Source organism: Physcomitrium patens, chromosome 4 (genome assembly GCF_059467195.1).
Source record: "Physcomitrium patens ecotype Gransden chromosome 4, ASM5946719v1, whole genome shotgun sequence".
In the NCBI taxonomy this organism is placed as follows: domain Eukaryota; kingdom Viridiplantae; phylum Streptophyta; class Bryopsida; order Funariales; family Funariaceae; genus Physcomitrium; species Physcomitrium patens.
The window spans coordinates 21,405,834-21,477,049 of NC_143413.1; the positions used below are offsets into that span (position 1 = coordinate 21,405,834).

Here is a 71,216-nt window from a genome sequence, read left to right on the forward strand (position 1 = left end):
ACTAATATCAATATCTTTGTAGAGAGAACAAAATTTGTTGGCACAGAATCACAATGCAGCGGATGTAATACACGAAATTGGAGAATCAAGTCGTATAGTGGTTCAAGGGATAGCTCCGGTTATCGAAGCGGGACGGGTTCCAAGTGGTGTTGCGATGGAAGAGGAGAATGAAGTCCCATTATTGATAGATATCAACCAGTTGGTATTTCCAGAAGGTCGATTACTTGAAAGAGTATCTCTTAAAAATGTCGTATTGAAGCACATTTCACAAATACATTGTATGGTACGAGCATTGGATGTAGAAGACAGAAATAAACGGGATTGGGAGGACAGTAAAAAAAGGATATCGGATCAAAATCAAAAAATTAGGGAGGAAGAACTGAGGATTCAAGAAATTGAAGAAGCCAAGTTGGTCCTGGAGCAAAAATTGGTTCTCCAATATGAGGCTTGGACAAAGGAAAAAGAACAGATTTTACGGATTGTGGAAGGACAACGGGACGAATTGATTCAGAATAGGAAGTCATGGGATTTGGAATGGGAGAAGTTCAAATGCCAGTTGCAAGCGGAAGTGGACAAGATAGAGTTATTGGCGACAGAGAAAGCGTTATTGTGTGACCAATTGAAATGTGAAACGGGGAAAATGAGGTCTGAAATTGAAGTTTTACAAAATGAGGTGTCAAAACTGACGAAAGAGTTAACTGTGAGGAGCCAATATCAAGTGTCGATTGAAGATGTCCCAGAAGGGATGAGTCCGCAGCAACATCAGTTGGAACTTCGCGATGCCCAGATCCTGAAACTGGAAGCTCAGGTTTGGGAATTGGGAGAATACAATGAAGATCTTTCAGCACAGTTGAGAAAGAAGTCGCTTGAAATATTGGAAGAGGATGAAGATGTACCACTAGAGCCAGAATCGATAGAACCAATAACGGATAATGTAGTAATTGATCAATTGGGTGTATTAGATAAATAGAAATTTTGGAGAAGTTTTTTTTAGTTCTGTATCGGTTCTATGTTTGCGAAGACACTGCACAGATGGGAGTGGGGCTATGTAGAATAAGTAGTTATTTGCTGAATTGTAGATACTTAGTTTATAGTGTAAACAGGGATAGATGACTGTTGAAAGGGTAGTTCAGTAGGTAAAATGGATGAATAGTTAGGAAAAGCAGTTTTCATTAGAGATGTAGCAATTGGTATCTCGTGGTAGCATAAGGAGGATGGGAGAGAGGAAGTAAGGGCCAGACTGTGATAGTGTGAGCCGGGATAAGCTTGGTGCTACCTCTTTTCTTTTGTTTGTTATTTTTTTTGAATAAGAAGATTAAGAGTTTTTGAATATTGTGAAAGTGAATTATGAAATGAAAGTATGATTGTTATTAAATGGGAAGAAGAAAGATTGAATGCTGAAATCTGATTGTAGTTCAGCAGAGAAAATGAGTCTGTGTTTGTGTGAAACACTATAATGTGAAGGCAGTTAATGGTGAAGAACTCCAGAATTTGGATTATAATATGATTATGTCTTGTCATTTAGGATAGTGCGAGATTACACGTTGTTGTTATCAGTGATGGTGGAGTATTATTAGGAAGTGGAAAGCATTGTAGTGTTTCCTAGGTGTTTTAAGTAGTACGGAATACATGTTAATTGTGTGACCCTAACATGTAAGCTCATGCGGTATTCTTTCCCTGTGTTCAAATTCCCCTATACAGGTTTACTCTGATTAGATTAGTTAGAGTAAGTAAAACGACAATCACATATATATATATATATATATATATATATATTCTTAGAGAAAAGAATTAACAAAATTTCAATATAAATGATTCAATAGAAGGTCCTAAACAAATCAAAAACAAAGTAGATGGTATCATATTATAAGATTTTGTCTAAGTCTTATATATTAGCATTTTTTCGTTTTTTTCATAACCAAAAATATTACCTCAAGGAATTCAATTTTTTTTTTTTTTTTTTTTTTTTTTTAATGACTTGTAAAGTTTAGAAAGAATGCTAAATCTATGTGCATAATAAGTTAAGAGATGTAAGCCCAAAATTAATAGAGATGTGAATCAGAGAAGATGATGTTTGAAACCTTTAGTGGTAGAGTAATTTTTGAGTAAATAATGCCCACAGGATATTTAAAATATCTCTAGACTAAGGATCTTTGTTAAGGTTTGTCTAAGTTGACTTGTGGTTAGAGCCCCAAGGGAAAAAAAAAATAAAAATAACCATTTTTTAGTTTGCAAAAAGAAGATGAGCAAAGGAGGAGAGGGTAGCAAAAACAATAATAGTTGGAGTATTTGAAAACACCAACCTTACATGAAAAAATGAGAGAATTGATAAGTGAGAAACAAAAGAGAAAGAAAAGGCTCTTAGAACCATCAATTATTACAAGATTAGATCTCATATGCGCATACACGATGCCACTTGTTTTCAAGGTTCATTTGTATAATTTTCTATCAAAGGATATTTGTAAAATCTTAATCAATATGCACTAATCCACATGTTAAAAGGTCAAAATAGGTCGAAAGAGGTCCCAATGGCTATCAAATGCTATTGTGATTTCCTAGTAGTAGATTAATGAGAGTTGAGGGTGTAGAAATATTTTTGTAGAAATAAGAATTGGTTGAGCTAGTGATATCCTTTAAATATCATGCGAAATGAGACTTGAAAGATTTCTCATGTTTTAGATTTTTTACTTCAAAATACTCTTAATATGAAATTTTATTAAGTAAATACATTTACAATTGTAAAAAATTATATTCATTTTTTGTTTTAATCAACGTAAGAAATGGTTAAATATTAATGTGACAACCTTGAAAAATGTCACAAAAATCAAATTTTAATACCTATTCAAATGTAAAATTGACGAATATTGCAATTGTACCCAGAGTGATTATTGCCATCTTGCCTCGCCCAAAAAATCCTCATTGTTTCACATAATTTTTGGTTAATAAAAAAATAAAAATAAAAAATAAAATAAAATCGCAAGGGGATCTGGACTTCATATAATGCTCTTATGTTAAATTAAAGTGATCTTCTGACTATTCAACGGAGTTTTCTCTTCCATTCCCATATTTTTCTCTCAGGGCAAGAAGTGCAGTATTTTGTATTTATTTATAGTTATTATTTGAATAAATCTCCACAACTGGTGCACCTTTCTCCAACCTTAATTTAGTGAACTTCTCGTTCATATATGCAAAAATAAACTTTAAAGAGTTATGCAGTTTTTGTGATGAACGTGGCTCTTGTGATTGCTGTGGAGCTATTGTCTGTCTGTCTGTATGTACATGTATAATTTTTAAAAGAAAGAATAAATAAATAAATAAAAGAAAGGGTGTTGTGAACATCTTCTTGGATCACCATCTCTAGAGTAGTGCTCTGTACAAATTATGATAGAACACTATTTTGCAATAAATATATATATAGAACTCTAAGCATGGGGAATCACAAAGAATTAGACTAAATAAATTGCCTGAAAAGATGCAGTTGAGGCTCTGTTGCACACATGCATGGTTCCAAGCCAGCATTACAAATAACAATATTACTTTTAATAAGAAATACTACTTAATCAACTATACATGATTTTGAAGTCAAGGTCATAAAAAGGCAAAGTCTACGCTAGTCCAGAAAATGAGTTTTGGGGCTCCATTCAGTTTAGTGCAGATGAAGTTAAGGTGCTGCTGCTGCTGTTTATTGCATGGAACCCCCCCCCCCCTTCCTCATGAGATTGATCATATCTAGATCATTGCTGAGGAGCCAATGCTAGCCATGGAGACTTGTACGTGGTCGCATGGGGCGGTGCCATCCTACCATTGGTTTGATCATTGAAAAAAAAACACCCTATTAATCCTTGCAAGCTTCCAGCCGGCTCTTTATACTTCTTCAACAGACTTTGAATTTCTGGAATGAATTTGTGTTAAACTTTGTTACTTATTCTCACTCAAACATTATTACTTGCATTGCATCAAGCAGGCTGTCAAGCTCTAGCAACACCAGAAGCAAGATGAATTAACCACATCACTGAAGGTACAACTTGGTATTAACCTTACATGGCTGAGATAGATATCAAAAAATTTCCATGCTTGATTCTGTTTACATCAGGTGTTCACCAACACATGAAATTGTTGGGTGATTTATTTGTTTACTTATTTTTAAAGCTAAAATGAAACATACCCTGCTTACAGCAAGTTTAGGCAACTTAATGATAGGTTCAGCAGTGGAACAAACACATTCAACTTCAAATTTATCTCAGACAACCAGCACAATTACTTTTGAGAGATGTAATGTGTACAAAAGTTTAGGTTTCTTTGTTTTTTTTTTTTGGTTAGTATCTTGAGGGGACATGTCAACATGAGTTTTTAGACCTCTGGATGACAGCACTCACTCCAAAACTGGCAAAGGCAGTGCCTTCCCTTCCTTGCTTTCAGTTGCCACTCAGCCTCTTGAATCCATCTTTCAGACACCAACCAGGGCAACTTGTAAAGGTGTAGAAAAACTTAGGGCATAGAAAACAATGTCTGTAATGAAGTGGCCAATATGGTGCATTTCAAAGTGCTAGGGTCTAGGATTTCAAAACCACCTCCAAAAGCCAACACAAGGGTCCAACACAAATGCCAAAAATGCTTAGTCACACTGGATGCATTGTTTGTTGGTTGCAATATAATAGCCTGGAAATTTTCAGCAGCACTAAGTTACATCTTAGCATGCAGACTTCAATCTCCTTTGCATTCTTCTGAGGCCATTATACCCACTTTTTATAAGTACCCAGTTTTCAAGTATTGGGTTGAAGTAAAGATGCCTGATGGATACAGTGTTTGTCTGCTGGATGTGGTCTCCAGAGGTGGATCTCTGAAGATAGCCCTTAAGAGAATCTTGTAACAGTCATGGTCCTATAGACTGCACAATTGTTTTGTTGTAAGATTGCCTCTGTGAGGGACTAGGTTTGGATCACCTCAAGCCACCCTCTCCTCTTGATTGGGCTGCAATTGGTACCTGAAACGTCAAAAGTTGCAAAAGGCAATTTCATGAACTATCTACTGCACTATCACACAATCTTTTGACCTTAAATATGCTGGAATATTCAAAGGGTTCCATCAATATCACAATGTCTGAGACCTGACCACCTATTGGCCTGGCAGCCATGCATCAAAATGAAGGTGCTAACATTCATCAATGTGAGTGTGTCAGCAGATGTATGCACCTTAATTTTGACTGCCAATCAAACAAGATCAAATCACTTGCAACACAATAGCTCTACCACTACCAACACTAGGGGAAAATCTCTACTGACCAGATTTTGATCTAGTGGCATCGGATGTACAAAATGTCTGTATTGGATACAGTGTGGGGCTTCTGTGTGTACAGTATGTGATATGCAGACTAGAATAAACCTCACAGTAATTGTCTTGTCAATCAGTTTAGTCTAATCAGGGCCAATTGGAAAGTCACGGCACAAGAGAAACAGTCCACCACAGTTGGTCATACAATGAAGAGAATCAAACCCAACTTGGGAGGGTGGGGCTCTAGCAGTACTAACAGTAGAGGCAACAATTCTGAAGCAACCAAGGCTAAGGTCTACACCTCCAGAAAACCTCAACAGATGAGGTTTAAGTCATCCACTTCCTAACCTTGACAAAACAAAGTTAGTTCTTCAGTTGAATGTTTTGATTTCAGCCTCCACATTGTCGCACAATACACTTTTGAATCAACAACCCAAAAGTGGGGCCATTAACAATCATAGGTTTATGTGTGAGTAGCCTATTGGCAGAATGACTCCACTACATGTGCAACAGTGTATGTATGAAACTTCCCCGTAAACAAACTCAACTTGCAGCTGACTTTGTGCATGTGGCTGAGGGGGGCATATTGGCTGTGTTCCAGTTGGCACTTTGGATTTGGTGCTGCGGGGCTGGTTTGGAAAGACAAACACAATCTCCCAGACACGCATCCTATGTCATCATCCAGGCCCACATTCTTTACACCACAGTTGGGGACAAAGATTGGAAAAATTATATGCTGGCCGACATGGGTAACTAAATGCATCCTACATACAGGAATAGGAGGGTCTGTGTTCATTCCTAAATGGAGTCAATGTGTCCACAACAGAATCAGGTTCAGTGTTAATCTTGCATGCAAGTTTTTGCTGACTTTGCACTATATCACAACCCCATTCTTTTGGCCAGAGAAAGACCAAGCTTGGGTACCTATCCTCATACAAACCACATCAAATGTTATCACCAGAAGGAAGGACCAAATAAGTTGTAGGCATCTACCCTAAACCCTAAACCCTAAACCTGGTGCAGAATCTTCAACTTCTGTGCCTGTTACTTTCCAGCTGTCTATTGTTACAATTTGTATTAATGCTCAAAGAAAACTCTAAGTCTACAGATGGTCTGTAACAGATGCCTTTCCAAGGTCTATTACTGGGAAAAAAGCAAAGTCTTCAACAAAGTTACAATTCAACTCCAGTTGGTTGAACACTAAATGAGCATAAACCATGTTGTAATATCTTTATTAAGAAAATGTGGAAACATGTATCAAGAAGGAATCTACTGGACCAGACTATTCTGAAGGTACCAGTAGATTTTAGGTTGTAGAAGACTTTTATAGAGCTTGCTTAAGAAGATATAAAGTCTTACTATAACAATTTTTTTTTTTACAAGTATAAATCATGGGCAATGATAAGACATATTCTTAAGATTATTCAGAAATATAAAGCATCTTACCTCTTTACATAAGTTTATTTTAAAATATATATATATATATATATGTATGAATCCCAATAATAGCAAAAGATAATATTATATTAAAATGAATTTATATTATGATTAAATAAGATATTTTTTAAAATGCTATTATAAAAGATTGTATTTGTACTTTCCTATTTTACTAATAATATGTTCTACTATATATTTCAAGGCTTTTCAAAGTTACATAGATGTACTTTTGGCATTGAAATTCTTTACGTATTGTAGAAAAAGAAAGAAGTATATATGCCATCATTCTATATTGTGGCATCTAAATCTTATCAATACTATAATATTTTAGGATTTTTAAATTTTCAAAGAATTTTTCATCTACATTGAATTCTATTGATGAATTGAATTATTAAACAAAATAAGGAAATTGTTGATGGTACCATAAAAATAGCTTCTTTATGTATTATTGTATCTAATCTAGAAATATAGCATTTATTATATTAATTTTTGAAATAATATTATATTATTATTTTATAAATTAAATTATAATTATAAAATATACACATGCAATGAATTTGTCCCTATAATTGTAGAGACAAAAAATTTATTATTTTCTTTAAAATTTCAAGGAATATATGTATATTTTAAATTTTTATGTTTTTCTTTTGTTTTTTTTGTTTATTGGTTGGTTTTTTTTTAAAATTTTTTTTCCCAATAGTCCAATAAATATTTGTATTTTTGTTAAAAATTTTAAAATAATTTATTGTTATATAGCTTGTCTTTGATTTCTTCTTTGTATTTATACATTATTTTTCAAATCCCAATATTATTTTTTATTCTTCGTAATTTCTCCATTGCTTCTAAATTGATCAAAGTCTTAATTTTTCATATTTTTATTCTAATTTTTACATATAATGAGTCAAATTTAAAAAACTAGTAATTATTTAAATGTGACATTATATCAATAATAATTAACAACAGATTTTTTAAAGTATTTATAAAAATATTATAAAAATATATATTAAAAGTTATTAACATAAATACTTTTTAAAGTTCTTTTGAAAACACCAACAAAAGTGCAACAATGTTTTTTAAAATTTATTAGATTTTTATAATATTTTATGAATAACAACTATTTTATAAAATATATTCGAATCAATGTACATACAAATTTTCTAATAAATATTCATTGTATGATCAATTGTAATATAACTATTAATGAATAAGATTAAAATTAGTTTTAATAAAGACCTATTAAAATTAAAAATCTGAAATATTTTAGTATCTCAGAATTTGATTTTTAAAAATTAATATATTTTCATAGCTTGTGCATATTTGAAATGTATTATATGATAGAATTTTTCAAATATAGAATTCCTACTCTTTTCAACTATAATCTTTATTACAATCAGACCTTGTTATTATCAACCATATTAAAATCAACTTCAAGTAACAGTCAATATATTTTGCTAGTCCCAATCTCTACCTATCCTACACTACACTATATAGTCAACAATTTCTTTGGTTCTAAGAAATTGAATATAACAAAGGTTGACTAAATTCTAATTATGTTATATTCGAATTTTAAAAGACGATATGGCATTTAATGTATAAGATTAAAAAATATTATATTATATATGTTTTTTGAATTAAATTCAATATCAATAAAATTTAATACAGAAGTAATTAATAAAAAAGTGATAGAATTTCAAAATATATTCTTCTTACTTAATGCTAATCTAAATCTTAATATATATATTTGAAGGTTCTCTTTTTTTTTCAAATCAAATTTCTATTGGATGTCATATTGTGGAATATAATATCTAATCGAGCCAAGCCTTACCATCATATATACTTCAAATAATTACATTTGGATGTGTTGTTATGTTGCATGTTGTTTGTTTAAAAAACATCAAACTTCTTGTTGTAATAAGTTTCAATAAGAAGTTCTTCCATCTCTTCAATTCAATCCATCATCTTTTCTTTGTCTTCACCTTTTGTCACTAACTTATGCATAATTCAAAAAATATTGATTCTATATTTCCAAAATTTTGTAGATATGTAATCAACTTGCTAAAAGAGCCATATATTAAATCTCATAATCATACAACCTATAAATATCAAGATATGACCTTCGAAAATGACCAAAGTTGAAATCCAATCTTGTTGGATCCCTTTACTTCTAAGTCCTCTTATTCCTTGATGTGGTGAATTTGTTACTTGAAACCACCTCTCATAAATAGCTTAGCTTGTCTTTAGTGATTTTCTAGAATATCATATTTTAAAAAAACCTCAATCAAATTCCATACATCAAAATCCAATATATAAAAATCTATATTACAAAACTTTGAATAAATACATATTATACATGTAGCATGTGATTCTCCTATCCTAAGATTATTTGACATTCAAAGTACCTTAAAGTACTAAGAGAACCTTCAAAATCCAAAACTCTTAACTTTCAAGATTCAAAATCTATTCAAATGATTAAACTCTCAAACTTCACCTCTTTAAATACCTACTCTCTAATCTCATTGATTAATAGGAAGGCAAGAGAAATAGGGGTTAGGTCTACTTTCAATGGCTATAATTTGGCCATTGTTGCTTTTACTACCGGTATTTTAAAATTCCACCATCTATCCTACTATTTTCCAATCTTCAATCAAAGATTGATTTTCAACCTAAACACATACTAATATATAAATAATACTAATAGAGTTAATACATAACAAAGAGCTAAAGTAATCATATAATCAATTTTTAATTAATAAATGGTCCACATCATGACATTATTATTATTATCACATCTTTGGCAACCAAAGTGCACATGATTAAAAAGAAGTTTTTAATATTAATTTGATAGTATAATTATAGAAATCTAGTTGAAAATATAATATTATGAAAAATGAACATTGTAGCTACTATATTAATGAAACATTATGGTGGTTGTATTAATGGTACATTCTATTTGCTATATTAATGATGCTTTGTAATTATATTCAACTTCTTATTAATTATTTTTCTAGCTATACAAGCTATAATATTTGGAAGAGTGATAGTGACAAAAAAAATGATTTTTGAACCACATTCATTTGTTCCTTAGGATTTTGGAATAACAAAGAGAATGTAACATAGTAAAGAATGACAATAATAAAGTTAGAGTGTACATGCTCAAATGCTTGGATCCTTCTAGTTTTACTTAATGTAAAATTTTATTATTCAAAGGTACTAGATGCATTGGGCCTCATAAATTCTTTTGAAATTCAATACCATAGTTTTCATAGATGGTTTTTTTTGTATTAGAATTAATTGTTAGTTCCACAAATCAAAGAGTTTTTGAAATTACACAATTCTCTAAATCATTTATGAAAAGCAAATGAAATTGTTATGGAGATATTTTTCAAAGGTGGTTGGTGGAAATGGTTTCTTATAAAAAATTTCCAAAAAGAGAAGCCAAGTATGTAGTTAGAGAATTATAGCAATATCACAAATTTTTTAATTTAAAACACTTTGAATTATACAATATATCTATTAGATAGAAAACTCATAACAAGAATCTACATCATATATTTCCAATTTGAAAAAGTATGTATATTTTTCCTAAAGAAATAACCATAGGTTTGATTTGAAATCTAAAAAGACAATACTTCAAATGAGATATTGAAATTAGTTGGAAAATTTCAAATAATTATTTTTTACTTAATCATTGTAGAAAATTTATAATAATAGCCTTACCTATAACTATAGAAGTTAGTTTTTTTATTTTACATTCAATTTCATGTTCTTATATATATATATATATATATATATATATATTTATTTTTTAATTTTTAATAAAGAGTAATATGTGTCTCCTATACGTCAATATGATTTTATACGATTAATTATAGCTATGAATCACAATGAAGGATATAATGGTAGATGATAGTATCAATCTTATTAAAATTAGGATATTTAATTTTTTTATTCTAAAACATATTTAGTTGTAAATTTTTTATTAAAGTAAGATATTTAAATGAAGTATGATTGTGATATGTTATTTGTTGATTACTTATTTTAGTGGTCGATTGGTGATGACTCTCGTCATCACATCTCATCTCTAACAAAAAAATTCAGAATCATAAGCTCTTCTACATTGAAGCAACTTTGGATTAAAAAGATGACTAAAAATCACAATCTATTTTTAAAAATTCAATAATTGCTAATGATGTTGGAGATTGTTCAACTCCAAATTCATTGATACTGAAGAGATTATGGAAATGGTGCTCTAGGGCCAAGAGTTAGCATTTGCTGCTTTGTAACTATACATTGCATGTTTTACAATTTAAGGTACAAAAGATGCTTTTGAGGTCCAACTTTATTTTTCTTCAATAACATTAGTGCATAAACTCTCCTCACAATGATAGCTAAAATAATTGAGAATTGGAATGTTTAAAAAAATCCTTGCAGTAGGAAAGAAATATCTATTATTCATATAACAAACTCTTTCTTGCTCATATTCCTAAAGCAAAAAAGTCCAATCTTGATGGAAAATGTTTTTTTGGTAGAATTTGAGAGGGAAGAAGGGGAGGATGTTGTGTTGAATTTGGATGAATTATTCAATTTTATGTGTTGAAAAGGAAAATACTTTTAGCATCTCAATATGCGTCAAATACATTAGTATATTTTTTAAGGAAAGCCCTATAGCATTATTGCATTAAGAATGAGCTAACCAACAATATGAAATAAGTTCACATGATTTTAGTTAAGTCTCTAGAATTTGTGTCCTATTTCTAATGAAACCTTCTATCAATAGAAGAAGGAGTAGGGATAGACTCTAGTTTTAAGGTTGAATCCACAAGGATTAAACCATGAATAGGGTTAATCCATAATTAGGATAAAGTTTTTTTTTTTTTTTTTTTTTTTTTTTCATATGATTTTACTTCTACCTTTTCTTCACTTCTCTTGGAATAGTACCATGCTCCTCCATTGCCATTGTCCTTGGCTACTTTTTATGTTTCTCTTTATGTTCCTTTTGACATTCATCCATTGAGCTTTGGTACAATCTTTTTTCTTCATAAGCACTAGTTAAAGCTGAAGTAATTTTTAAAGTTGCTACCATTCTATGCTCCTACCTTGTCCCTTTGCTTCATTGTTTGTAGTCCTGCACTTCATTTCTTTAATTTCTTCTTTTTTATTTCATGTAGTCTTTCTTTGATAAGTTAAGACTTTCTTTGTCTATTGACATTGTTCTATAACAACTATCTTTCATATTCCACTTACACCTCCTTTATAAAGTATATAATTTCCTTAAAACTATTCCTTAACTTATGGAAGAAAAAACTATACTTTTGATAATTGTTGGAATGGATTTTGTTGAAGAAGAGGTAGAAGTGTTCAAGTTTAGTGTTTACATAGATAAAGTAGAATTCTTAAGACTATATTGCAATGTGCATTTCCTTAAAATTTATAGTTTTGCAAAAAATATGTAGTTGATAATTATTGACTTATATTATTATTTTTTTAAGATTTATCTTCTAATTTGGAATTGGAACCATGATGGATTTTGCCTTCATGATCTCTTCAAATTTCAACAAGATATTATGGATAGTGGGCAAGAGAGCCCACATTCTTCTACTTAATACAATCCCACCTCTAATAGATTATGGAGGTGGTTTGGACCCAAATCCTTAACTAATGAGGAGTTATAACTTGTAGGAAGTGGAGTTAGAATTAGGATTTAAAGGGGGGCTGGGTGTGAAAAAATTAATTAAAATAGGATGTAAAAAGAAAAACCCCTATGACCCCACAACACATCACCCCACCATCTCTATCACCTACAAACCCTTTCTCAAACCACCTAAAAGAAAGTGTTTCCCTTTCATAAGTTATAAAACCAAACTTTCTAAAACTTAGAACTTATAACTTAGTTGCCTTAGAACAAAGGTCGTTTTGGCAAAAATCAATTACTTATTTTGGAGGAACTTATGGGAGGTAAGACTGTACACTACATGCCAAGGTAACAATGGAGGAGCCTTAGGTGGTTGATGAGGGGATAAGAAGTTGATGCTATCATCCAAGAAGGGCACCAGTCGACGGGCTGATTCTCCCGAACCACAAAATACTTGTCCTAGTATGAACCCTCATGTTTGAAGAGTCTACAGTGAGCACTCCCAGGCCCACAAATGCACCCCAAATATGGCTATGGTTCTCTCCAGACTCTGAACAAGTTTGGCCTTGCTCAAGTTCGGCATGATTGGTCCCAAAACCTTATTGTAATGTAAACTTGGTGGTATCCATGCCTTGAATGTAAGAAAGCAGAGCTATTTCTCAGAGGGAGTTGCTTTGACATCCTGATGCCCTTCCTAGAAACCTGTGATTGATCATAGTTGAAGAAACTTGAACAAATGAAGATTACATCTAGTGCCATAGGAAAGTGCAAGATGGAACACCTTTCGCCCTTGAGGTTGTGGTTTACAACCTCCTGAAGCCAGCTCCTGAAGAGTTCTCTGAGTTCTCTGAATTGTTGGAGTTCATTGTTGGCTTCCCCTCGACCTTTGTGGTCTGGATCGAGAACAGGTTTTTATTCGAAGTGAGGTATGAATCAGTTGGATACCGTTACTCTGACTCCGATCGGTTGCAATGCATCCCCTGGCCACGCATAAGCTGCGGTGGATATAAGCCAGACCCTGCTTGCCGCATTTCCTCTATCGAGGCACTTACTTAAGTGTCCATATCTGTGTGCCTACACTAATTGCATCTAGAGATATGAACGAGTTTTTCTCCTGGTCCATTTCCAACAGCTGTGAATCTGTTCGCATCAACTGAGTAAACTATTAGCTGGCCCACTGCTCAGTGGGCTAATCAGTAGCAATGAGCGAAACATAGAAACGGATGCACAGCATGATCAGTTTCACTGCATCTGCATCTCATGTTGAAACCTAATGCGCAAATTTGTTTAACAATTTTAAGGTAAATGAGTCCAGGGGGAAAAAATTCACTTTTAGTCTGGGGAATTCATGTACCTCTCATATGAAGGCGTCGGCGATTGAACTAGGTATTCATTTTTTGAGTATCAAACGCTACAGCTGCTGCGAAGGTCGAGCTACTGGTCTCCATCCTGTCTACATAAGGGAGTCCTGAAGGATGGGAGTTATTGGCAAAGAATCCTCAAGGTACAACTGCAGTCGATATGTTAAACGATATTGCAGTGTAGCTCCAGAAATGGAGTACAGAATTTTGGGATAATTGTCACGTTCTATGATCACCTTATGTAAACTGTATGAATACATGTACCATGAATGTACGTTACTAGTGCACAAATTGTACTACTTGGGCAGGAAAACAAAGTATTCTTGCTTACGTTGAGTCGGTACTTGATACCAGCATTGAAGCCTCGTCTTTCACTGAGTCGGGTGATTTCCTGGCATCACAGACAACGGCTTTGAATCAGATTGCTCAAGTGCCGCTCTTCTTAGAACTGACTAGAGGTGCGACGTGTACAAGAGAGGTGACTGACCTAGATTTGGCAAGCATCCGCGTGATGAATTTCCGCTTGATGTACACCCAATTCCCGTCTTCTTGTGCAGGTTCGAGTACCAGGTAGACGATGAAGGCGATGTAAAAAGTAGTGGCCGCTCTAAGACCACTGTCACCACGGTAGACTAGAGAAGGGCGCCGAAAATAGACACAAACAACAGGTACATGTTGATTGCCATTACCAACGGCGCAATGCTCCAAGCTATAACCTGCAATCAGTCGAGTGTACACGACATTAAGCCATGACTAACTGCAACAAGGAACATGGTCATAACTCATACGAGAACAGAATTTATTGCAAAAACAGAATCCAAGTCAGAGCAAAGGCACACCCTTAGCATCTACCAGTTGCGTGCGCAACTGCGTGATACAAAGAAGCAGTGATAATGCATAAAGGTTTATAGTAGAACTTAAGGTTTCCAGGCCATGGCGTACATTGGTAACTTTGCTAATAACAAAAACACCCATAACCCGTGTGTTGGACACTAAACACAGGAGCGGGATGAGAGCAAATGGCAGCTGAATGGATTGCAACACATTTAGTCATTCGCTCAGATTATCTAGTTCGTTCTCCGAGCTGTCGAAGGCAAGAGCCAAAATGATAGTTGGAACGATTGCGACAAGTCATGTAACCAGCACTCGACCCCATTTTTTCACACGCAGGTCGAGGAAGCCATCCATGACAAATTGCCCTGCAACAGAACAAGCGCCCATTAGATCCTGCCTGATCTGGACACCTCTAGTCTGCCTCTTCGTACAACATATTTCTCTGAAAGCCTCAAAGTATTTCTCTGTGCCTATCCCTTTATGAATTCTGTCGCGACTAAGACAATTCTGAGAATTCAATCTTCGTCATGAGTTACCCACTCGCATTCCTGAACTTTAGTAGGCTTCTTAGAAAAACCAAGTCATGTCAAAGACATACCAGTGTATGTGCCTGTCATCGTGCTGCTCTGACCAGCTGCTAACAATCCAATGGCCCATATATAAAAAATTGGGAAAAAGCCACCCCCATATCTCCGTTGAAGGTACTCCCCAGCATTTGCAAGACCAATAATTCCTGCTTCCTCTTTCCCATAGAAGGCCTTGGCAAAAATAGCCATGATGCAAAGGTTGATCAAGAAGGAAATGAAAAGAGCGACCGCCGATTCGATGTTGTAATACCGAAGAGCTTCGCGCACGCGGCTCTTCTTGGAGGTATCTATGTTCCGCGATTGGACTAGAGCAGAATGCAGAAATATGTTATGTGGCATGATGACAGCCCCAACGATCCCAACCACCTTGTCCACAGCTGTTCTGGGGACGGAAGGAAACACAAGACCTGGAAGGCTGCCACCAGATATTAAGCACGGTAACTTATATAATTTGTAATCACGACAGATCTTGCAAAATGGTCGAGTTGAAAAGAGAAGCTAGCGCACCAGAGGCAACAGCTTGGACGTCTGAGTTGGTTTCGCCGAACATCCAAGCAAATGAAACCTCCATGATTCCAATAAATACACAAAATAAGAGCTCCAATTTCCAAACGCCGAAATTCTCCAAAAAGAGGAACAAGAACCTGGAAATATTTACATTAAAAAACAGATATCAGTCTCTCATCAGAGTACCAAAGGCACGATTCAATTCCCGTCACACACATGCTCCAAAAAGGCTTGTAAACCTTGAGGATCGTCACCAAGTTTTTGGTTAAAAACGAATCGAACAGCAAGTCTGTGATCCCAATCACAACTCAAAGATGCAACGTGTGCCTCTAGAAAAAATTGGTATAAGATTAAGAACATGTGCATACCAGTCGATGCCAGTGATGAGCACACCAGCCCAGAGGGGTATCCAGCCATTTGATAGGAGCCGGAAGGCAATAGTACTTCCAATGACCTGCTGAACATCGGCGCCAATGATGGCAATCTCGGTCATGACCCAAAGAACCAAACGGGCCCATCCAGGATACTCCACTCTGCAGAGCTCTGCCAAATGGCTACCCGATGCAACTCCCAGCCTCGCAGCAAGCTTCTGGATAAGAAGGCCCATGATCGTAGCTCCTGGATAAGAGGGCGTGTCCCGTAGTCGCCCCCAACTGAAGGTCACTCTCGATGTTCCCCAGGTCAAGGTAAGCAATTCTCATCAAAAACCCATGTCGCTGGTTTTGCTCGGAGGGCCTTCGGCAATATTGACTCAGTGGTGGATTCCTGGATGAGTTCGACCGGTTTAGGGAAAATGATAACTTTCTTTGGATCGACCACCTCATATTCTAGCTCCACGGATCATTGGAGCAATAGTTAGATGTGCCACCGGGGTCAACTTTTAGTTGTAAATCGTTTATATAGCTTGAGGATCATATAGAAGCAGTTACAGATTGGAAAGAACCCAAGGCTTCTCCAACAGCATGGTCATGGATTCGAACGGTTTATGCGACCGCTGAAACGCATTCAATTTTGCAGCAGTTGGCTTCTATAGATCTGATCGTCCTATACATCTAAGACCTCATGTTTATGGCTTAAGAGACCATACTCTTGACGAAATCTTGCAAATTTGGAGCAGTGCATTTTGTGAAGAAAGGTTGCTGAATTCTTTAGTGAATGGAACCTCCGATAGCGACCGCTGGCAAGTTCCAATCTTGAGAACGTCAATGTTCAGGTAGTGTTGTATCCTTTAGAAAGCTCAGACGGGAAGGCCAGGTGACTGGAGGTCTCGGAGAAAAGTATATTTGGGTTGATTGTCTCTGCATCATGCAAGATGATGATGCCGACAAACTGAAGTTTTTCCTCAAATGGACTCGATCTTTGGATTTGCATCCGTCAAAAACGTTGCAGCTGGGGGAAAAGATGCAAATGCAGGTCTTCCCGGTATCAAACCAGGTTCACGAACCCGCGAACAAATACCTTTCACGGTCAGGGACGTGTTATTATGGCAAACACTGGGTCCAGAGGGGTCTGACCAGTCTTATGAATTTCTAGAAGAGAGGCTACCTTCCTATGTAGTAGAGTTTGAGTGGTACAGGCGAGGTTGGACTTTCCAAGAAATGCTTACCTCTGGGAGGGCATTGATATTCACCAAAGGAACAAAAGTACTGGCAGTGCCAGAAAGTCTCATGGCGTGAAGACGGCCATTGGGAGACCACTAAGGCTCCAACTATTTATCGTCACTGCTTTTCTAGTACAGAACTCCGCCATCCTTGGACTTCAGATGTGAAAACCATTGTTTTTTGAAGGATGTGAGGTCAAGTAAGCCACTGGAGTTGCAGGAACAGCTCCTGCGACAATTGGCTTGAAATGACCTAGAGATCAGTAGTACCGGGATTTCCTACGGAGGTTTGATGCCTTGAGGTGTGTAAGAGTTCTCCTCGATGTTGACGACATAGACGATGTAGGCCAGTTCGAGAATCTGGTTCCAGCCATCGAAATGCTTGGGTCTGGCAGTCGAATGGTGATTACATCACGGAATCGAGAAGCATTGACACTTGCAACGAGACCAGCAGTCTGCAAGGACGTGTACGAAGTAAAGATGCTCAACTGCAGTGGTTCCAGAGACCTTTTCAACTGGCATGCATTCTTGAGCGAGACTCCAAGCGAATGCTTTAGTGATTCAGCGGCAGCAGTTGCAGACGCTTGTGGTGGACATCCACTGGCGCTGAAACTGATGGGGTGTATGTTGTCCAATATTCTAGACCCTGGCGAAAGAGAAATTGGGAAGGAGGCAATTTGAAAGAGAATAAAACTCTTTCTGACAAACTGCTCATCAGCTACGATTGTCTAGGAGATCGAAAAAAAGCGATTTTCCGAGAAAAAGCCTACCTGATGGAAGGCTTGCTTGAGGACGTAGCTGTGGCCATTTGGAGGTCATGCGAGCGATGCAGCCCTAGTTATTGCTCTACTTCCTAATTCCGTGGTTCATCCTTGCACGAGCTGGAGGACAGGTCATTAGTGAAAGTGGAATTTGGCAGGTTAAGTATGCATGATTTGCTTCGTGACATGGGGAGAAATATTGTTAGACGCAAGACACGAAGTCCGAGGAGACAACGCGCTTGTGGGATTCTATTAGTCTCAAAGATACTGAAAAAAAACAAGGTGTGTTTGTGCAATCGATTAATGATCGTCATTCTTGATGGACTGTTTCCAATGCCTTGCCCATTTTTAGGAGGTTTGTGTGATGCGAAGTTTGGTTTGTTTTGTTGCATTGTTCATATAGTACCATCAATCTATGCTAGCTGGGTCCTTTCTTGCACGCAAACAACCTTAGGGCTGCGTATTTACAAGGGCTTGGGATGCTGGAAGTTCATTAAAATATTGGTGCTTGCACAACATTGTTTGAAAGACTTGATGGATTGCAACGATGGCATATTTCTTAATTCCACAAGCTCTGCAATTTGGCATTTGCGTTGTAGCATAGCTGGTTATGAAGTTGCAATAAGGTTTTTTTAGAAAAGAATGCTGGTTATGGCTGCCATTGATTTGCATTGGTGAATATCGTACCATGTACATGGCGCAAAATGTGTTCAAGGCATCAATCTCTCTGGAAGCAGAAGTATTGATGTGCCATGTGAAGCTTCGAAATTTGCGGGCATGGAAGAATTGCACATTCTGGTACTATACGCTTTCAATATAGAGCTAGATGACTTATCGAAGTGGCCCCAATGGCGCCAAGAACTTAGGTGGCTCTGATGGGAGTCGCTCCATTGTAAAAACTTACCTTCGGACTTGAAGCTTCTTTAATTGACTATGCTGGATCTTAGCCATAACTACAAGTTAACTCGCCTTTGACAAGATGATGCTAATATCCAGGTAAATGCAGCTATAGAGTTAAGCTGGAACAATGTCAATGGGGATAATATGATGGTAGTAATCACTGTATTCATTAAGACTAATTGTAAAAGTACATGTTATTAGCTTGCAAGCCAGATGGTTAATAGATATAGAGATTATTTTTGGACTTATATCCATGATATTGAAGGCGGGGAAGGAAAAGAAAGAAGGGCGGAAGGACGAGTGGCGCAAGCGGAGGGGACCCGGACGGACCCGGGCGGGGACCGGCGTGGCACAGGCTAAAAACGCGTCTGCAAAAGCGTACATTGATTGGATCTAGCCTTCCTCCCCACTTGGCATGTGACCATGTTGATTCTGTTTTTAGGCCAAGTGTAATGCAAGGATCCCACTTGGAGGACAGTCGGCAGGATCCGTATCGGCTGACTCATGGCTGTCTATCATGAAATTGTCTGTACACTACCATTTTATTGCAAAAATGTCTGTAGCTTCTGATAGAATCGTCAATGAACAGGATTTGCCATGAATTATGCATTTTCACTACTTCAGGTGACCACTGAGTCCCATTTGCTCCATTCTCAAAGCAGGCTTACGGTCCGTTCGCACTTTGGGATTGGAGCGGTCAGTGGTGTCAGTATGGTGAATGTAGTCTTTCTCATTTGCCAATAGACCTTTTTAACTTTGTCCTCGGCTCTCCTTCGTTGAACCTCTGCCGTGGTGGTGGGGTCGTGTGAGCCAAAACTTGTTGCCGCAGCTCTTGTGCGGCAGAGTTGGGGCATCGCAATGAAAGAGATACTCAGATATTTCTTGTTTGAAACTTGCAAGTAAGCTCTCTACCGACAATTCCAACAACGCTATTATTGATGTTTCATGCTGAGGCTTCACTGGAATGTTATGCAAGAGGCTGGTTTACTGGCGCAAATGTGGATATAAATTCAGACACCTTATTCTTCGCAATCCATGTCGTTCAACAGATTGTAAAACGTTGAGGTGACCGCTGATCTCTTCCGTTGGAAGCATTTGTATGGGTGGTTTTCCTTGCCGACAGTCGGGGATTTGGGAGGCAGAACTTGACGGGAAGCTCCTTTGGAAGGGTTGAAAACGATCGAAACTTCTTGTTAAGATGGTAAACTTTTCATTGCAGATGATTTTGCATGTTGCTTTTTGCAATTGCTGTCATTTGCCTCAGTCGGGCATACTTAAGGGCGTCATGTTTGGGTATGGATATGCTATCTCTTATGTCTGCTGGATGAAGGCGGGTCACGAAGTATACTTTGTATGCATTATTATTATGTGCAGACCATATTAGGGATGCAGTTTTCGAAGGCTTCAAGCTGAACAGGCCTTCATTCGAGATGGCGAACGCAATGTCTGAGAGTATGGGAGATGAGCGATTCATCGTCAACGTGAGTGCTGGATTGGCTCTCTATGGTGTAGTAGTTGGTCGAGATGATCAAAAACTTGAAAAACCCAGAAGGCAGGTCCTTCGTATGCCTGCTGACTGCAAACTGAAGGCCCCATGTCAGGAATATATTGTTCGAAGCGGACTAGTTACCGATTTTTCAACAAGTGATCGGTTCTTTGAGACTGTGAGCGTGTCTGGCTGGAGTGTTGCTCTTAAAGTGGCTGCGCTGGGTGATTTGGGCTTTCTTGCTGGAGGTGAGATTGGTGTGAATGGAGCAGCCCAAAAGCTATCAAAGCTTGGAGAGATTTCCAGAGGGTTTAGGAAGGAGGTGTGGAAAATGGAATGTCATTACGTTCCTCGAGCTTCCTTTCGGATTCATAACTCACAGATGTGTCTTAGCGAAGAGGCTTTAGAAGACGTTCGTCATTTACGGACACTGGGACAAGCAAAAGCGTTTCTTCACACTTACGGATCCCATGTTCCTGATCGTGAGTATCATGTTGGAGGGATTTTGCTGCGTGGTGCGGGTGTAAGGTCAAGTGGTGGTACTGAGCTTTCGACCCTCATCGAAACTGCAAGCCGACAGCTGCCTAGGATTACGGCCAGCATTTTTATGTCTCAGGTGGGTGGAGCCAAAGCAAGTGGTAGTGCCGAAAAGTTGCAAGCAAGCACAACATGGCGCAAGGATGAGTTTTCTGACCTGTATATGAGAGAGTACGTCAGAGCCTTGGGCCCCTCTACTGCTGATGATGATGAATTTGTGCAAAAGCTCGCTTCAGATAGATCCAACTGGTTCATCATCGACATCAATGAAGATGCAGTCCTTCTACCAATCTGGGATATCGTGGGAAAGGAAGCCAAGGGCCGCGACCTTCAAAGTCAGATGAAACTTCTCCACACAGCTTGGCAAATATCATGCTCACTTGGTTTGTATTGCGATTCGAAGATTTCGCCCGAGTTGATAGATGAATTAAAATGCACGAAGAAAGAACAGTTGCTTCAGCAGATGCAATGTTGCGTGCTTGCGGAGTTGTACGGGGATGAGGCTTCTGTTCCTGAGGCGCATTCGCTGCAGCCACTCGATATTGCGAAAAAACTACGTAAAATACACCTTTCAGCAACCTCCAGCGATGTTTTTAAGAAAGTGGAGCACAATGTTGGAGCACTGCTGTTTAATGTTCCAGCGTTTGAAGAACTGGTGACTTATGTTGCACAGTCAACTGTGGAAGGCATGCACACAGCAAAGCGAGTGTTAGGAACGATTCTAAGTACAGATTTACAGCAGGCGCTGAAAGAGGAAGGGATTACTTTGTCTAGGACAATCCGGGAAATGCTTGAATTGCAAGACAAGCACGAAGAATTTTCCCCCTTGGAAGTGGCAGTACCACCTGCTGATCTGCCTCGCAAGCTTAAAGGCATTGTTGAAAATTTTCTATCATCGCCGGAAGACACATCTTATCATGCACCTTTCAGTGAAGCTGTAGAAAAGGTCATCAAAGCGTGCATAAGTAAATATCGTTGTGAGAAAGTCGAAAAGGTGGTCAAGAGCTATGGCTTCAATGGGCAAGGGATTTTCACAGGTCATTCCTTGACAAAGCGGCATGTCAAGGCTATGATTGAAGATCTCGTTGAGAGTCTCCAACAACAACCAAACCAGCCGGTGCAATTGCCCACTCCAGGTACCGCTTCACTCTAGACTGACTTTGAAAATATTGCACGAAAACTTGTGAGTACTGAATAGTTTGTGAATACTGAGTATGCGATGTTGAGTGTTGTCCAATTGCTGAATCCAAACAAGAGAGTATGGATATTGATTACATTATTTTGTGATACTATGTTATCGGTTTACATAATTGACTGCAATGTGATTTGTTCAAACATAATTTAGAGGTAATTGGAACAATTTGTGTAATAGTATCTGAAAAGACACATTAAATGAAATGGCAGCAGAACCGATACATAATAATAGAATCAAGAATCAAGGTTCGTTTAGCAAACTCCATTTGAAGTTCCTATGTGAGACTGAAAAGTGGTTTTGAATTACTATTGCAGGTCTTAAACACTCAGAGGCACCTTACCTATGGCCCTCCAAAAGTTGTTACTCATATAATGGCGATATAGTTGTTGACCGGTCTTTAGAGAGAAACGATGTTCATGAAAAAATGATTGATTGTATAAGACACAGGGTTGATCCATTCTCTCCTCCCGTTACAATTGTAGAAGGTGCCTTTGATTTTTCAGGCAATTGGGGTGAAGACGATGCTGGATTTGGTGAAGATAGCTCCGGCTTTGACACCTCTCAATCTGGCATTTCATCTCCCTTCCTCTTGTTGGTGCAAATCATGAGGAAATCAGATCTAACTTTTCAAATGGCTTTGAACAAGCTGTTGCTGGAACAGAGGATTGCGGGCTTCGGCGGTGTATGCTTACTCTGATTTCCCAAAATGCATCTTCTTATTCACCTCCTACGATGATAACGCTATAATGGAGTTGAAGGACGGGGCGATATGGTGTAGGGCAGAGTTGAATTTCATCTCTCAGCTGATGTGAGTCTTTTTTCTATCATTTAGTTTGCAACCCATTCTTTTTACTCTGTTTTACAGTAATTATATTGGAGATTATGCTATGCTGACTCTGAAGCTGTTCATTTTCGAAGTGGTTTTCAAATTTTCTTTTCCTTCTCGTTCCTCTTATTTAATTTTTCATTTTTATCAAATGATCTGTGTCTCAATCCAGGACGTAAAGAATAACCAGAACATATAAATATCCAATTTTTTTTTGACAAGATCACATAATTTTGAATTATAACTTAGGACATTGAATTTTTCCACTAGCAATTTTTCCACTTACATATATACAATTCAGCTGAAGGAGAAAGACGGATGTTGTAACATGGCAAAATATTGCTAAGTTGATACAAAAATTATTTCACATAAAATATTCTGTTGTAAATCCCTCTATTTAAAAATCTTTGTTTGCCATATGACCTTGACTCTTTGGAGAAAAAAATTACATGTATAATAAAATATAATTGAGTGAAGAAGTTACATGTTTAGATGATAAGGGTACAAAATCATGGACGAAACATATCAATTGTTGATGCTCTTGCTACACTAAAGTTTTTGGGTCACCAATTTTGCTAGAGCTCGAAAAAGGAAAAAAGAAAAAAAAACAAAGGGAAGGTTGGCTTCCTTCTCCAATCCAAGGGATTTATTTCAGCTGGGTATTTGGGAAGCAAAATGATCTAAATAATGGTTCTTTTTTTGGTGGAATGTGTGGCATTTTGAAATGAAGATACTTTTGTGTAATAAAAAATATGAAATATTTAAAAATCGGATGAAAAAATCAAATTTCATTTTACAAAAGACTACTTGAAGTTGCTAGATTTGGCTGGATGTGGTAATAAAAATAGATGATTAGTGATTTTATGTCCAAAAACAAACATGAATTTGCAAATACCTGACTGCAACAAATTCTTTACAGTACCAGCAGAGAATTTGCAAAATATGAAGGAAACTAAAATAATATTTAATTTTTTAAAAAAAAATACTGGATTTGGATGTTATGTAGCTTCTCTATTGTACAAGCGATGGTGGAAATGCTTTCCCTTTCCAAATGAGTTGAAGGGTTTCGATGATATTTGACTTATACTTCTATGTTGGAAATTGAACTTGAGACCTGTCGTAGCATTAACATAAGTGCACCTGCAATCACTATTTATTGTAATTAAAGAAAAACTAACTCCAACTTCAATGGAGGAATAATGAGCTTTTGTTAGCAAGTAAAAGAAAAGGTGAAGTGGAAGTAGAGAACTTTGGTTCACAAATGGAGAGATATTGACTTATTGGAAAAATACAATGAAAAGGCGAATGGTGAATTCACATAATGATATATATTCAACTTCTTCTCCAATTGGTTGTTTTTATTGATAGTTTACCATGCCTTCCTCGACCATTCATGTTTATATTTTAAGGATTGGAATTGAGGCTAGGTCAATAATATCTGCTTTTACCTTATTCAATGGTGGAGAGGGATGTCATTTGTGTGCATACAATAAAAGGTAAATTAAACATTCAACAAAGGAAAATTACTTTACGTTGACAATAATTCATCATTTATGTTTTGCCTTACTTCTATTATTTCTTATAATTGGCTGTAGGTGTCTTTTTTCCATTCTTCTCAATTCCACTCAATTGTCGTCGTAAGTTTTGCTTCCTTGTTTTGCTTGTATGTTGAATCTTCAACAATTTTGAACTAAAATATTCAACCATTTGTTCTAATCTTTAAGGACCTTTGATTCCTACTAAATAATATTATGGTCCATACAAGAATTTTTTTTGAGTATTCATAATCATTAAATTCACATTTTATAGGTTTCTTGGGCTTTATCTAATGAACCAAGGCAACAATAGACAAAACTTGAAACATTATAAAACACTAAATAATTCCTTTTCTAACACTTGAATTTTCTATTTTTTTCAAAAGATTAAAATAAACTCTAATTGATTTCAATTTATAAAAAAATGTTTTCATTAGAAGAGAATCCTTTAGTAGGTGATGTTTCTACATTGGTTATAATACAATTTTTTTTTCCAAATTTGGATAAATTGTATTAAATTTAGCATAGAAATATGCTAAAATAAATAATTTTAATATAAACAAAGTCACTTTCTTCATTTTTTGTTTTATTTTAAGGTTAGATAGTTTCACTTTGTGGAGCTTGATAGAATTAAATTCCAAAGTTGTATAGGCATAATTAAACAATGCGCTCATTTAAGTGCAAAAATTGCTGTCACGGACATACATATAATTACCTATATGAATAGATAAAAGTATGTAAAAGTAGGTTAATTGTGTAATATCTTCTAGAGAAGCTTCTTAGAAGCTTTATAGACGCTGCTTTGACTTTATAGGAGTCTATAGTTGACTTTTAGGTTAGAAACTTGGTCAACAAGTTAGCCATGTGCCACGCATGTTGGAAGCTTAAAGAACAAGCTAACTATGTGGTCCATCCATAGAAAACTTGCCTTGCAAGCAAAGGCATGTGGCCTAGAAAGTCAACATATATTGGAGGTCTTATAGAACATCGCCACGTGGCTTCTAGTTAGATAGTATATATAGAGGCAAGAGTGAAGCCCTCTTCACTCTTGTCAACTCCTTTCTTACTTCTAGTCTAGTTTCAAGGGTCTCTAGTTTTCTTGTATTTTGGCAATAGTCATTCCAGTTTCTTTCTTAATATACATATTTCTATTTTGTCCTATTTCTTTTTGAGAAAAGTCTCACTTACTCTTTAGCTTTCATCGAGTTCTTGTCCCTGACAGATTGACAAGAGTACACTTACAATATCAGAGCTTTGTCTTTTCTTGATTAAGAGTGGATTACCCCTTTTTCTTGATAAGACATAAGCGCATTAGAAGTTGCGGATTACCCTCTTTTAAACTGATATTGTTCTTAGTATTTTCTTTGTTATCAATTCCTCTCTTCTATTTGTTTTGAGCGTTGTTAGACATCTTCTCTTTTCTAAGTGCTACTATGGCAGAGCTTGTTGAAATGAAGAGTGCAATGGCACAGATGCAAGAACAATTGAGGGAGTTAATGCTTGCGATGCATCAACTCAATTTACCACCACAAGGAGCAACAAGAATGGTAGGAAGTGAAGATATAGAGATGATTGGGGCTGCTTCAACATCTGCACCAAACCATGTCCCTTCTCCCAGAATGGAACACCCTTCGAGTGTTAGAGAACCGAGAGTTGCCTTGCCTGAGAAGTTTGATGGTACCAGATCCAAGTTTCGAGGATTCATCAATCAGGTCCAACTAGTGATTGAACTTCAACCCCAGAGCTATCCAACTCCAGGGTCACAAGTAAGATTCATTGGTACACTTCTTTCAGGTTCAGCATTGTCATGGTTTTCATCTTTTCTTGAACGACGAGATCCAATATTGGATAATCTGGAGGCTTTTTTGGCGGAGTTTCGTTCCATGTTTGGAGAACATGATGCAATTCGTGTTGCAACCAACAAGATCCGTATTTTGCGACAAGGCAATCGATCAGTAACATTATATGCTTCGCAATTTCGACAACTTGCAACTGATATCAAGTGGGATGATGCCGCACTTGTGAGTCAATTTCTCTACGGATTACAATATGAGGTAAAGAAATTGATGCTTAATTTACCTGATCCTCAAACATTGAGTCAAGCAATTGACTTTGCTGTGAAGTGCGACAATCGACTTTTTGAATTTCGATCCGAGAGTCGCACAAGTGGGCCTCAACGTTACTACAATTCAATGGCAACACCGACGTCTCCTCAACACATACCTTCGGAAGTAGAGGATATGCAAATTGATGCGGTACGTTTCAAACCTCTTACTGAGCAAGAAAAGTCTCGTCGTCGACAAGAAGGATTGTGCTTATATTGTGGAGAACCTAAGCACACTGCTCAACATTGTCCAAAGAAGCGACGTAACTACAAAATGAGGAGTACGGCTGTCAAAGAAGACAGTATGTCGGAAAACGAGTACGTCCAGCTACAATAGGGACCGTGCGGCTGGAATCTTGTACAACTTCTAATAAAGGTCCTATCCTCTCCTCAAAACCATCTCCTTGTTTTATAATAGATGTGCGTTTAGGACCTAATAATTACAAAGCCTCTGCCTTGGTAGATTCAGGAGCCTCATCTTGTTTTTTAGATGAAGAATTTGCTAGATGTCATAGAATATCATTAATACAAAAAATTAAACCTGTACACGTAGAAGTCATAGATGGTCGTCCGTTGTCTTCTGGAGATGTAACTCACGAAACACTTCCTGTAGATGTAGTAATAAATGGTCATAGTAGTTGCGTAATTTTTAATATAATTAGATCTCCCTCTAATCCAGTAATTTTAGGCTTATCATGGTTAGAAAAGTATAATCCTCGAATAGATTGGATTTCTCGTAAACTTGATTTTCCTCAGAGCATTAGTAACAGTTCTATTAACCAAGTAAAAAACCATGAGTCTAGTATAGTAAAACTCACACCTATAGGTGCAAAAGCATTTATACACGCAGCAAAAGAAGGATCAACTTTTGCTATTTATGCTGCACCTATTTCTGAAAGCGTAAAGACTTCAAGTGGCATTCCAAGTCAATATCAGGATTATCAAGACGTTTTTGAGAAAAAGAATGCAGATATTCTTCCTGAGCATCGCCCATACGATTGTTCAATCGATCTCAAGGAAGGAACTCAGCCACCATTTGGACCAATTTACAGTTTATCGCAAGATGAGTTGGCTGAACTCAAGACATATATTGACGAGAATTTAGCGAAGAATTTCATACGCCATTCAAAATCTCCAGCAGGAGCTCCAATTTTATTCGTAAAGAAAAAAGATGGATCTTTACGAATGTGTGTTGACTATCGAGGACTCAACAAGATCACAATCAAGAACAGGTATCCATTACCTTTGATATCAGGACTCCTTGACCAGTTAAATCAAGCTAAGATCTATACAAAAATAGATCTAAGAGGAGCATATAATCTAGTACGGATCAAAGAAGGAGATGAATGGAAGACTGCGTTTCGAACCAGGTACAGGCATTTTGAATATAATGTCATGCCTTTTGGACTCACGAATGCACCAGCTACTTTTCAACATCTCATGAATGATGTATTTCGTGAATTCTTAGACAATTTTGTCATCTGCTACCTAGACGATATCCTGATTTATTCTAAGAATGTTGAAGAACATGAAATACATGTTCGTCAAGTATTACAAAAACTCAGAGATGCAGGATTGTACGCCAAGATGGAAAAGTGTGTATTTCACACTACTCAAGTTGACTTTTTAGGATACATCATTTCAAATGATGGTCTTATGATGGATTCTAAGAAAGTCCAAACAATCATGGATTGGAAGATTCCAAAGACTGTGAGAGATGTCCAATGTTTCTTGGGATTTGCCAATTACTATCGGATCTTCATCAAAGACTTCTCACGAGTTGCAGCTCCACTTACACGCTTGACTAGTAAAGATAAATTCCAATGGAATCAAGAAGCGGAAGCAGCATTTGAAGCCTTGAAGACATCGTTTGTCTCTGCACCAGTCTTATATCGTGTTGATTTTTCCAAGGCATTTTTTATGGAAACAGACGCATCGGATTTTGCCTTGGGTGCAGTTTTATCACAAATGGGAACAGATGACAAACTTCATCCGATAGCTTTTCATTCAAGAAAATTCTCAGCAGCCGAGATCAATTATGAGATCCACGATAAAGAACTTCTTGCAATCGTGGATTCCTTTCAAGAATGGCGTCATTATCTAGAAGGTGCTTCTAGTCCAGTCACTGTGTATACAGATCACAAGAACCTCGAGTATTTCATGTCAGCACGCGTGTTGAATCGTCGTCAAGCTCGTTGGAGTATGTCTTTGTCAAGATTCGACTTCATTATCACTTATCGGCCAGGAAAACAATAAGGTTTGTCCGATGCCCTGTCTAGACGTTCTTATTTTGCACCAAAAGAAGGAGATGCAGCTTTTGAGCAACAAAGAACGGTCCTCTTGAAACCGGAGCAATTTCATCTCCGAGCAGTGAAATCAACATTGACTGTTGATTCAACTTTTCTCAAGCAAATCCAGTCCAGTATGTCCTCAGACCCTCTTGTTCATGATATCGAGAATAATTCTTCCAAGTCTCATGATTCTTCTAAGTTCGAGTTCAAGAATAATCTATTATATTTTGAAGGACGCCTATATGTTCTAGAAGGAAAAGCATGTTTGCGTGTTCTTCAAGCACGTCATGACTTTCCAGCAGCAGGGCACTTTGGATATAATAAGACTCTGGAACTCATATCAAGAGATTTTTGGTGGCCACAAATGTGGAAGTCAGTCAAAGACTTTGTACAATCATGTGATATTTGTTCAAGATCAAAAATTCCTCGACATCGACCTTACGGACTTCTTCAGCCATTACCTATACCAGAACAACCATGGTCTTCTGTTTCTATGGATTTCATCACAGATCTTCCAAACTCAAGATCTTATGATTCTATATTTGTGATAGTAGATCGTTTCACCAAGATGGCACATTTTATGCCATGTACAAAATCTATCACAGGTGAAGAAACAGCTAAGCTTTTCATTGATAATATCTATCGCTATCATGGATTACCTAAAGATATCATATCGGATAGGGGAACTCAATTTGTGTCGAGATTCTGGAGGACTCTTTTCAAGATTTTAAAAGTGGACATAAAGCTATCTTCAGCTTTCCATCCTCAAACTGATGGACAAACAGAGCGCGTAAACCAAGTCTTGGAACAGTATTTAAGGTGTACCATCAACTACCAACAAGATGATTGGACAAACCTTCTGCCATTGGCAGAGTTTGCTTATAATAATACGGTACATTCCTCCACGCAACAAATACCTTTCTTTGCCAATTATGGCTATCATCCACGACTTGATACTTTTGATTTTTCAAAAGTTGATAATCCTGCAGCAGAAGATATGGCAAATCGATTGTCAGAGTTACATGCATTAATGAAGGCGCAGTTGAAGAAAGCTCAAGAACGACAAAAGATAAATGCAGATGTATATCGTAAAGAGCAACCACAACTCAACGTGGGTGATAAGGTATGGCTACTTCGTCGCAATATCAAGACCACTCGACCTTGTGACAAATTGGACTATCGTAGGCTTGGCCCCTTTTCTGTTTCTGAACAGATCAACCCAGTTGCATATCGGTTACATCTACCGGAGTCAATGAAGATCCATCCTGTATTCCACGTGTCTCTTCTTGAACTATATAAGACAGTGGATATACAAGGAAGAAGACAAATACCACCGCCTCCTATAGAAGTAGATAATAATGAAGAATTTGAGGTGGAAGAGATATTAGACTCAAGGCGGCGCCGAAATAAGCTGGAATATCTTGTTCATTGGTGCGGATATGATATTAGTGAGCGCACATGGGAGCCATCCAGGAATCTAGCAAATGCATCAGCTAAAGTCAAAGTTTTTCATCAACGACATCCATCAAAACCAAGATGAAAACCTCTCTTATAAAAGAGACAAGATTGAGGCAAGATAACATTCAATTTCCTATCCTTGTTTGTAACTTCTTTGCATTTTGTGACGCTAATTAGATGGAGAGCCAACAACCAGCGGATTCAACTCAAGAACCTTCGTTTGCTGACTTACCGGATGAGACATTGCGATTGTCACAACCTTCAAGACGACGCAACCGAAATGAAGACCCTCAAGAACGACATGTTCTTCCTCGAATAGATGGTGAGATACAACGCGTTTGGTATCACGACCTTGGAAGAGATTCTCGATGTTTGGTGATATTATTGGAGATAGGAACGACTCCTGATGGTGTTTCAAATGTATTATTTGAAGGAAGTTATGAAGGCCTCAACAGTGATCAAATAACAGGGTGGTCTTCTCGCCCTGGAATGGGACACTATCGATGGCTAAGAGGACCCATCAACTATCTTCGAAGAGAAGAAAGATCAGAGTATGTAGCAAATACAATTCGCCGCATATTAGATTTTCTCAATATATAATCACCGCTCCTCGTGGAACTCGTCCCTAGAAGGGGGGGTAATGTCACGGACATACATATAATTACCTATATGAATAGATAAAAGTATGTAAAAGTAGGTTAATTGTGTAATATCTTCTAGAGAAGCTTCTTAGAAGCTTTATAGACGCTGCTTTGACTTTATAGGAGTCTATAGTTGACTTTTAGGTTAGAAACTTGGTCAACAAGTTAGCCATGTGCCACGCATGTTGGAAGCTTAAAGAACAAGCTAACTATGTGGTCCATCCATAGAAAACTTGCCTTGCAAGCAAAGGCATGTGGCCTAGAAAGTCAACATATATTGGAGGTCTTATAGAACATCGCCACGTGGCTTCTAGTTAGATAGTATATATAGAGGCAAGAGTGAAGCCCTCTTCACTCTTGTCAACTCCTTTCTTGCTTCTAGTCTAGTTTCAAGGGTCTCTAGTTTTCTTGTATTTTGGCAATAGCCATTCCAGTTTCTTTCTTAATATACATATTTCTATTTTGTCCTATTTCTTTTTGAGAAAAGTCTCACTTACTCTTTAGCTTTCATCGAGTTCTTGTCCCTGAAAATTGCTCATTCAATGTTTATTGTGTTTTTAATAAAATTTATTGTTTTTAAGTATATTAGAAAATTTGAAGAAATAAGAGCTTTAATTCTTCCTAAATTTGAAAATTATGATTTTCTTGAAGAAAAAAAATTATTTCTTTATAATTTGATGATAGTCACGAATTTTTAAGTCAAAAAATCAAAATAGTAGTGTTGCCTCAAAGAATTGTTATTGCACCTCTAGCTTGAAAAACACCCTATAGCTATTCAAAAATTGACAAAAGGAATTCTATATATGTAAAGGCCTATACAAGCTCTAGTCTGAAGGTCATCATTGGAACTTCTTAATTTTTCAGAAATTTAAAGATAATTATATATATATATATATATATATATATATATATCTTTAAAAAATTAAAGTTATATTGGAATCTTAAAAAATAAAAATTCTTTTTGGTATCATTTGAAATGAAACTAGATTTTTTTTTTTTTTTTTTTTTTTTTTTGCATAAATTGAAACCATAATTGTAAAAGAAGAAATTAATGCTTCAAGTCATGGGTTGAAAGAAGTTTAAGTTCGAACCCAAAATAAACTTCCTCAAGGCAATATTTTGTGTGTCATTTTGTCTACCACCAATTTGCCAAAGGTTTGCTAAAGGCAAAAGACTTTAAATAGAATGTTAGAGCATCCATTTTCAACAGCTTAAGCAAATCAGTACACTTACAAGTGGAATTTATAAGTGGAATTGTATTTGATGGATTTGCAATAAAAAATCATGAATTATAAAAAAAAAGTCATAATTTTTGAAAGTCCAAATGCACTAACTATAAAATTATAAAGTTTAATTGCATGATGTGCCTCAAACTGTTTTAGTTGTCGATATTAATAAGCTATACATTTTAAACCAATTGCATCTAGATTTTTGCAAATTTGATTTCACATGCATAGTTGGAAATGGGTACTTATATGTCATTTCTTCTTGCCTAGACCTTTTGCAAATAGATCTTTTAAAAGTTAAATATGTTAATTATAAAAAGACCTCCATAGTATCATTGAACTTATTTTGCCAAGTCTTTTTTAATTTTAGAAAATATATTTTTATTATTGTGTCTAGTTAAAAAAAGAAGGGCACAAAACCATAAATTTATCAATCTACTATTACTAACAAAGGACCATTCTAATTTACCTTTACTAGGATTATATTTTAAGGCAAAATTTAAAATTTTTTAATAAAATCTAACATAAATATATGATAAATTTCATAAAAGTTGTTAAACATTTTAAGAAAAACTATCCTAAAAACATAAATCAAGGTGGTTTTCTACTTATAAATGGACAAAATAAGCTATCTACAACATAGTATAAAAGGGGATGGCACATAATCGATCAGTGAGATAATATTGTATCGATGGACGGCCAATATCTCACGGATCGATCATCTACAATATTTTTATCAAAGAGGAAATTAGCATGACTAATTCGTCCAAGTCAAAGTTGGATATAGGCTTGAAAAATATCGAAGCATTGGCAATAAGAACTAAGAATATAAAGGCCTATATCACAAGACTTAGCAACAACCAAGGAGCTGGAGCACTTCAACTATGCAACATGCAACTCCACAATATTTTTGCAGTAGAAGGTCATCAACAATTCTAATCTAATCTAAGGAGAAACTTCATCTATTCAAGATCTCAACCAGCGTAGAGAAAAATGTTTCTTTGCCGTTATTTTTTTTACACATAAGCACAAACTTGGAACATATCATACACATGACTATCGAGAGATTCAATATTATGCTGCTAGAATAGCAAGAGCTGGAAGCACAAAGTAGACAACATTTAAGTTGTTTAATTTGCTCTGGCCTGTCATGGATCTCAAATGAAGGTTCGAGAGTCTTGAAACTTGATATGATTCTTGAGAATGTTCTCAAGCTCTATGCGGAGCTCCTTTGGGTCGTGATTGTACTCAGGTGGGATGTGAGTACAGATATTAGAGCCCGGGAAATTCTTCACAATATCAGCTTGATGGTTGTAGAAAATGTACTCTCGCACACTTGCACACTGACCGTGAGCATCGCTCGGTGTTGCCCAAGTTGGGAAGTACTTGGTAAAATCTTTGTACTTAGCCCACTTGCTCCGCCAAAATGAGCGTTGTCCCTCTGACTTCTCCCATTTAACGTTCTCAGAAACAGCTCTGGAACATGATGTGCAAGACAACTGGCTATCCAATTCGCTGTGTTTCTTTGCTTTCAACCTAATTCCAACAAGCCCTTTGGGTTGGTGGAGTGTGTCATGCAGGCCAGAATGTTTGGCTGCTTTGTAGCATGTAAGTTGGCACTTGGGACATGCCTCCTTGCACCTTGGTTTAGCACCGCTCTTGCTCCAGTCCTCCAGTCTGTCTCGCACGCCCTTTATCATCTCTTGCTTAAACGCAGTGTTGAGATGCGGCGTAAACGCTGCATCGTCCATAGCGGTTATGATACTAGTTTGAATGAAATTGTAATCAAGATTGCGATAGTCATACACGTCAGCACTTAGAGAGGATATTGCGCTGGCCAAATCTTTGGAGACTTTTGAATGCAACTGATCGCAGAGTGTGCTTAAGAAGAGTTTCAACCCAGAATGTTCCAGCCCCGCTTTTCTGGACCTAGAAGGCTCCAGCCCAGGTATGTTGAACCCGGTATTTGTCAATCCAGAGTTTTCGCAGGCAGATTCAGCAGCCACTGCTGCATTGTTCAAAGCAATCTTCACCCCCTTCAAAAAGGATTCCCAAGGCCTATGACTTCCCCAAAATGTGATCAATTCTCTCTCCAGAAGAGTGTTCATTATGAACTCGTAATGTTCACTTCCGTTAGCTGTCCATTGAAGAAGTTCTGCCGCTTTGTTGCTCCCGCCTTCCGCAATGTTCAGTAAGTGAAGGTCAAGGAGAGCTCTGAATACCTTGGCGTTTGAAAGCCATCCTTGTGTCTCCAAAGTCCCAGCAAATTCTTTGATGAGAATCGGTTTGAAAGCTTCTATCATGATGTTTCCGGACTCCCTCGATTTTCTCTCAGGGTTTACCACATTGAAAATTGCTCGTACTAGCATCTCTGATCCACCTACCTCGTTTGCACAGTCCACAAAAAAGCACCGAAGTCTGTCCTTCTCTTGTTCAAGTTTCCTTGCCACATTATGTTCAGCATCCCAGCGTTGTTGGATGGCACATAATCGATCCGTGAGATAACGCTTGACCCGAATATGCGCATCTTGCTGATTGGTCTTGGTCCCCCAGAAGCCTGATTGACTTTGTTGTGCACGAGCCGAGAGTAGGCTCTTGGTTTCCCTAATCACCTCCTCAACGATGTGGTTTGAATATTTGATAGCATCCGCCAAACATCTATCCACCATCTTTTGTAAGCCTTCGTCTTGAAGGTCAAGTCTTGAGCTTCCTCTGGCATCCCCCTTCCTCATTGCCGATGGACCTGCATATGAAGCAGAAGGGAATCCCACATCAGCCTGAAAAATGCTCCCTTCATCAGCTTGAAGATTATACAACTGTGAGATCTCAGAGCTAGCATAAACACTCGTCAACCACTTAGGAACTTTATCTGCCATAGGTGTATGCTTCTCCCTAACTTCCTGTAAGATTCTCTGAAACATATCTTCAAAATGGTTGTCTACTTGCTGTCGGAAACGCTCTGGATACTCTCTGTTCATGACAATCTCTTTTTTCTTGAATAAAGCTTTGATACTCAGTTGGAGCTTTCGATAGTAGTGTCTAACCACGTTTTCGAAATCCAAGACCCCAGCTGAACCTTGACAACGCCCTGACCAATGGAAACGACTTTCATGGAGATACTCTATCCAATGGTCAGTCTCTTGGATCTTCCACTTTTGCCAGCGAGGATTACTTGGTAGCACGCCCACCTCAACTGTCTGCTTCTTGATGGTCTCTTCAACGTTGTCAAGCATGATGCTAGTCAACACTTTGACGTCCTCAAGGATGCCTGATTGGTTGTGAAGGTTCCTCTCGAAGATCTCAAATTCTTCATCATACTTCTTGGTGACGGCTCGGCGATGACTCTCCAGAATGCTCGTGAGTTCTTCGTATGCTGAGAACTCAACAAGAGACTTAAAACTGAGCTCAAAATCAGCAGTTGTAATACATTTCCAAACCATCCCCAAATAGCCACTCCAATCAGTCAAGGTATGAGAGTGCCAAGCCCCCCTCTCGGTCACTCGTTTATGGATGTACTCACGAATCTGCATCACCTTCGTTCCATAAGCCCAATCAGGAATATCCCCGGGAGGCATGTTCTCCTTCTTCAGGTTGCCCAAGTATTTGACGTCACTCTTATCCGCATCTTGATGCACACGAAAATTGATGACGGAGTTGATGAGATCATCGGCTGTGATTTGCTCATGAGTTTTGGAGCGGGAAACAGACTCAAAATTATTTGTATTATAGTATGATGTAAACTTTTACTTTTGTTCATAATCTAGACAAGAATTATTTTATGCATCATTTAAAGACATTTTTAATTCTATGCCAATTACACTTATAAATCTATTTGTGATGAATAGTGTTTATTTTTATTTCTATTTATATTGACAAAGAGCTACTGACTAAGTTTAATTTACTTGAAGTCCAAAACCAGACTAAGCCATTGTAGAATGTCCACCACATTGGTTACTATTTTTCTTCCATTTTTATTAAACACTTATACTAGAGTCGTTCCAGACTCTATGGCATCTGCAAGGTCATCACAACAACTGCTACAGGAGTGATCCAATAGAGTTTGAATGCAAACATTGATTATACATAACCCTTGGGAGGAGTTTGTAACCCTGTTGAACCCACATGAGAACCCAAGCTTTCATAACCTCAATATGACATCAAACAACTGATAACTACAGCATGTGCAAACAACCGAGTTGAACATGTGCACAGCTTCACTCACGCGCATACCGGAAATCGCTCTGTGAGCAGGTGTCTCAGGAAGGACGCCTCTTTGTTCAGAAGATGTCTCGCCGAGTCGAGCATCCCCTTACAGGCAATCCTGTGCAAACGTCAGATTAATAACAAAACCACAGGCATGAAATCGAACGTGACCAAATCCAACCAGAAGTGTGGAAGACGCAGCTTGTAACATTCTCTGACTGCATTACCAGCACTCACCCGTCTTGAAAGGCTTCTGTGTCAGGGACGAAGTCTGTCAACAAATCGGCAGCCTCAAATGACCCACGGATGCTGAGAACCACTAGTCTTCGACTATGAACAACTGCAACGAAGTAGGAAGGCTTCGCGAATCCTGCGTCGGGTGTGAGTTTGAGCAGGAACATCTGGAAGAATCCAACAACAAAACCAAGTTTCAGCCTCCTTTGCACATAATACGCAGTCATAAGTGCTCTTCGAACAATTCCTCCACCAGGTTGCATCTCTGATCCCCGACGAAGTTGACAACAAGCTGTAGAGATGGACTCCAACTTCCAAGTTTCTCTTCGGAAGTGGTTGAAGGAGGGACTGGATCGTGCATATCGGTTGCTTGATGGAGGAGTCAAATTCGTGCCGTAAATAAGATTGATGTGGGAGGTTACACATGCACAATTTTGACAAGACTATGACATTAATATGTAGCATGAACAGGGCATCCAAAGATTTGTGAAGAGTGTTTTTCGTGCACCTCCTCCTTCGGGTCTAGAAGCATTGGTTTTAAAACTTCCTTGAGCTCATATGCAGCAGTTGCGCATTGGTGATAAAACAGCATAGTCCCCAACACAAACCTGCATTCCCAAAAACACAAGTTGTGTCAATCATAAGTAATAAACCGAGTTGAGCTACTTCTTGACTCTGTGATCCTTTACAAACAGGCGGTGATAGTTGATTTGAACCATACGAGCTGGTTGTACACAACACCATGAAATTTCACAACTGCAATCGGATTTTTTTAATTTATCTTCCCTCAGTGACTTCATCACCATCAACAGTGTCCTCAGCTTCTGTAGTGCAGTGAAATTTCATCATCCCAGGTAAAGAAGTGTGATGTTTGTGATTGAATTAGATTTAATTCAATATTTTGTCTCCAGCTACAGCCATTTTCAATAGAAGAACAGGGCTATAGATAGAGCCATGATTTTATTGCATCATTAGTGACCATGTTGCAGAGTTTCACGTATGATTTTTGTCATGGTAAATTATGTAGCAAGTGGATGAAGTTAGTAGTGTTGCCACAAATATTTTTGAATTTAAAATTAATGACATTTCTAAATTATATTTTTATTTGGTTTTGATTTTTAATAGATGTGTCGGCCAAATATATATATATATATATATATATATATATTTATATATACAATTTTTTTTATCATTTAAAAAATGAAATCACTTTTAATATAAGTGGCTAAGAAAATTTCCTGAATATTAATTCAAATAAATAGGGTAATGTCACGTTTAAATATGCTATTAACTTCAAGATCTACTTTCTCTTAAATAGCCACCTTTGTGTATTTGCTACTTTAAATTATATGATTCTTAGTCTAAAAGTAACTAATTCATGAAGCTTTAGCACTACAATTAAATATTAAAATATTCTCTTTTAAATTTGAATGAACTAAATTATGAAGGTAGTAGGCGAATCTTTATTTAAAGTTTTTTAATTGTATTTAACACTTTAATTAATCATATTCGGTTTAAAGTCCATTATAACAACTTTTAAAAATTAAAAATATTTTTTCTAAAATAATAAAAAAAATAATAAAATAATATAATATATGATAATTTTTTATTTCTTATTGATTTATGCCATATTTTCTTTAAAAAATATTTTATTTATTATATTAATTTGATATCTAATAACCATAATAAAATGGATTTTTACTTAGTATCTTTTAAAGATGAACAATGTCCATCCAAAAAATAGATATCTTGCCTATATCTAGTAAAGATTTGTAATGGAGTGCCAAGTTGGATTGCCTTTCATACCACTTATGTTGCTTGCATTACTAAATCATTTTCTTTCCATGCCTCTAGTTCTATCCTAACTATCCATATTTGTATTGGTGCCATTAATATTGCCAACCCTTCTCAATACTTGGCCTTAAGACCTCTCAACTCAATTGATTGGCTCATACAATCTAGACCATAAGATCCCATAAATCACTTATGAATTATTAATGTGTTAAAAAATAAGAAGTAGAAATAACGGAAGGAAATAATAGAAGGACATAAGCAAGTAACATATTGGAGAATGGATTAGCACTGTAAAAATCAAAGAAACATGCAAAGTATCTTTTTCACTTAGTAATTACTAATAGGTTATTTCTATGACATTCTTTATTCAAAACTAATTCTTTAGCTACTTTGTATTAATACAATAACAAAATTTCATTCCTTGTCTATATTGAATCTTTAAATTTAGATATATTATTTGTATTCTTTATTTGTTTTTTGAGTGTAGGCTTGAGGCTTTAAGCCTAAGTGTTTCAAGCTTTGTTTTATCTTTTGGATTATAAAAACCATAAAAATAAAGCTAAAATTTTATTTTTTTATTTTTTTAATCATTATATATATATATATATATATATATATATATATATATTATAAGTATTAGATTAATTTCTATAATTGAATATAAGGGCCATTGTAATTTAATGGTTCATGATGGCAAAGCCAACCGTTTGGATTAGAAAGCCTTGAGGCTACTATCTTATAAGACATTATTGAACCTTTTCATTGCATGTTGCAAAAACCTCTCTATTCAATTGATTAACTTAAGAAATCTTAGTTGTTAGATCTTCCAATTGAATCTTAGTTATTATAAGATGTATTGGAAATTTGATATTGAGAAGTTTATTATTAGTCAAAAAAAGTACAAAGCTTATTGTTATGGTGATCTTTATTGCTTATATATGTCTTATTTTCAATCATTTTTTTTGCACTTATTTGTATTAAGTTACCATCCAAAGCCCTCACTTGCATCTAATTTGACCTATCTCACTTTGAACTTATATAATTCTATATAAAATCATTGAAATTATTTAGAACCTTTTACAATATATTATATAACCTATCTACTTTTTATGCTCTAATTTTTAAAGTTTTTAATAAATCAAATCATATTTAGCAAGAAAAATTCTTAAGTTAACTTTTTGTTTACTATTCTTCCCTCACAATCTTATATCTAATTATTCTTTTATGCATATCTCTTAAATTAAATGTTATAATAATATAATTTTTTTAATTATATTTTTAATTTAAAAATATAATTATATTATAATTTATATAACCATAGCTCTAATAGACATCAAGTTTTGACTCCTCAAAGTTACTATCCTTAATTTGAAATTTTGGTAGACCCTCTTTACTTTGGCACATTGTTTCTTTTTGACCTAATCAGTTTTTGCCCTCAAATTTTTTGTAAAAGTAGATAAACTTGTCTTAAATACTATTTCAAAAACTTCTTCTAATCAAAGACTCCAATCAATGACATTAGACTCCAATCTACGATCCAAAATCTGCCTTCTTTATTAATCAAAACAAAAGATATAATAATAGTGCCCTTTGTGCCTTTCTTCATTTTCTCAAGTCACCTTGATACCTCAAAAATATTATCAAGATTTCACCAAGATTTCTCTAAGATGTCTCTTAGTTGTTTCTAAGATGAGAAGCCACCACATGTTGTCTATTCTATCTTTATCGTAATTTTCACCACCAAACCTTCCCAATTATTAATCTAATGGCCAGTCTTCTACTAATACAAAGAAGTACATGAATTAAAACTAACATCAATCTAATTGTATACTTAAGATAGGCAAAATATATATAAGATACCTACCTTTTAATCATTAAACGACCTATATGACAACAATAAAGGAGTATTGGGAGAAATGCATAAGAGAGAGAGAAGAGGGAAGTAGAGGAAGGAAGGGAGAGGCAAGGAGAGGAGCTCAAAGGAAGTTGGTGGTACAAGTAGGGAAGCACAAGGATGTGGCAGAACAAGTAGCCTTGCAAGGAATATTATATAATAAAGATTCATTTTATTGGTGGTTTTTATGACTACATTATTATGGTTTTTATATTTGTTTTCATTGTAAAAATACTTTAATACATAGTGCTCGTAGAAAATATTTTACAATTTATAAAATAATTTTTTAAAAAATAAACTTATATAATCTTATCTATCCAAATAATATTTTAATAGAAAAATTATTTAAATGAGTTTTTTTAATTTATAATATAAAAATATGTTAATAAAATTTTAAAATCATTTTAAAAGAGTATGTAAAAATTGAATATCTATTACAAGAATGAAATAAACTAAAATTTTACCAATCTATATTTTATTTCTTGTACAAAGATAATAATCAATGATAAATCATTGTTTATAAAATATCTATATTTGAGAAAAAATTAAGGAATAAATTTTTTGAGTTACTAAAATTCTTCTTGGAAACAAAGGTATGACATACTTTGAGTGTTGTTGTGTTTTCTTTGAAGAAAGAGTGATGGTTAAAAATTGGGATTGAGAGGCAGATTCTAAATAAACTTCAACATTCATATGAATGTGAATCACTGTAGGCTCAATGAAGAGGTAGAATATGGATGATTGTGAGTTCAATGAAGAATGGATTTTGAGTTTTCAACCTGCCGACTCCCTTGGTTTCCCTTTGTTCTCTTCCTCTGTTCCTAGAAATCCATCAGCAATTGCAATTGAATTTTCTTAATTATAAGTGCTTGATTAGTAATCAAGTCATGGATATTACTAAAGTACTTTGAATCAATATGCTTTGTCAGATCAACTTTAATAAAACCAACTTACATCTGTGCAATACAAGCACTATTGTCTTCATGCAAGATAGTTGGAAAATCATCATATGAAAATCCATAGGTTGTTTGAATGAATTTATCAATTGATTGCAACCAAATACATTCTCGAGATGCTTCATGTAAGTCAATAATTTTTGCATAGTTGGATGAAGTTGCAGTTATTGTTTGTTTTACTAATTTCCATGATATTGTAACTCCATGTCTTAAAAATATATATCTTGTTTGAGATTTAGCTATTGCGGTATCAGATTTATATCCCGCATCACAATATCTAAGTAATTTTGGATCTGCAGATTGTGTGTAGTACAATCCCAAATCTTCAATACCTTTTAAATAACATAATAAATGTTTGATGCCATTCCAATGTCGTAATGTTGGACATGTACTATGTCTTGCAAGAACACTAATTACAAATGTAATATCTGATCTTATACATGTAGTCAAATATAAAAGTGCTCCAATCGCTATGAGGTATGAATATTAATCTCCTAATATTTCCTCCTCCTCCTAGCATGGATGATATGGATCATGACCATCATGACCACATCCAACCATTGATAAGGACAATGAATAAACATCAATCATATTGAGTCTCTCCAAATTTTGTCTAATATACGTTAGTTAGTAGAGAAAAATGCTACCATCTGTGAGATGCATAATCTGAAGACCAATACAGAAAGTTGTTTTTCCTAGCATTTTCATCTCAAATTCATGTATAAGTAGGTTAGTAGCTACAAAACATGCAAATTTAGTGCCCACTAAGTTAAGATCATTAACATATACAGCGATGATCACAAAACCAATTTTATCTCGTTTGATAAATAAAGAAGGAATTAGTAGATTACTTACAAACTTATGTGTAATTAAATAATTTCAAAGACATTGATACTACATGTGTTAGGATTGTTTTAAATCATACAAGGCCTTACATAATTTAATACCACAATATTATCCTGGAAGAGGTCTATTTGGAGTTTTATTTCTAAACCAGGTGGAACTTTCATATAAATATTTGCATCAAGAGAACCATATAGATATGCAGTTATCACATCCATTAGATGCATCTCAAGGGTGGCATGAATTACCATTCTAATAATATATCAAAATTTAATTGAATCTATGACTAAAGAATATGTGGATTTATAATCAATACCAAATCATTGAATAAATCTTTGAGCAACAAGACGAGCTTTATAGTGGATTATTTGACCCCGAGCTTCTTGCTTGCATATTAATACTATCTTATATCCTACAGGATGAGATATAAGAGTGTCTATGATTGGACCAAAGACTTTCTCCTTACGCAAAGAAGCATACTCTTTCTCAATAGCAGTTTTTCATTTTGACCAATCAGAGTGACGCATCGCTTTCTCGATGGTTTGAGGTTTAGGATTGTCTTCTTTATAAGAAAAGACTTCTATAATCATACATACAAATGATTCATCTATCGTAATAGATGGTCTATCTCAAATATCATTTGTAGCACAATATAGAATAGATAATTCTTTACTCAACTTGATCTTATTCCTTCCAATTCTAAGATTGTTTTTCACAAGAATTGAAGGTAAATTATATATGGATATATCATCTTGAATTGGTGGTCCGGTAGGATGAGTGGCAATTTCTTGAGAAATAATACCAAGATTAGTCAATTTTATAGCTTTCTTCTTACGTGGTTGCTTATTTGATCTACAAGTTCTTTTAGTTGTTGTTGTTATAACTTGGGATATTCTAGTCAATGGCACTACAATCAGAGCAGGACCATTCTGAGCCTCATTAATAGGAACTCTTATAATTCTAGATGCATCATTGAAGCCATCAGGTATTTCATCTACGATATGTTTTAGATGTAAAATCTTAGCAATTTCAGTTTCAACCAAAGATGTCCTAGGATCAAGATTTGTTGTAAACATTTTTGATGCTTCAAATATAAGTACTTTATTTCTTTGTTGATTGGATACTCCTCTTTGAAGAGATGGAAATACATTTTCTTCAAAATGGCAATTTTGCAAACGTGCAAGTAATAATGTGTCAGTTGATGGATCAACAACACGAATAATTCTTGATGAATTAAAACCAACATATATGCCTTCCTGTCAATGAGCTCCAATGGTACACCATTGAGGTTTTGGTATTGGAATCCAAGCACGGCAACCAAATACTCGTAAGTGAGATACATTTGGAACATGACTCAAAATAAGTTCATGAGGTAAAATAATTTTAAGAGAAGAAGAGCGGAGGCGTTGTTGTGTTATAACATGACTATATGGTAAAAGATGATAATATGGATCTTATTATAGAAGAGCCAAGTTAAAAGAAAAAGTAAAAAAATATGGATAAAAGATAGGGAGGTAGTAAAACTTTTAGTAGTAATATTATCTTTTTAAAAAAGTGACTTCTACTTACTTTGTAGGGCTATAAATAAGGCAAAACAAAATAGATTGGAAAAATAAATGATATAAGAATCTTTAGGAGGAAGTTAAGAGTAAATTCTAATAAAAATTATTTAAAAAAACTAGATATTGATATTTGGAGAGGGCCGGTTATGAATCAGGGTTGAAATCAGACCCAAAGGCACAAAACTAAGTCTCGACGATGACTTTGGGGTTCTTTTGTAAATTGAAGAGTAGAATTTGATAGAAGACTAGATAAGATTTCTATGAGCATTGGATTTGGACAATTTGAAGTTGTTATGACTTTGTAAGAGCTTTACAAAGTCAAGATTTTTTTCGGATGACTTAGGGTTTGTGAAATAAAATAGGATTGATATTTCTAGTGATTTCAAGAGTTTTTTAATAGATCTACAAGTGAAATTTTGTAGATTAATGGTCATAGTTGTGCTTGATGAGTGTTATAAATCTTAGCTCGATCTAACAGTTGAATTGAGGATTATTGAGGTTTAAGTGGATCAAGGTTTCAAAAAATAGAATTTTAGGTCCAAAAAAGACTTTGATCAAAATTCTTTTGTATTATCCATATGCAATATTTTCATAGGATAATCAAGAAAATGTACCTGAAAATGAATAATCATAGATATAAGATTGGCAAACACCATGTTTCAAGTTGATATTAATGAAACATGTGATTGTTTACTTGATGCATCAACAAGGACCAAAAAATAACTAAAAAGTTTCAATATTGAATTAATAGGACCACAAATATCACCATGCAATCTTTTAAGCATTGGTGGGTATTCTTGTGGGAGTTTCCAAATTGAAGGTCGAGTAATCATCTTACCTTATATGCATACACGACATAATGCTATAGAGTCTACATTCGCAGGCTTTAAATTGTACCCAGTTATATATATAATGATCTTTTTAAATAATGTAGATCTTAGATATTTCAATCGTCCATGCCAATGAGAAGCACGACTCTCTATGATAGATGATAAAAAATTAAATATAATGGGAGGCCAAATTTTAATTTGGTATAAACCATCTTCTATAGCAAAAGCTTTTTCAACAACTTTATGATTCTTCGCAAGAACCAAAACCTCTTTTCTATTTAAAATGGCAGTCGAGAGGTGATAACCATTGATACGTACATCTTAATAGCTGATCAGATTCCAAAGTGCTGAGGGAGCAAATATTGCATGTTTATATTTTATGATAGAATCCGCAAGTAATTTTATCATCGCTGTGCCCTCTTTGAAGCAAAATGCATTTGCTCCAGCCATAGTCATCATATTTTTAGTTTGCCAAGTTGAAGATTTTTCAAGAAAAAATCATCTATCCGACAGGATAGTATGTGTTGTTGCAGAATCAATGAGTGCATCATTTGATCCATCATTAGAGGTTTTATCATTCATATAAGCTTCAAAGTCATCAACACCAATTGAATTTATTGACGCATCTATGGTATGAACTTCACGAGCCTCAACTTGTAATTTCTTATTTTCTTGGAATATTTTAATAAAATATTCCGAAGTACGGCATACTATCGTAATACGTGAAGTCTTACTTGAGAATGCTCCGGGCACCTGGCTGTGGAAAGAAGAATGGAAATTGCAATAACAAAACCCTAATTCTAATAGACTACTAATAATGCTCTAATTAGACTATAATAATACTAAGCAAGCTTAATCAAATTCAAAAAAACCTCAAAGAAATTTCAAACAAACAATAAGAATTCTTAAAGAAATATTAGAAGCATGACGAATATCACTCAAATATATCTCAATTCAATCTTAATTTAATTCTAGTTAAAATCCTATTGAACTTCATTAAAACTTTAGGCCAAAACTAATTGAATCTTAAATCCTAATAAAATCCTAAACCCTAAATCAAATCCTAAACAAATCTTAAACCAAACCCCAACCAAATCCTAAACCAAATCCTAAATCCTAAATAAAATCTTAACTAAATCCTAAACCAAATCCTAATCCAAATCCTAAATTCTAAACCAAACTCTAACCAAATCCTAAACCAAACCCTAATCCAAACCCTAATTCGAATCCTAAATCCTAAATCAAACCCTAATCAAATTCTAAACCCTAAATCAAATCCTATCCAAATCCTAAACCCTAAATCAAACCATAATCCAAACCCTAAACCCTAATCCAAACCCTAACCAAACCCTAAACCCTAAATCAAACTCTAATCCAAATCCTAAACCCTAAACCAAATCCTAATAATTCCTACAACAGATTTAAACTTCAATAACTAATGAATAAACCGTCGATCTTAACTCAAATTTTGTATACTTCTAAAAAAATAAGTTAAAAACAAGCACAAAAAAATTGATAAGGATCGGAGTTACCAAATTGACGATATCCTCAAAAATGTGCTCGGGTATTGGCTAGCCTCCTTCTCCAATCTTGATGCCAATCCTCCAGAGCCAATATCTCTCTTTTGCACTGTTCGATTATTCTCAAAATTCTCATACACATAGAAAAACAAGTCTAATATCCTCTCACGCAAGTTTCATTCCAATCGAACTAGTAGATTGCAAGAAATCTCAAAAACCCTCACTAGACCTAAAATTCTACTTTCTAAGACCTTGACCCACTTAAACCTCAATATCCTTCAATTCAACCGTTAGATCGAGCTTAAATTCACAACACATATTGAACAAAACTATAAACATAAACCCACTAAATTTCACCCATAGATCTATGACAAAACTTTTGAAATCATCCAAAATATAAACCCTATTTTATTTCATAATACCCAAGTCATCTGAAACAAACCTTGACTTTGTAAAGCTATTACAAAGTCAATAAAAATTTAAATCACCCAAAACCAACACCCATAGAAACCCTATCCAATCTTCTATCAAACTCTACTCTTCGATCTGCCAAAGAGTCTTGGAGTTGTTGTCGAGACTCGATTTTGTGCCTTAGGGTCTGATTTCAATGCTAGTTCATAACCGGCCCTCTCCGGGTATCAATATCTAGTTTTTCTAAGTATTTTTTACTGGAATTTACTCTTAACTTCTTCCTTAAGATGTGTATACTATTTATTTTTCCAATCTACCTTGTTTTGCCTTATTTATGGCCCTACAAAGTACGTAGAAGTTATCTTTCTAAAAAGGCAGCATTAGTATCTTTAATTTTTCTACCCTTTGATTAATATCTATTTTTTCAAGATAATTTGCTACAATATTTTTGAAGTGAGATCCTCAAAACATGATATTTTCTTCACCCTTTTACTTGTTATCCATGTTACATCACAACAACACATGTGCCAAATGTCCAATCATTCCACATTTATGATAAGAACGCATTTCTAATTTTTATTTTTTACTATAATTAATAGTAGAACGTTTATTCTTTCCATATGGGTATAAATGGTCATAACTATGACTACCCTAATATTTATGAGCATGTTTTCCATGTTTATATAATTTTTTTTTAGACTTTGAAATATTAAGTGCATGAGATTTTGAAACTATGGTTCCAATAGGATGAGCCTCTACATAACCCCAGAGTAGTTCATTTTGCTTCTCTGCAAGAAGTAGATAGGACATGATATCAGAATGACTCTGAAATTTCATGTTCATGTATTGTTGTGCAAGCAGAGCAGATACAAGAGGAAATGTAAAGAGAGTTTTCTCAATCATTTCTTCTTCAAAGATGCTTTGTTTACATAATCGTAATTGTGAAACAATACTATACATTTCACTATTGAAAGCATTTAAATTTGAAAAATCCAAAAGACATAAATGTGTCCAATTATGACATGTATGTGGGAGGAAAATTGTCTTTTGATAATCAAACCTGGATTTAAGCTTCTCCCAAAGTTCTGCAGGATCTTCCATTTCCAAATATTGATGTTGTAATGCAGGTATAAGATGACAACGAAGGACAAGAAGTACTTTCCAATGGATAGCAGGACAAATAGAAATACTTATTGTAGGAGATTCTTCAAACATAATAGCATCTGAGAGTTGTTCTGCAAATAAATTTTCTTTTGCCATTTTTGCCCATAATAGATAATTGTCTCCATCCATAGTCAATGGTAGAAATAAAAGAGCTTGAAAATGTTGAGATGCATTGGTAATAGTTGGAACCATAGTAGAAGTAGTTGAAGATGTTGAAGCACTCATTATAAATAAATCTGTAAAGAAAATATAAGACCAAGTAGAAAAGTTGAATAAAATGTACCTTAAAATATAAAGTCAAATAAAATGATAAATTTAAATTTGAAATCAAAAAATATTAATTATTTATTTTATTATTATTATTTTTTTTTTAAAAGAGGTTGTGAATTGTGGCAATAGAGCAATAATAGGATGGCGGCGATAGTCAGCAATGGCGACAAGACAATAGCGATAAGGTAGCGACAAAAGCAGGGTGATGGCAGGGTCAACGGTTGTTGGCAATTAGTGGCAAGATTGGTAGCTATTTGGCGGCAGTCAGCGGTCAACGATGATGACAAGGCAATATCAACGGTAAGATCGGTGGCAAGCAACAGCGGCAATTTGGCAGTAGTTTAGCAGTAGGCGTGGGATGTAGCAAGGAGGCTGGGCTAGAGCAAGTATTCTAAGGAAGTAGGGCACATAGTAGAACAAGTGCTCTAAGCAAGCAGCTAGTGTATGAGGAGCCAACAAGAAGGGCAGCAAAGATCATGAATCAGACAAGGAGCAAGAGTAACAACAAGTTTGAAGAGTCAAGACTAGAGAAAAAAAAATTACGATAGTGTATAGAAGAGAGTCATGCTGATAACGTGTTGAGAATGTTTAGAAAGACACATGAGTAGTAGTAAGTAATACACCTACACACAAGAGTAGTAGTAAATAATACACCCACACACAAGAGTAGTAGTAAGTGATACACCCACACACAAGAGTAGTAGTAAATAATACACCCACACACAAGAGTAGTAGTAAGTGATACACCCACACACAAGAGTAGTAGTAAGTGATACACACATACACAAGAGAGTTTCTAAAGAGAGAGAGAGAGCTTCACCCAAAAGTCTATTAATTTGGTTGTGTCATATATATACAAAAAGAGAAGGGGAGAGAATAAACAGTTCCTCTCCACTACATTCCAAATACTGTAGTTATAGTATTTACTGTAAACTACAATCCAAATACTGTAGTTATAGTATTTACTGTAAACTACAATAAATATTATGGAGAGCGCAGCCTACAACATTTAATGCTCTGCAGCAGTAGGAAACATTTAATGCTCTGCAGTAGTAGGAAGGTTTATGCGACACAATTCTGCAAGGATTACCGACTGCCGAGTATGTAGGAAGGTTTCCTGCGACACAATTCTGCGAGGATTACCGACTGCCGAGTGTGTAGGAATGTTTCTGCGACACAATTCTGCGAGGATTACCGACTGCCGAGTGTGTGAGAATTGGTCAACTGGAATAAATGGACTTGGTCGCAGTGCAAGGTGGCGCAGTGCAACAGGATTGACTAAAAGCAAGAGGGACTTTGTAAAAAGAGAGTCATTGCCACTCTAGGGGGAGCTCAAGAGAGGGAGAGTCGCTCAATTGGAAAGCAATTTCGTCGTCACATGCCCTTCGGTCTGATCCCTAATGCAATAGATTTGGTCTGTTTTGAGTGTCGTTCAAGGTATATGTCCTCATCATGCTTCTCTCCTCAGTTCGCTTTGCTTTCCTGTTTAGTTTGTCTCGTTTAAGTCTTGGCTATGTGTGGGTTCGTGATTACACCAAGTATGCCGATCGAGAGTTAGCCTGGTCCAGGTGATTGTGGTACCACGAATCACATCACCGAACAACTTCTTCACCAACATTGTTTCATTGACTAGGTCTTCGCGTCTAGAGTTTGACATCACCACGAAGTCTGCATGTGGGAAGTGGATTGTGAGAGAGGCGGCTCAACCATTCTGGAGACGGCAAGGTTTGGGAGAGCATTTAGTACACTATCTTGAACACTGGGTCGTCTTCGTGGGGAAGAGATTTTGGAGTTGTCGGATTGGGAGTCCAATTTCTTTTCTTTTTTCTACGAAAACAGGGGAGATCCGTCAATGGAACCGCAAACTGATGGTATTTGTTATGATTTGCTTCTGACTGTTTGCAATGATGCACGGTTTGTTACAAGTGGTCGTTAAAATTTATGGGACTCCAAACCATAAGGTGAATAAGCATTGTCAAGGAGGATTCCAGAAATATCAGCAGTATTTTTGCTTTTACTCAAAAGTGGATCTCACATAAAATTGCATTGTCTGCAGAAGGTCTGTTACAGCGGCAGCACCGGCAGCAATGTGAGTTCATTTATATGTCATTTTCATTTACTGTATGAGCAGGAGCATCAATGCGAGTCGATATCATACGCTAGCCTCCAGTATCGATGTTGGCGTTGATGATTGTAAATCGGTTTGAAAGGATATTTTGCAATAGGGCCGAATACGGTAAAGCAGTGCGGCTGATGTTTGTTTTACTGCCGACTGCAGGTGGGCGGTGTGGATCTTATCATGGAGGGCCATGTGGTGCATTTAAACGAGGGGTTGCGCTGGTGTCATACTTGATTGAGCACTCTAACGGATTAACCAGATGGACCTTTGTTGATATGACTGTTCGTCTGCGGAGGCTCGCAAAAGTTCACGCTACGGAAGGCGCTGAAGATACAATTGATGGTGATGTGGTCACTGACACGTAAATCATAAACCCGATTGCAGTTGTGAAATTTCATGGTGTTGTGTACAACCAGCTCGTATGGTTCAAATCAACTATCACCGCCTGTTTGTAAAGGATCACAGAGTCAAGAAGTAGCTCAACTCGGTTTATTACTTATGATTGACACAACTTGTGTTTTTGGGAATGCAGGTTTGTGTTGGGGACTATGCTGTTTTATCACCAATGCGCAACTGCTGCATATGAGCTCAAGGAAGTTTTAAAACCAATGCTTCTAGACCCGAAGGAGGAGGTGCACGAAAAACACTCTTCACAAATCTTTGGATGCCCTGTTCATGCTACATATTAATGTCATAGTCTTGTCAAAATTGTGCATGTGTAACCTCCCACATCAATCTTATTTACGGCACGAATTTGACTCCTCCATCAAGCAACCGATATGCACGATCCAGTCCCTCCTTCAACCACTTCCGAAGAGAAACTTGGAAGTTGGAGTCCATCTCTACAGCTTGTTGTCAACTTCGTCGGGGATCAGAGATGCAACCTGGTGGAGGAATTGTTCGAAGAGCACTTATGACTGCGTATTATGTGCAAAGGAGGCTGAAACTTGGTTTTGTTGTTGGATTCTTCCAGATGTTCCTGCTCAAACTCACACCCGACGCAGGATTCGCGAAGCCTTCCTACTTCGTTGCAGTTGTTCATAGTCGAAGACTAGTGGTTCTCAGCATCCGTGGGTCATTTGAGGCTGCCGATTTGTTGACAGACTTCGTCCCTGACACAGAAGCCTTTCAAGACGGGTGAGTGCTGGTAATGCAGTCAGAGAATGTTACAAGCTGCGTCTTCCACACTTCTGGTTGGATTTGGTCACGTTCGATTTCATGCCTGTGGTTTTGTTATTAATCTGACGTTTGCACAGGATTGCCTGTAAGGGGATGCTCGACTCGGCGAGACATCTTCTGAACAAAGAGGCGTCCTTCCTGAGACACCTGCTCACAGAGCGATTTCCGGTATGCGCGTGAGTGAAGCTGTGCACATGTTCAACTCGGTTGTTTGCACATGCTGTAGTTATCAGTTGTTTGATGTCATATTGAGGTTATGAAAGCTTGGGTTCTCATGTGGGTTCAACAGGGTTACAAGCTCGTCATGGTGGGGCATTCCCTGGGAGGTGCTGTTGTTTCTCTCTTGACGATGCTTGTTTGCGGTGATCCCACAATCCTTGGCATCCCCCTGACGGCTGTGGAATGTTGGGGCTATGGGTGTGCTCCCTGCGTTGATAGAGGACTAGCCATCCATCCTCGCTACAAGAACATTCACAATGTCGTTCTGCAGGTTTGTTCATCTCATACATCCCAGGCCAAGGTGGTGCTTTTGTCTGAAATAGGTGAAACAAAGTTCCTTGAACTTAAAGAAGGGGCAGCCATCTTTGGGAACTTTTTGGAGGAGGGATGAAAGATTTTTGATCTAGTTTCCAGGGGAGGAATTGATTGTGCAGGATGATATCGTACCACGTCTCCATCCAAATAATATTGAGAGATTGCACTCCGAGATTCAAAATGTATCCGAGTATGGATTCAGTTATCTTTACTCTGTCCTTTCAATTTGTATTCAGAATCGAACCGCATGCCTCTGCAGCTTGGATTTGATGCCCTGTCTGTTTCCTTAAATCTGTAGTGCTTCAGTTCTGGATATGAGGTGTGCAGTTTCGGATATAGTGGTTCAAGCTTACTCTATATACATTTCTGGAAGCCTGATAGTGGCTTTTGGTCTACTGAATTCAGGAATCAGCATTCGAGGGATGGAACAGTGAAGGAGGTAGCTAAGAGGTTTGGACGTATTCTCGAAAAAACTTTTGATAAAGCAATCTCTGTTACAGCTGGCGGACTCATCCGTGAATTAGCCAGGAGAAATGCAGTGGCTGCGGAGAGACCCGATCTTGTTGTTCCTGGCAAACTCTACCACATCAAACGGAACAAACTCAGAGAGGAAGAGCGAGGCCCAGTTTCTTTGCCAGAACCATGTCAACCATTTAGCTTATGGGAAGGAGTTCAGGGTGATATCTTCAAATACAAGCACCATGTAATCCGTGGCACGAACCCTTCCCAGAGGTTTGGTAGAATCATTGTCTCCCTGAAGTCTGGGATGGATCACCTCTATAACAGTTATCGTGATGCTCTTGTAGACGCCAAAGTACGCTCTTAGTGACGCAATTTTGTAGAGAAATATCCGTACAATTAGAGTAGAAAACATAAGACTTTTCTTAAATTTGAGCAGCTGTTATATTCAAACCTGTCTGCTGAGCGGTGGAGAAACACTGTAGATGAAGCAGGTGCATGGTCCCCCTGAACTGGGCATTAGGGAACCAGGAGCCTTCGTGGTTTCATGTTCTATTTCCAGGTCTGTGACCTTGTAGCGATCAGCAAGCTCTGAACCATATCATAGGTGCTGCTCAGGTACCTTATTTTCATTTTCAAACTTTTTGCATAATTAGTACTAAGGCCCCTATAAAATGTTTCAAGGCTTTGTCTTCTAGGTTCAATTGTAAGTCTTTTTTCCTTGTGCAATTTTGCTGATGGACATTTCGCCCCTCCATTCATGTCGCTGAGCTCAACCATGACCTTGGAATACCCGTCAACATGCATCATCTTCTTTTGAGATGCTCCTGAAATTGCTATCTAATTCATAATCTCTCGTCACAGAGTACGCAATCGGTGAGGTGTCAAATAATAATTAAGACATGATAACTGAAAGTGCTCTGATGCAGCTCCTTGCAAAGTAATCCCCCTAAAACCATCCATTTTAGCTTGGGTATCCTCCATTGTTACTTAGTAGCACGGCGCCAACGTCGAACTCTGAGGCCGAGCAACTCCACTTTTCCCCACTATACTTAGCATGCTCATGCCTCGTTTACAGCTAACCTTTCCAGACCTGCCTCAAACTTGGCAATTCGTTCATCTTTCTCACAATAAGCACTTGTTCTTTGTCATAAGTAGATTGATATGCCTAAATCTGGGTGCCTCATCAATATATATACAAATATATATATATACATATATATACAAATATATGTATATCTTTTTACCACGACTTGTCGGTGATGTTGAAATTCCATGAGCTACTCGCATAATTTGTCACAAATTATGATAATCACCCTGCACTGTTTGTGTGTAGTACAATTTTTAACACTAGGCCTAACATGTACAATGGATGCAAGAGAAAAGGCACTTTTGAATGTCACAATATTCAAAAAATATGCAACGATAATAGCAGCAATATCACATCACTAGTCGAGTGCCTCTACTTCCCATTCCATCAAATTCCACACCAAGAGAGCCACAATCAGTGCATGAGTTCATTAACATTAGATTCTTCCACCACTTCAATCTATAATCCACATAATTCTTCAGTTTCATCCATAAACACTAAGTTCTAAACCAAGTTTGTTTTTATGATCTTTATCTTTTCTATTCTTTTCTTGAGTGGCTCACCAAGCAACTCATCCTTGTTATTAAGTCAAATCACATCTCAGCTAAGAATCGTTTTCTTCTCCTTAAGTAAGAAAATCTCATATCTTATTATCACATCTAAATATCTAACAAAAATATCCTTCTTTGCCTTTACATCAAGCTTTTGACTCCTTTCCTTTGATATATGATACCAAATAGGATAACCAAAACAATGAATATATTGAACATAATGTTTTTTTACTATAGAAAACTTCATGTGGTGTTTTACCACCAAGTCTTACAAGTAGAAGGCGATTGCAAATCCAAATCACAAACTTGGTAGGAATTACCCAATATTAACAATCTAGCTTTGCATTGTCTAGGAATGTTTGTACTCTTTCAATGATAGTCCACATTATATGTTTTGTCATGCCAACAATCTCATGTGTATAAGTAGGAATAATCATGTGTCAAATGCCTTCAACCTTAAAGTGAGAATCAAGCTTATAATTCAAGAATTCAATGCCTTAATCAATGAGAAAAGTTTTCACTTTTTTTTTTATTCTTTTTTGTATCTTTGTTTTCCAAGTCTTATAAGTAACATGTATCTAGTCTTTTGTTTGAAGAAATGCAAGGCCACAATAATCAAAGTATTTATCAATGTACATAGCTAATCATTTAGTGCTACCAAAACTAATTATATCAAAATAACCAAGATTGGATACTATTACATCTAAAATACCACTAGTATGCTTATGCTTCTATGTAAAAGGCTACCTATGGATCTTACCAAAAATGCACAATTCATATGTAAGTACCTTATCCTTTTCATCTTTGGTTTTTAATCCTTCAACATTATTCATTTGCTCTGCCTTTTGTATTGTATGCATCAAAGTATGTGCTAATATTTAATGCCATTCAATGAATGAATGACTTAAGATAGATAAATTAATAATTGCGGCAACTTCTTTAATTTCATAATGCTTAAGATAAGCTTTGTTGTTGAATGTATTTTATGTGAGTAAGTCATTTGAAAAAAAAAAAAAAAAAAAAAAAAAAAAATCCAATCAATTCTATTTTCATCCAAACAAAATTTGCAATCTTTCTTACATAAGGTTACAAGTAACAAGAGAATAACACATACTCTAAGAATCCAATGTACGTCCTTTATAATTATATTAACATATTTGCCTTTAGGTCCAAAACTATGAGATGTATCTCACTTGAGTATTGTGATTTGTTAATGCTACTATTATAGCTTTGAAGTTGGATAATAGAATACTGTACAAACCATGTAGTATTATTGAACACTAACAACCATAATGCAAGTGTCTTCTTTGGCCAAGTCAAACTTACATTTGCCAACTCAAGCTTCAATGTCTCAAGCTCATGCAAAATCCTATCCTTTAAGTGATGACCATATCCATAATGTTCCATTTCCACTCACTTTATCTAAGTTGAACATCTTTAGGAGATAAATATCTAAATATAAAATTTGAAAAAGTCCAAATTTTGCTTTTTGCATCTTCACTTGTTTTGATTGCATAAAGATGATGATTGTGATACATACAAGATGAAGATGTATTATATTAAACAATACAAATATGTTTATATATATATATATATATATATATATAGATGAATTTCAACAAAAAAAGAAAGTTTTTTTTTCTAACATTAAGAATTAAATATTAGGTTCTATTTGTATCAAAAAAAAATTAATTACCACCCATGTTCAAGTCTTTAGTTCTTACTTTGTTTCTAAAATCTAAGAATAGATATATTGAAGTATCTTCTATAATTTTTTGAAAGCATTTGTAGACCTCCATAATCACCTAAGATTTTTCCTTGTCTATTTGGAGTATCTAAAAAATCTTCTTTCAACTTTTAAAATATTCTATAAGTCTTAATAGTTATTATAAAAGTTTCTACATGACATGATTGCTGTGATGTCAGTGAAAAAGTAAGATAAAGAATACCTTAGATTTGCCAATATAAATTTAGAAACAATAGAAATATTGTCTTCTTTCTAATTTTATATCAAATTTTGTTACTAAAGTCTTTTTCTTGAAATTTATTTTTGGCACTATTTTTTTGTCTTTTAGAATATACATATTAATTATATTATTATCTAAGTACATAGCATAAAGATAATTAAAAAAATTAAGTAAACATAATACATAAAATATTATCAAATATAATTATTAAATAAAAATCTAATATTTATAGAATAATATTTAAAATTCTATTGTAACTTGATATTTTATAAATGTATAATTACAAATGATAAAGCACAAAAAATTATGACATCTTAAATCATTGTTTATTTTAATTATATTATTTATATTTTTTAAATAAGATAATTTTGTTTTTACAATGTTTTTTTTATTATGATAAGTAATATTGTATACTAATACAATATAATTTTTATTTAACCATACCTAAGATCTATAAGAATTTGTAAATTTTTTCAAATTTCAGCTATAATATTTTATTTTATTTTTTAATTCAGGATTATTTTATCCCCTAAAGCATCATGATTCATGAATACAAAATAAAACAAAAAAATATTATCATATGAATAAGTACACTTTTAGTTTGAAGATCTAATTAATAAATTACTTTCATATAAGTTCATTTGAACAACATAACAATACCATTTCTATATGATTCAATAGAAGTATGATCTTAAATGTGTTATGTACAAAATAAATATTTTAAAAATCTATTTATGTAAAACAGGTACATGTTCTGAATATCTTGTCTCAAAATAATTTATTTTCATGTACTATCAAAAACATCAACTTATAGAATAATTTCATGATAAATTTTACTGTAAATATAAACATATAAATATATTCATGAAAATTTAAGTAGATGCAAAAATACATTTAATACATTGTTACCAGAAGCTAATCATTTGAAGTTATGTAAAACCAATCCATTGTACTATCCTTAGATTGCTTGGTTCTTGCTAAAGCTATGCAATTCATTGTAAAAAAAATGTAATCCATTGTTAAAAAATAACAATAAGTATTAAAAAAATGTTCAAAAATTCACAAAAATAAAGAATAAAAAATAATTCCAATTTCTATTTAAATCATAATTTTTTATAGCAAGAAATATCATATTTTCAAAATATTTTTAAAAGTTCATCCAAATATCAACAAAAATAATTCCATGTGAATTTTAAGTTTTCTTACCATAAATTTTAATTTAATTGATATCAATTGACCTCTTTTTTTTAATGTATGCACATGTATTTATTTATTTATATGTACATTCATACATACAAACAACATTGCTAAATTCATATATATATATATATATATATATATAAATTGCTAAATTGATCCATGCATTTACCAAATGGACCCACCTATCATCATTGGTGGTGGATCCAACCATTTTTTCATTAGTTTTCAACCACTAGAGATCCAGTATTGGAAAGTTTTTTTTTTCTGATGGTTAGGATGTGTGGGTCAATTTAGTAAATACTTGGGTCAATTTAACAATTCCATATATATATATATATAAATTAATATATTAGAAGAGAGATGTATGAATTTACAGAAATATTATTAATTTAGAGTTTATACGCATTAATTGTATTTTTATGCCAGTTTGTTCAGAATGAATGCTTGGGTTGAGGTCTGAGCCAATCGAGGAGAGTCGATAACTCTTTTTTTTTATTCCGTTCTAAATATATATTAGAAAACTATTCTTCACAGCCTCACACGTGGCACCTTGACGTTAAATATGGAAAGTATCCTACAGACGATCGCATGCCGCCACGCGGGTGACATGGGGCCTGCGAACCATAAAGCCACCGTATTTCGAGAACTTCCAGATGGGAACTTTGGGAACTTTGGGAATAGATTTGAACCTTTCCAGTTTGAACCATAGGTTGGCCATCGCTCGCGTCGGATCAGCGCGATGCATGCTTTGGAGGGATCGGATCGAGGCCATTGTCGATCGCTTAGTCGACGCAATTGAAATCGGGGTTGCGAGCTATAAATCGTTCGTCTCGTTACATGTTCAGGGAGCCATTACTCGTGGCCTGAGTCGAAATATTGTGGAAGAAAACGCGTGTGCGGTGAGTTTGAAGCTTTGGAGCAAACAGATTTCCATCTCATGAAGCTGACTCTGTTCGGAGTAAATTAGATTGCTTATGTAGATAGTTTTTGGCTGGTGAAGATTCTGCAGGCAATGCAGGACTTCACCGAAATTAGGTTCTTCTTGTATTACTCTTTCTTCAAATGTTTTGTGTTTTGGTTCTGTTGTTCTCATTTTTGTGTTTCAAGGATTGTTGCTTTGTCCTGTGGTTTGATGTCGAACGGGTCGTTGTTGTGACTGCAGTTGGTCCTCGGAAGCGCATTTTGAGAAAGAGAATTGAGAAAACTAGGGAGAAAAGGAGGTAGTTTCAGCTCTTTTGCGGCCATTGGCTTCTTGCCGTTGTGTGTTGCCAGGAGTCCAATGGCGTCATTGGATGCGAATGGCAGTGCCCCTCAGCTAGCTGCGCCTATTAACGACCGAATTGAGAATTTTAACAAGCTGAATTGGAAAGGGAAGTTAACAGTGTCCACCATCGTGGTTTGCGGCCTCGCCGCGGTTTCGCTGGCGGGAGTAAAACTGGTGCGGGGATTACATGGGGGAATGAAAAAGGTTGTTTCGAACAAGGGGGGTGGCCAAGGGGGTGATGATAGTTCCCTGGCTTTCAACGTGGTTGCGAAAGGATTTTCAACCGTGCAGTCCCATATTGGACCTTGGTCCTTCGAGGATCTTACTCTTGGTCTCGCGGCCATCTCGAAGGTTTGACATATTGCCCCTGGTTTTTGTAAATTCCTCTTACTGCGCGAAAGAAGTAAGGATTCGCCTGTAAATAAAATTCTCACATGATTCAGAAAACCGAAACTCTTCAGATTGGTACCGATTGTGCAGATTAGAAAAGTGGACCACGGGGGTTTTGGTATTTTTCCAATTCTTTGAATTCTTGCGCAATTACATTTCCAGTTCGACATTTCGTATTTGTATTGATTTGAGGTTGAAATGAGTCAACCATAGTGCATGTCTCTTACCCGCAACATGGGTTTTGTTTCACGTTCTGTCATGACAAGAATTCACTTCGCCCGGTCAATTCCAATCCCTGACAATTCTTTCGCGCGTCCAATATGTTGCAACGCTTCAGGTGACAGAGAAAGGACCTCCTCATCCACCAGGTCGACCATGCAAGGAAATTGCTCAGAATGCCAACTTCTTGGCGCGGGTGCAGCACTGGCGATCGATGGCTGAAGCAGCTTACACCTGCGACCCCGCATCGTTTTCATTGCAATCCCAGTTGCCGGAATCAACCATTGTTGCAGCCGAGTGGAATCCATGCCAGAATACGCTTCGGCCGGCATATGTTGTCTGCATTGATGGTCCTTATGGCGCTGTCGTTCTGTCCATTCGCGGCACTTCACAGGTGCTTAAAGCTCCTTGCATTTTTATTGTTTTTTCTCTTTTTGATTGAGAGAGTTACTAGAAGGTTGCATTCACTGTGTGCGTTTGAACCTCCACATTCGAAGAGTCGTATACATTCTTGGATTTTAGACGTGCGCATTCGGAGCCATGATATACGAAATTTCACTTGAGGATACCCAGATACACTTAATTTATAATAGTATACAAGACTATGCAAACCTCAAGAGGTGTCAAATATGTCTTTCTAACAGTATTTGTTCTTGGTCTAGATAGTAGACATGCTCGTGAATTCGGGGACATCAGCGGAACCTTTTCGTGATGGCCGGGCCCATGGAGGCTTTGCTAAAGCGGCGGAAAGCTTGGTGCAACAGGTAGTTCCACACATCAAGAGAGCATTCGAGGAACAGTCGAAGAGCCAAAAAAATTTAAAACTTGTGATCACTGGACATAGCATGGGCGCTGCGGTTGGAGTCATGGCAGGGATGAAACTGAAAGAATCGTCCGAATTTTCCAACCTTGAATGCTGGGGATTCTCAACACCAGCTTGTGTTACCCTGGAACTTGCGAGGGGGTGTAAAGATTTTGCCACAAGTTTTATAGCGCACCATGACGTTGTACCACGTTTCTCGATCACTTCTGTGGAACGGTTGCGGAAGAGAATTTGTGATTTCGATTGGGATCATGCTGAAAAAGTTGCGGGGGGAGATGATGATTGGTGTAACATTAAATCAGTAGCTGAAAAGTTGAAATCAGCTCAAGAGACGTCGAAAAAGATGTCTAACTCAATAAAAGAAGCTGAGGAGGAGCTTGGCAAGCAGGTACAAAATTTCTCTCATTGACAAACTCCTTTGTGTGGTATAACGGTCTGCTGTGATGGTAGTACTCCCAACTGCCATTGTTCTCTAGTATTAATAAGAATGTGGAATGAGTGTTGTATCGACATGTGGATTTGATGTCGACAGGTAAAAGGTGTATCTGAGAAGATTGGGGTTCCTCTTTGCGAGAACAACAGCACAGATGAAGACTCTGAAGACAAAAACAGGAACAAAGAGGAAGAAAAGGAAGAGGAAAAGAAAGAACATCCTCCACTCTACCCCCCTGGAAGGCTCTTTGTTCTTACTGCGGATCCCCCCGGAAGTGGAAAGATGCCTGAGGACCGCAGTGGTATTCCGAGTTCACGATCCTCGGGTACTTACCCTACATTTGAAGAGGCCAAAAAGGTGACCTGGACATTGAACGAAGCAGATCAGGAAGACTTGGAAGAGATTGTAATTTCCCCATGGTGCGTCTCAGATCATATGCTTGGCAACCTTGGGGAAGGAATAGGTTATCTGCAACGTCATTGTCAACCTGCATTTGGTGGCCCTCCTCCCTTGTAAGACCAGAGACTTAGTTTTGTTTTAAGATGAAAGCAAAGTGAGCATGTGTTTTTGTGAGTTTTATAGCGCTTCATGTACCATAGTAGCTTCCATGTGAAGATTGTAGAATATGAATATGATCCCAACTTTATTTAATGTTCTTCAATTCAAGAGATTTTAGATACATTATTACTGTCGAGTCCGATGCGGGTCTCATCCTTGTTTTGTATCCAAATGCTTCACATCATCTGCACAGTCAAGTAAGCATTCGAACATGCAATTCCACTATCCGAGCGGGAGCTATCCATCTATTGTCATGCAATTCGAATGATTGCCTATCATCCTGTCTGTAAAAGAAACTATTGAGGTATGCTACGCTGTTCTAAATCAACAAATGTCTGACGAAAACACAGCATTCGATACTGTGCGGACTGTGGGGCTCTGACAGGATTAAAACTTCCTCCCATTGTTGATATTCTACTTGTGCGAAATTCCAAGAAATGGCAAATAGTAAAGAATAGACAAAACAAAAAATGAATACAAAAACAAACAAACAAAAAGCACCATACTAATCATGCGTTAACAGCCCAGTTTAACCATTTCAAGATGTGTGACAGCATTCGTGAAGTGTAAGTGCTGATAAGAAGTCGCTTGGGGACAATGGTAGGAGGCCTGGATCTGACTGCAGCAGGAGACGGTATCTCATCCTGTCTCCTCTTCGTAACTTTTTAACCATAATTCTCGAGAATAAATGGGCTTTGCCTGTAGGATGGTGCGAAGTTTGCTACGATGCCAGGTTTAGGAATATGAGATTCTGAATCAGGCTGCTTCACTGTCAGGAAAAGGACAAGCCTGAGCAACTTTTGATGTCGGCTAGCGCTTTATGCACACAAGATTTTATTTTTATTTTTATTTTATTTTTTGCGGCATTTCAACTATTTTCTTTTTCAAATAATTTACCTCATTTCAAACATCATTTGGGATATGACTAAAAGTATCATGAAACCACAAGGAGAAACTCTATTGTTCTAGTAGATTTGCAACTCTTTTCTAATTTCTAATGTTTCTTAGATTAACAAAGAAATATCTCATCTATTTAGTAAAAATCTTATCTCTATTAGAAGATTGAAGATTTTTTGTAAGTACTTTCTCACATCATGCATTTATAGTCCTAAAGCTTTGACTATAAATTATTTCTTTCCTTAACAATATCTTCCCTTGCATAATTGATCTTATGACATCTTTGCTAAGTTACGCCAATTATGCTGCAAATTAATTTTTGTGTTGTCTTCTTCCAAATAACCATGCAATAACTATGTAGCTAGATAAATAATTCATTTTTTCACATAGTATGTCTTCATCTATCTCAATAGACTTAAGCTCCAATTAAACTAAGAATCTTATTGTAATGACTTGCAATGCTACTTAAATAAATAGAAGTAAGTAAAAGTAGATAGAAATATATTAAGTAGATAATAAATCTATTATAAAAGTTTAAAAAAAAAACTGTGAATATGAAGTGTATCTAATATTTAGGTTAATATAGATATGCCACATGGCTTTTAAAATATATACTATAAGTTCCATATTTTATGAAGTGTATTAGAAGAAACCTACAACTTGATACATAGGCTATAAGCCTTGTAGTCAATAGGAAGCTTTTACAAGACCTTCTTGATAATTAATATATATAAAGGCAATATTGAGACCATTCTCAATCTTATTAATATTTTAATTTTATTCTTATCTTTCTTCAAGATACTCTAAACTCTTTATAATTGAAAATAGCCATTATGTTAGGGACATATTCCTTAGAACTTTCTAGAGAGAAGTTTCTAGAACCTTCTAGAAAACAAGCCTCTAGAACCTTCTAGAAGAGAAGCCTCTAGAACCTTTTAGAGAGAAGTTTTTAGAAGCTTCTAGAAAGGAAGTCTCTGGAACCTTCTAGAAGAGAAGTTTCTAGAAGCTTCTAGAAAGAAATCCCCTGGAACTTTCTAGAAGCTTCCTAGTTAATAGAAGTAGCTCGAGAAGCTTCCTAAGTAGGAATATATATAGGGATCGAGGCTGAAGAGTTCTTCAGTCTCGACAACACATCTCTTGGAGTTCTAGCTCACCTTTCTGGTGTTGTTCTTGTACTCATCTGTTTAATCTAGTTCTGTCACTTCTTCTTGAACTTCTTGTTAGATTTCAAGTCTGTATTTTGTGTCCGTGACACATTATAATTTTCTTAATCTTATATATATATATATATATATATATATATAGATGTATTATATTCAAAGTTTTGTCTCTATTCATATCTTTGACATTTACAAATTTATATAGATATCTTATAGGAAGTGACTTATTAGGTAACTTTTTGGTAGAGTGTGGTTTTTCTTTGCTTTAAAAAATTGTGAATGTTTTCAATATTCTCTTCTCTTATTACAATGACATTGACACCATACTCTTTCTATTTAATTTATTACCCTTTATTACTATTGGTTGTCCATTTTATTAAACCATCATTCCTTGACTTGATTTGCATAAGAATTTACTTTTCAAAATCTTAAGAATAAGTTTAAAGAAACAAAAAAAAAAAAAAAAAAAAAAAAAACTTATGACATCTACTCTATAGGAGTGTTCACTATATCTACCTTTCTTTGGTAGAAAGAAATAATTATGTATTTTTTAATAATATAAATTAATTTTTAAAAAACACTATAATATTAAGGTAATTTTAGGTTTATTTTTTAAATAAAAATATAATTTGATAATTTTAAATACTATTTTATTTTTATAAAAAAAAATTAAAAGCCAATAAGATATACAAATAATGTTAATTAAATTATAAGAAAAAAATTCATACATAAAAAACCATAAAAAATAAAGATGAAACTAATTTTAAAAAAATAAATTTTAAAATTTTTAATGTAAGAATTTTAAAAGATTTCATATATGTATATAGATATATATATATATATATATATATGAATATATATAATAAAATAATTTATTATCTATAAATTATAAGTATGAATTTGTGGCATTAATGTGTTAAAATTTTGATGGTCAATTTGATAGTTGATAAGAAATAATAAACAAATAAACAAAGTAAGCTAACTAAACAAAACAAAATGCTCATTTCGTACAATTTATTCCAAAACAAGTTTGCTATATAAATAAATATTGTTACATACAACACATTGAGTGCTATAAATCAATCACAAAGTATGCATTCTAAATCAAGTATAAATGCATAACCAACACACTTTTAAGGAAAGATGATGAATCTAAATACAAATAACTTTAGCTATCTCTCATACCACAAAGGAGGAATCCAAGAGTGCAAGTGAGAGTAGAGGAAAACTATAAAGCTTTACTAAATGGCTAAATCATCATAGCGAAGCAAACCCTTTCAACATAAGTTTTTTTTCTCTCAAAATTACTCAGAAGATTTGACTTGACAAGAATGTTAAATCAAGGAGGTGTCTCCACCTAAGTCCTCAAACCCTAATTGACATTAACAAAGTCAAATATTGAAAAAAGCTCAGTGGGTTGAAAATCACTAAACCAAACAAAAATACGTACATCTGATGGGATTTGATACCCAATGCCACATTACATGGCAAGTTACTTAGATTTATTTTTATAAAATATTATAATAAGCAAGGGATTTTACAAACTTAGATATTCATTCTGAAAGCCACAAAGTAAAAATAAAAACCGTTTTTGTTGCAAAAGAATAAAAAATGATTCTCCTATCATCATATTCAATCATCCATCTAGCTTAATGAGCAAACGTGGGAGCCAGCTGAAAATCTCGCCAACGCGTCGCAAAAGGTACAGGAGTTTCATCAACAAGATCTTCATAAACCTAAGTCGGTTCGACAATAGCTTCCTTCTGAAGCTTGCTTACCTAAGAATATAAGAAAGGGGGAGAGCACCACCAAAATTCGTAGTTGATGTAGTTATTTTCTCCAAGATAAAATAGAATTTTTTCAGTAGCTATAGTTTGGTCTTCTGATATGGATAGCCAAGAGATAGATACTATGCCAGTCAGATTATCTCAACCGACTAGCTCACAAAGGTGACCCCGAGATGGAGAACTGCCTACACCACGATGACGACGGACGATATCGAGTAACCGATCACTGGTGATTGTATTTGAGTCTGAGCCTGCTTACGATGGTCAGCCGGAAGGATTGTTTGCCGGACAATTTCATAATGAGGACACGGAAGTTCATGCTTGGTCAGAAGTTGAAGGAGTGGGCCACTACCGTGGGCTTCAAGGGCCAATGATCCACTTGCCTCGTGAACAACAGTTGGAGTTCATAGCAGACGCTATATGACAGATCTTCATTTTCTTATATTGGTACTGATCAACAACATTGCTTCTCAGAGACCTCGAAGCTAAAAGAGGGGGTGATGTTAGGAACATAATCCTTAGAACCTTCTAGAGACAAGTTTCTAGAACCTTCTAGAAGCAAGTCTCTGGAACCTTCTAGAAGCTTCTTAGTTGGTAGAAGTTGCTTGAGAAGCTTTCTAAATAGAAGTATATATTGGAATCGAGGCTGAAGAGTTCTTCAGTCTCGACAACACATCTCTTGGAGCTCTAACTCACCTCTCTGGTGTTGTTCTCATCTGATTAATCTAATTCTTGTCAGTTCTTCTTGAACTTCTTGTTAGATCTCGAGTTTGTATTTCTGTGTCCGTGACACCTAGTCGCCACTTAAAACCCTAGCCGCCACCTTGGTAACTTTCCTTCATCATTGTGTTGTCTTTTGACCATTAACAGCTTATTTAAGATAATATATATATATATATATATATATATATATATTCATATATAATAATTTAGCAAAATAGAAATATATAAATACATAATTGACTCAATTTATTTACTTTGCTATTACATTATTAAATCACATAATTTTGTAGTTAAAAAATGACAAAACTCTACTAGTATAAGTTACTGCTTATAAATCAACAAAATCAAACTTCTATTAAGATAGTAATAAAACATTGTTAAACTCATAATTATAAAACAATAATTACCAAACAGCGAAAAATAATTATTGATCTTTAAATGCAAGACTGCCCCTTCTTGTGTAGCTTTGTTCACATTCACATTCTCTATTCACATTCATTTGTGTTCTATTTTGGACTTAATATATAATAAGTAAGACAACTTTTTTTGTATCACTTAGTATATAACAAGTAAGAGAATTTGTTCTATATTGCTTAATATATTATAAGTTTGTCAATATCCTATAGTAATGTGACCTGCATACGATGTACAAATAAATAAAATAAAATAAAATAAAAATTGTTGCAGATAATAATGGTATTCTATTAAACTTTTATTTAAATTCACCCTCCTCTGCTTTAATGTATCTGTTTGCCAAAAAACATTTGTAATATGTACAGATGTTAGTATGAGTGTTTGTTTTTATTTCAATTGTTTCTTCGAAGTAAAAACTTCTTCTACATGGATTCAGCATTCAAAATCCTCTAAGAAAGTACCGATAATCATGTAGGTGGCGAATTAACGAAACCCAGTTCCACACAGACAACAGGACTCATCGAAGCATTAGTAATTTCTTTTTAGTTTTTTTTTAGTTTTTTTAGTTATTTATTTATTTATTATTTTTTTTAATACATCAAACAGCATCCTATACTTCTACCCGCTTTCCGAAAGGAGCAGCACACGATGCAGAAGGGAACGCTATGTATAAAAACACCACCTTTGGTACACGGGAAGAGAGTTCTGTGTCGGCACTTCTGCTGCATGCAAACTCTCTCGATCCATTTGTTGTTGTTGTTGTTGTTGTTGCTATACTAACAAGCAGTAATCACAGCGCTACCCTTTGAAGTGATATATACACTTAAGGTTTCTAGACACTGCACTCACAAGCCCTACTAATCCTAAGGTTTCGTCGAGAATACGCACAGTTTTTTTTTATATACAGTCGGTGGCGGGTCGACGGAAAACCTGGTGTCGGCCGACTGCCGCCCCGATCATGTCTTTGTCTTTTGAGTGTCTAAATGATGCTACTAGAACAAGTGGTCGCACCTGTTGTGTGGACGTTTGGGCAGGTGGATGGATGTCAGGCACGGAGAGGAGCTCTGTGAGGAATTCCCTTGCGGCGTTTAGCGATTCGGAGGACGTTGGCGCGAGGCGGTGTTCTCGGCGACATGTCGACCACGAGAACAGGCAAGGAGCTCGTCGCGCGGTGGAGGTGCTCTGCACTACATGCTGGTGAGGGCAGCAGGCCCGCCTCGACGCGCTGCCATGGTCGTCGCTTGTTGCACGCCGCGTCCTCTGCTGTTTCGTGGTCGGTCTCTTCTGATCCCTCGATGCTTGTGTGGGACAGGAGCGAGGTCTGGAGCTGAGACACTTTCCTTGACCGTGGAGCCTTCTTGTGAGTGGACGAGTCTTCGGAGTCGGAAAGCACGCGCGAGCTCGGACTGAACCAACCTTGAGGCTTTGGCTGTAGAATGAAGGACAGTTCCTTGTGTCTTTTAATTCCTGCAAGCTGGCAAGGACAGGAAATGCGACAATGGTTACAATGGCATCTGAGTTCAAGTCAGCATTGACCCTAAAGAAGTGATTCGACTTTTCTTTCCCTCTTTCTTTTTTTCGACGTTAACGGAAGAAAGCGGTTTGAATATTTCCTCAGCCACCTGTTGTCCCGGATCATCTACACTCCTCGATTCCATGCGAGAAACTGCAGCGAGTTAGGAAGGCAACAAGGGCTCCCTTTGGGAATAGCTTAAAGGCTGCTTCGAAAGCACAGCCTGATTGACCCTTCGAAGTGACGACAAAAAAGTGGTATGATTGTGGATTGCTTTGGAGACAATGACAGAAGAAGCAAAAAACATGGCTGAAATAATTCTCTACCTTGCATCCCAAGGAGCAGAAGCGAAAAGTGTCGAGAAGGCTCCGTTCACACGTCTCGCACGTATTTGTCACGCCTTTGGCCGGTCGTGGCTGGGGCCGTTCATTTAGAAACACCACGCGAGCACTGTTAATAATGTAGGTCTGGACGGTGGAGATGTCCAATAGCTTCTGAATTTCAGAAACTCGAATGACATCGTGGTATGACGATCGTCGAATCTGCAGGGAATGTCGAACATAAAGAATGTCATAAACCAAGCCTTCAAAACGATCACTGTTTCGGATCTCATTCAGGACAATTACTGTAAAAGAAGAACAGGTTCCATGTTAAGCACGAGGATGTTCCATCACTTCCATTTCACAGGTCAGTTGCAAGATTTATGTCCATCGCCCGAAAGTCGTGATCAAGGACTCCAGCAAGTTCAGGGAGCTAACACCCAGAAATCGTCCTAGATATGAAACTTTTCGCACCTGTACAACGTGATGGTCTTTGTGATCCACAGCGCAAGACGCACAAATGCCATCTCCCATGCATTTGAAGCAAAATAGGTTGCGCTCGCTCTTCGCAGAAACACCATGCAGTGCGCAAGTAGCGAAGAAATCAGCTTTCAGCAACGGTTTCAACCATACGGGTCCCTCAACGAGACTGACGTCTCCTTCCTCCATCACCTGTCCTCCCTGCAGTAGTCAGAGGTGCCATTTTGAGACCTCGTTACAATTAAAAGTGAACGTTTTAGCGAAGTAACAAAATTCTCCCTTTCATTCATATTTTCACCAATGTTCAAATTGCATTGATATCCTCAAAGGGCTTCAAAGACTCTTAAACCGACAATTAAGCAGTAATCGGCATAATTGAGCCTGAAATTAGCGGGGAGAGAGAGACTAGCAGCGCAATTTGCAAATGCATGCAGTCTGTTAACAAGGATCATAGACGTGCGAATTGGGGAGACTGCCTGCAATAAGACTTTTGCAGCAAATGCTTTTTTATGTACCAAGACCAGGTCAAAGACTCTTTCGACAGGTTTAAAGAGCGACCCACAACTGGATCGGCAGGCATCACTGAGCCCGCAGATTCCATGATTTTAACAACCTTCTCAAATGTGGTACTCCCCATTACACTAATATGGCAGAATATAGAAAGATTCCAAGCATCCGACTAGTTTACTCGTTCACGATAAGTCTCGATTCTTTGGAGCAGTGATGGGGAAAAGGTCACACAAGCGACAAACACATGCTTGCATGACCCAACAGTATTCTCTAAATGAAATTCAGTGGTTTGAGGAAAGAGAGTGCACACCATGCTCGTCGTCCTCTTCGACTTGAGGGAACCGGGAGACTCCGGCTGTGTTGCCTTGATCGCCAGCTTTGCCTCCTCACCTCTGTCGACCACGCTTGTCGTATGGGCTGGCAATGTGGCAATAATGAATCAAGGTTTTCTCAGCCTCACCTCACGGAAAGTCGGCCCAAGGGTCCCAGCGTTTGCTAAAGGATATATATTTCTATATATATCTATATATTTAAAGACAATTGAAATAATCTCCCTTGATTGCCAGGTTCTGAAGCGAATTCTGCACTTTCAGGAGTTGTAACAGAGCAAAATTATGAGACGAATTGCACTTAAGAAGCGCTGTTTTTCACTCTTGTGTTTTTTTTCTACCTTCGATTACTTTGCTCCAAAGGTGAACGAGAGGAACGATAATCGTGCTGCTGGCTGAGGTGGTGCTCCTCCGATGTCCATTGTTTTAAGTTCTGAGAAACTCAAGTGATGGTGCCTATCAGCTCAAGGAAAATGCATTTCGAAAAAGTTCTGACTCAAGATAACACAATGCAAAGAATAGCGAATGTCCTAGTACAATACCCAACGAAGGATCACAAACGTTTGCTTCTGAATTCTTTAGCGATTCCTCTGCGGCGCAAAACAAGCAAGTCGGATTCTAAGCTCTTGATCAGCAATGCAGGAGTCTGACTACAGCGAGGAAGTGAATCAGCAAGACGACTTTGAAAATAGGTGTCGCTCTCTCTCTCTCTCTCTCTCTCTCTCTCTCAATGGTGGCCCAAAGGGATCAGCCTGGTCACGAATCCAACATGAAACACGTCTCAATTACACTCAAACGCTTCCCTTCTGCGATCCCGCCACACCAGTCGCACGCCCACTGAACCGACAGAGAAATTCGATTCTTAAAGAGACCCACACTAATGGTGCTGGGGTAGCGCATACCCACAATACAGCAAGAACTTCTGCAGCGAGTCTGGAAGGAACTCATCAAGAGGCTTGTCATAAACTCACGGAGGTCATTCAAACTTCATGACGGGCGACAGCGACAGATAAATTTCGGAGATCGACGGAAGCATCCTACCTTACAACATCCAAATCGACGCAATGAAAAAGAAAGTTAGACTGCACTGTTCCGTCGATCCGAGCGAAGTTGTGGGCAGCTTCTCAAGGTAAGGAAAGCCGGCTACTATACACAAGTCAAGGAGAAGAGTCTGCCGCAGGAGCAGCTGTAGGAATCAAGGTGAATTCCCTGGTGTAGGACACAAGTGACGAGGGGGACAGGAAGGGCGGCACAAGTAAGACCAAGCAACCGGTGATGCATCTAATGGCGGTCTAGGAACTTGCTCTGTATGATGGCATGCCTACCCCCTGAGCTAAACGACGATGACGATGACGACGCCGGTGATTGTGGCATTGGAATCGACAAGGCAATGATCATCTGCGTGCGCGAGTGATTCACGCCATATCCGAAGCAAAGGCCAGCGTAACACAGTTTCTTATCGTGCACAATCGAAGCATCAAAGGTGGTGTAAAAAGAGGTGCATCTGGGCGAAAGATGCAGATAATGATCAGACGTGGTGTAGAGAGCGTCACCGTGTTGACCAAGTTACGTGTGGGGCTGGGGTAGCGCTCGGCCAAGCCCACCACCACCACCACCCTGGCCCAGTGCTGCTGCAGCCACAGCGTGCTCCGAGCGCACCCGGTGCACCAAAGGCGACCGCGACCCCGGCGTCCCACGCTCCCTACCATGGCCATACCCATCTCCCTCGCACCAATCCCTCTCCTTCCATCGTCCTTCCCTCCCCCACTTCGCAAACACAATCCTCACACACACCAAACTCTTCCTAACCCTCCATTTCTATCATGACATCCATACTTCAAACGTTTTCCGAACCACCTCGTCGTAACTTAGAAAATATATAAAAATATATAAAAAACTTAAATCACATGTATGTGTATGTGTGTTCGTATATATATATATATATATATATATATATATACACATTACACGCTTAAGGTCAATTCCATGACTGGTGTGTGAAACTCTCTCCCTCTCTCTCCTTCCTTCTCAGACTTCAAAGTGCTTCAGGATCACCACAGGATCACACCTTTTCCATCATCGATTACATGATCGTGGCACCTAGGATGTTGTGGAATCTTGTCCAACGGAGATGGAAGTTACTCGAGGAAATCATGCGCGGGTGGAATCTTCCCTATCACCACCACTGGCGAGAAGCGGTCATAGCGTCCGTCGTAGGCTGTGATGGGGGTTGGGGGGATAGTCTGCATGACTCTCCGACTGACCACACAGCCAGGGCTCGCAAACCTTTCGTGTCCAGACAGTTGGGTGTCTGTGGTGGTGGTGGATCATGATGCTCGCTGTGGCCTCCTTCGCACGCGATTGTGGGATCCCAAGAGCTCGTGCTGTTTTGTAGTGGAGCAGCCCCGTCGCAACTTGCGTGAGCCG

The 71,216-nt window shown here is 36.5% G+C and overlaps 5 protein-coding genes and 1 pseudogene across 10 annotated transcripts; 3 read left to right on the forward strand and 3 right to left on the reverse strand.

The window, feature by feature from the left end:
• Positions 1 to 13,653: 13,653 nt before the first annotated feature.
• LOC112280765 (metal transporter Nramp3.2-like) lies at positions 13,654 to 16,453 on the reverse strand (annotated as a pseudogene). The gene is made up of 7 exons (XR_016502752.1): positions 15,998 to 16,453; positions 15,630 to 15,766; positions 15,134 to 15,529; positions 14,644 to 14,900; positions 14,189 to 14,417; positions 14,033 to 14,092; positions 13,654 to 13,808 (listed from the first exon to the last, which is right to left on the reverse strand). The product of XR_016502752.1 is annotated as a metal transporter Nramp3.2-like (transcript).
• A 1,690-nt stretch (positions 16,454 to 18,143) lies between these two features.
• LOC112280764 (uncharacterized) lies at positions 18,144 to 22,996 on the forward strand. The gene is made up of 6 exons (XM_090250148.1): positions 18,144 to 18,272; positions 18,706 to 18,986; positions 19,156 to 19,789; positions 19,940 to 20,091; positions 20,265 to 22,049; positions 22,423 to 22,996. The coding sequence occupies exons 5-6, from the start codon at positions 20,321 to 20,323 to the stop codon at positions 22,803 to 22,805; spliced, it is 2,112 nt and encodes a 703-aa protein (XP_090106274.1). The 5' UTR covers positions 18,144 to 18,272; positions 18,706 to 18,986; positions 19,156 to 19,789; positions 19,940 to 20,091; positions 20,265 to 20,320; the 3' UTR covers positions 22,806 to 22,996.
• Positions 22,997 to 36,292: 13,296 nt separating this feature from the next.
• On the reverse strand, positions 36,293 to 37,319 carry LOC112281680 (uncharacterized). The gene is made up of 3 exons (XM_024518474.3): positions 37,135 to 37,319; positions 36,630 to 36,793; positions 36,293 to 36,510 (listed from the first exon to the last, which is right to left on the reverse strand). The coding sequence occupies exons 1-3, from the start codon at positions 37,216 to 37,218 to the stop codon at positions 36,408 to 36,410; spliced, it is 351 nt and encodes a 116-aa protein (XP_024374242.1). The 5' UTR covers positions 37,219 to 37,319; the 3' UTR covers positions 36,293 to 36,407.
• Positions 37,320 to 49,014: 11,695 nt separating this feature from the next.
• LOC112281957 (uncharacterized) lies at positions 49,015 to 52,844 on the forward strand. Of its 2 annotated transcripts, none has more exons than XM_024519033.3 (9): positions 49,015 to 49,307; positions 49,927 to 49,959; positions 50,149 to 50,350; positions 50,522 to 50,621; positions 50,963 to 51,126; positions 51,246 to 51,336; positions 51,458 to 51,658; positions 51,822 to 51,892; positions 52,108 to 52,844. In XM_024519033.3, exons 3-9 carry the CDS (start codon positions 50,265 to 50,267, stop codon positions 52,526 to 52,528), a joined length of 1,134 nt encoding a protein of 377 aa, XP_024374801.1. In that variant the 5' UTR covers positions 49,015 to 49,307; positions 49,927 to 49,959; positions 50,149 to 50,264; the 3' UTR covers positions 52,529 to 52,844. The 2 variants fall into 2 exon arrangements, with proteins under 2 accessions (XP_024374801.1, XP_024374800.1); XM_024519032.3 differs by having other exon boundaries at positions 49,253 to 49,741.
• Positions 52,845 to 57,827: 4,983 nt separating this feature from the next.
• LOC112280770 (uncharacterized) lies at positions 57,828 to 60,777 on the forward strand. Its single transcript, XM_024516579.3, has 5 exons — positions 57,828 to 57,868; positions 58,132 to 58,584; positions 58,961 to 59,236; positions 59,505 to 60,053; positions 60,198 to 60,777. Exons 2-5 carry the CDS (start codon positions 58,249 to 58,251, stop codon positions 60,612 to 60,614), a joined length of 1,578 nt encoding a protein of 525 aa, XP_024372347.1. The 5' UTR covers positions 57,828 to 57,868; positions 58,132 to 58,248; the 3' UTR covers positions 60,615 to 60,777.
• A 5,509-nt stretch (positions 60,778 to 66,286) lies between these two features.
• On the reverse strand, positions 66,287 to 70,295 carry LOC112281639 (protein RGF1 INDUCIBLE TRANSCRIPTION FACTOR 1). 4 transcript variants are annotated; one of them, XM_024518394.3, is made up of 6 exons: positions 69,831 to 70,295; positions 69,131 to 69,222; positions 68,771 to 68,877; positions 67,945 to 68,151; positions 67,477 to 67,692; positions 66,287 to 67,111 (listed from the first exon to the last, which is right to left on the reverse strand). In XM_024518394.3, the coding sequence occupies exons 3-6, from the start codon at positions 68,771 to 68,773 to the stop codon at positions 66,683 to 66,685; spliced, it is 855 nt and encodes a 284-aa protein (XP_024374162.1). In that variant the 5' UTR covers positions 68,774 to 68,877; positions 69,131 to 69,222; positions 69,831 to 70,295; the 3' UTR covers positions 66,287 to 66,682. The 4 variants fall into 4 exon arrangements, with proteins under 4 accessions (XP_024374162.1, XP_090106275.1, XP_024374160.1 ...); XM_090250149.1 differs by having other exon boundaries at positions 70,115 to 70,266; XM_024518392.3 differs by having other exon boundaries at positions 69,332 to 70,060.
• Positions 70,296 to 71,216: the final 921 nt, after the last annotated feature.

What these genes read in the sequence shown, in the direction of transcription:
- LOC112280764 (XM_090250148.1), top strand. Translation starts at nt 20,321, where the DNA reads ATGGCGAACGCAATGTCTGAGAGTATGGGAGATGAGCGATTCATCGTC. An exon ending in GGTGCAATTGCCCACTCCAG is followed by an intron (nt 22,050 to 22,422) that starts GTACCGCTTCAC and finishes TTACTATTGCAG; the next exon opens with GTCTTAAACACTCAGAGGCA.
- LOC112281680 (XM_024518474.3), bottom strand. Translation starts at nt 37,218, where the DNA reads ATGCTGTTTTATCACCAATGCGCAACTGCTGCATATGAGCTCAAGGAA. An exon ending in TTCTAGACCCGAAGGAGGAG is followed by an intron (nt 36,794 to 37,134) that starts GTGCACGAAAAA and finishes GGATTCTTCCAG; the next exon opens with ATGTTCCTGCTCAAACTCAC. An exon ending in ACAGAAGCCTTTCAAGACGG is followed by an intron (nt 36,511 to 36,629) that starts GTGAGTGCTGGT and finishes ACGTTTGCACAG; the next exon opens with GATTGCCTGTAAGGGGATGC.
- LOC112280770 (XM_024516579.3), top strand. Translation starts at nt 58,249, where the DNA reads ATGGCGTCATTGGATGCGAATGGCAGTGCCCCTCAGCTAGCTGCGCCT. An exon ending in GTCTCGCGGCCATCTCGAAG is followed by an intron (nt 58,585 to 58,960) that starts GTTTGACATATT and finishes GCAACGCTTCAG; the next exon opens with GTGACAGAGAAAGGACCTCC. An exon ending in CCATTCGCGGCACTTCACAG is followed by an intron (nt 59,237 to 59,504) that starts GTGCTTAAAGCT and finishes TTCTTGGTCTAG; the next exon opens with ATAGTAGACATGCTCGTGAA.
- LOC112281957 (XM_024519032.3), top strand. An exon ending in ACAGAAGCCTTTCAAGACGG is followed by an intron (nt 51,127 to 51,245) that starts GTGAGTGCTGGT and finishes ACGTTTGCACAG; the next exon opens with GATTGCCTGTAAGGGGATGC. An exon ending in TGCTCACAGAGCGATTTCCG is followed by an intron (nt 51,337 to 51,457) that starts GTATGCGCGTGA and finishes TGGGTTCAACAG; the next exon opens with GGTTACAAGCTCGTCATGGT.
- LOC112281639 (XM_024518394.3), bottom strand. An exon ending in AAGACCATCACGTTGTACAG is followed by an intron (nt 67,693 to 67,944) that starts GTGCGAAAAGTT and finishes CATTCCCTGCAG; the next exon opens with ATTCGACGATCGTCATACCA. An exon ending in TCTGCTCCTTGGGATGCAAG is followed by an intron (nt 67,112 to 67,476) that starts GTAGAGAATTAT and finishes TGTCCTTGCCAG; the next exon opens with CTTGCAGGAATTAAAAGACA.